The sequence below is a fragment of the Pinus tabuliformis genome, chromosome 7 (assembly GCF_031772625.1).
Source record: "Pinus tabuliformis cultivar Carrire ecotype Pingquan chromosome 7, CPIR1, whole genome shotgun sequence".
Lineage (NCBI taxonomy): Eukaryota > Viridiplantae > Streptophyta > Pinopsida > Pinales > Pinaceae > Pinus > Pinus tabuliformis.
Genome location: NC_142293.1, coordinates 863,052,510 through 863,124,598, shown reverse-complemented (window position 1 = coordinate 863,124,598; position 72,089 = coordinate 863,052,510).

Genomic DNA, 72,089 nt, shown 5'->3' with positions numbered 1-72,089 from the left:
AACAAATGAATGTGGTCAGTGAGGAATCACTTTTCACATCAACCTCAGAACGGATAGCGTTTCCCGAAGTCGTGTCATCTGACGAGCAACTTCGCGAAATCCTAAGTGTAGACGATCTACCATGGGAAGATCTCCATCATAGATCTTCGTTTTTACCTGAGGATGATGCTTTTGAAAACGATTTTTCATCTATTTTTACCGCTGAATATGTCAAAGACGCTCAGAATCCAACGAAACATTCTGATTCAGAGTTGAATTTAGGGAATATTTCTCGCACTATTCCCATTGACATTTCAGTGAAGCCCGGAATTGAGGAAAACATTCATATAGGTGCCTCATGTGCAAAAGATGAAATTCAAACTTACAAGGCCCTATTCCAAGAATTCCGCGATGTGTTCGCCTGGTCTTACGAGGAAATGCCAGGAATCGATCCTGCCATTGTTGTTCATGAAATAAAGACCTACCCGGACGCTAAACCCGTCCGGCAACGGTTTCGTCAGATTCACCCTAGAAAAGCGGCTGCGATTAAAGCAGAAGTCGAGAAGCTGTTGAAAGCAGGTTTTATTTATCCAATCCCGTTAACGGATTGGGTATCGAATATTGTTCCGGTTAACAAGAAACAAGGAACAATAAGAATATGTATCGACTATAGGGATATAAATCGAGCTTGTCCAAAAGACAACTATCCTACGCCTTATATCGATCAAATCATTGATGATTGTGCCGGAAGTGAAATGTTTTCCTTTATGGATGGTTTTTCGGGCTATAATCAAATCAATATTCTACCTGCCGATCAACCAAAAACGGCATTCATTTGTCCATGGGGGACATTTGCTTACTGCAAATTACCTTTTAGGCTTAAGAATGCCGGAGCCACTTTTCAACGGGCGATGTCTTATGCATTTCATGACATCAAGCACATTGTGCAACCGTACCTCGATGATTTGCCTGCTCATTCTTTACATCGAGCTGATCACCTTGTCCACTTACGAGCAATCTTTATGAGGTGTAGGCATTATCATATTCGGTTGAATCCCCACAAGTGTGTCTTCTGTATAGAAACGGGTCGATTGCTGGGATTTGTTGTTTCAAAAGCCGGCATTCGCGTCGATCCCTCGAAGGTCGAAGCTATCATCAAATTGCCTCCTCCTTCGAGTTTGCGCCAACTCCAAAGTTTGCAAGGGAAAGCAAACTTTTTACGCCGATTCATTCCAAACTACGCCGAGGTCACTAAAGGTTTTACACGGTTGTTGAAACAGAACGCTCAATTCTTTTGGGACGAGATTGCCCAACAATCTTTTGATGCACTTAAGCACGCGTTGACCCATGCACCGTTGTTGCATCCTCCCAACTACAACCAGGACTACTTCTTATACCTCGCAGCTTCGCATTCCACTATTGGAATGGTGTTAGTCCAAGAAGATGAATTCGGAATGGAACATGTGATATATTATCTTAGTAGGACATTAAACCCCACTGAGCTAAAATATTCGCATGTGGAGAAATTGGCCCTGGCAGCCGTTCAAGCTGTCCAGCGTTTTCGTCACTACATTCTTCTCCGTAAAACTATAGTTATTTCGGATTGCAACCCTATGATTTATATTTTGACTAAACAACTGCTAGGGGGCAAGTACTCTAAATGGATCGTTATCCTGCAAGAGTTCGACTTGGAGTTCGAGAAGTCCAAGTCTAAGAAATCCTTAGTTTTTGCGGAATTGATGTGTGATTTCCCGCATGCTGACACAGAAACTGTGGCAGAGGAGTCCATTGCGGACGAATCTTTGTTTCTTATCAGTACTTTAGATCCGTGGTATGGGGATATAATCATCTATCTCCAAACCCAAACCTTTCGGCCTGAAGCTTCAAAGTCGGAGCGTCGAAAAATTCGGTTTCAATCCCAGCAATACAAAATTATTGGAGATACACTTTATCGCCGGGGGGCAGACTTAGTTTTTCGACGTTGTTTAACTCACGAAGAGGCTGAGAGGGTTTTGAATGATTGTCACTCTGGAGCGTGTGGCGGTCATATGTCTGGGTATGCCACAGCTCAGAAGGTGTTGCGTGCTGGCTATTTCTGGCCGTCCATGTTTAAAGATTGTATCATTGCGGTCCGAAAATGCCACAACTGTCAAGTGTTTGATCGCAAGATGCGCACACCACCTACTCCTCTCCATCCTATAATTGCCGTTGGTCCTTTCGCCAAATGGGGTATCGATTTTATTACTTGTAACCCTCACTCGGTCGGGGGGCATGCGTATATCATCCTCGCGGTTGATTATTTTACTAAATGGGCCGAGGCGATGCCTACATTCGACGCAAGTGGCAAAACAGCTGCAGTTTTCGTATTCAATCACATTATAACTAGGTTTGGTGTCCCGCAAGCGATCATCACTGACCATGGGAGCCATTTTCGAAACATCATGATGACTGAGCTTACAAGCCAGCTTGGTTTGCGCCACGATAGCTCTACTCCTTATTATCCACAAGCCACTGGTTTGGTTGAGTCTATCAACAAAGTTCTGGTTATCATGATCTGACGAATCATTGGTATTCATCGGTCGAATTGGCACAACATGTTATTTTCAGCGCTATGGGCATACCGAACTTCAGTGAAAACTTCAACAGGGTTCACTCCTTTCCAGCTAGTTTATGGCTTGGAAGCTGTGTTACCCATTGAATGCGAAATCCCATCACCTCAAATGGCTGTCGAATTACTCCCAGCTACTTCCGAAGAGGAGAAACGTTTATTATACTTAGCTCAGTTAAATGAGACTCGACATGATGCTGCATTGGCAATCGAGACTCACGCGAAGCGAATGAAAGCTCAGTATGATAGAAATGTGACCCCTCGAAGTTTTTCGGAGGGAGACCTAGTGCTATTATATGATCAAGCTAACGATAAGCTAGGTGCTGGAAAATTCGTTCCTATGTGGCATGGACCCTACATCGTAAAGCGAAAGCTAGCAAAAGGGGCCTATGAGCTGGTAGATTTTGATGGGGACTCTTTGGGTAAACCCAGAAATGGACTTTACCTAAAGAGGTATTATGCTTAAATGGTGGGTATGGAGAATTTTAGTTAAGTTAGGTTTTCTTTCTAGCTAGTATGTTTGTTAGTTTAGATAGTGTGCTTAGCTTAGAAAGTGTGTTTTTCGTCGTTATTCTGGCTTATCTTGGTTTTACTCTTGATATTGCAGATGTCGACGCCTCTCCAAACGTACATTGGATTTGCCGATGGTGCTTGTCGTAGTACACGGAATATCTCTTCCGCGGCTTGGGTTATCTATTCGCCCTCTGACGAGTTAGTTTCTATGCATGGGGTGAGCCTCGGTCAAACGACGAACAACATTGCAGAATACAGTGCAGTGGTTGAATTATTGTCTGAATCTATTTCATTTGGAATTCGACGTTTGATAGTGAGGTTAGATTCTGAACTCGTTGTATTACAGCTTAACAGAGTATATGCCATTAGAAATCCTGTGTTATTAAGGTTGTTTTTGAGAGTGCGCCTCTTGGAACGTGAATTTGATTACATTGAATATCAGCATATTCCAAGGTCTTTAAATACATTAGCAGATGCAATTGCTTCTCGAATGTTGGACAGACATTTGCGATAATCATGCAAGTAAATTTAAAAACATTTCATCACATATGTTAAACAAGATGAGCCGGTAATAATGATATATATATATATATAGATAGGAGTGTGTCAAAAATATACATCGTCTTCGATCATAGGTTGGAAAACACCTTATGATCGGCAAAAATGATAAGTACAAAAAACCAAAAATGTCATATGTGTCTACAAAAGTGACTAGCCAATCACTGGTGGTGCTCTCTATATGAGACCACTGCCCGCGCTACCCTACACAGGAACCTCCTAAAAGGTCCTGGGACTGCAACCACATAGCGCTGAAGTCGAATGGGAATGTCATCTATGGTGGTCTCTGGTATACCCGCCGTCAGACGCTCTAGATCCTGTTCCAGCTCGGCTAAGGTCTCTGCGGCCGCATCCTGTGGGGTTGGTGCTCGTACAGCTGGTACTCTCCTCTCAAAAGCCCGGAGGTTGGCCGGACGCCGTGGACCTACATCTGCATTTTGAAAATTTTTGCTGTCAGTTTTGAGGCGATATATAAAAACAAAAAATACATAATTTAAAAAACTTGTGAAGAATGAAATACCTCTGTCATCCCACTGTTCTCCCTGTGGAAGAACCATGTCCGGATCATTCCGAAAATCCATTCCGGCATAAGGAAAATCCTGAATAGCAAAGACCTGGCTCTCTAGCCAGTGAAAGTAACCATCAGGAAATCGAACAACTGTCGCGCCCTCATCAGGATGTCGGGCCATTACCGCAACCCATCTCGTCAACTTAGGCTCCCGAGGAGCCCCAACTGGAACAGTAAGATGCTGGGGGATCAGCATTGGAACTCTCTCTAAGGCAAAGCTCACAACTAAAGGCCCATATCCAAAGGTCTTCAGTTGTCCGTTCTTTGCCCTGGTTAGTTGGCCCTTCATATTGGCCAACACAGCATCACACCAGTTGAAAATGGTGCCTCGGTAGCAATCTATTGCCATCCGCATTTGGGACCCGGTGGCAATGTGCAAGGCGGCTGCGCCGCAGAATCTGGTAACAGTAAAGGCTATCACCATAAGTTCGGGCAGGGATATATACTTGATTTCTATCCCTTTCTCCTGGTTTTGATTGTTGCACCACTCTAGCCGGAGGCTAGCAAGGGATTGGCCACCCGGCCTAGTCCCAGACAGAGTCAGTTGCTCCCCCCTATTTGGCAAGCCAGAGAGAAAATATATGTCGGAGGGCTCTATCTCGAGCTGGTTCTCTCCGATGTAGAAGCATTGATCCTGAATGTTCCACCTTTCAACCAGCCACTCAAGGAATGGCACCTGGCCCCTCATGCCAGGTATGGCCCAGTATTTATACAGTCCGCATGCTTTTAACGCATCAATAGAAGGTTGATGACCAATTGCGGCCAAATCAATGTCCTCGTGTTCTCTTTCTCTCCAATCTAGCATGGTGAATGCCCTACACACCAAAAAACAATAGTTAGAATTCATTAGAAGAAATTTGATTGGTTGAATTTGGAGGTTGGGGTTTCAAAATGCGTGTTTCACGGGGTACGCACCCCGTGTTCAGAACATAGAGCGGCGGTACGCAGCTGGTCTGAAGGCGGGCTGCGTACCCCGACCTTTTTCCTATATACAAAAAAGGTCGGGGTACGCAGGTCGCCCATGGGGCACCTGCGTACCCCGAGAAACATATCCTAAAACCCTAAACCCCCTAAAAAATCAAACTAAAACCTAAAAATGAATTTTAAACGGATGAAATTGAAGAGGAGGATGTTGTGGAATACCTGAAAGAGACGGCGCTCGATTCTGACGGTCGGATTCTCCGCAATGTCCACAGGAAGTTTTCTTGTCAAAAGCCCTTTTCTCAACCTCAACAGTAAAATGGTAAAAATGACATGGTAAAAAGTCTTTTTATAGGTTTTTTGGGTGAATGAATGCTAAGTTTGTTTATTTTTCACCATGAAAGGACATTTTTCAATGTATTTTTACCCATCTTAAACAGGTATGAGTAATGTGTCATTTTTGTGCAGGACAGAAGGACTTTAGAGTAAAATTATCATTTTTCACGAACCAAAACATCAGAGTCATCTTTTAAGCCCTTTTCTGACTCCTAAAACATGAAAAGATTGCCGAGCGTTTCTTTTACACTCGTTAAAACGGAATTAAAAGACGGTCCCCTTATAGCTCTTTTCTGACCGTAAAAACAAGAAAAGATTGCCGGGTTTTTGTCGTTTCAAACTCGATACGGAAATAAAACGACGTGTCTTTGATCGCTTTTTACTTTTCAGGTCAGAGACACTAATCATGAAAGTACTCCTTGGTCGCAAGATCAAGCGGTTCTCCCAGGTATTATTTTATACTTTTTCGGGCTTGGGGGACACAAATTTACGAAAAAGTTCAACCTGGAGTCTTCTTAAGTTTTTCAGACTCTCTAAAATTGAAAAACGCCGAGTTTCTCCTATACTGGGCTCGTTAAAATTTCACAGTAAAGGACCTGTTCAATTACAAACAGGAACGAACCACTCCTTCCTAGGGTTCGAATCGAAACTAGGTTGGACTCATCCGAAGGATGAGCTTATAATCAAGCATATGTTATCCTCCTCAAGCTTGTTAAAAATAAAGAGGTACTTGCCAGAAATGGTGGGGGAAAAGAGAGAAGAATGAGCCTATTTGTTATCCTTTGTCTCAGAAGAAACCTTATTACCACTCTTGAACACGACACTTTTCATTCACCTGGGTTGGGAAATCCTTTACCTCACAGTTGATCAAACCACATTGAAAGTCTTCAGCCGGGTTCCGGGGATTAACTTTGAGTCATTCGTTACCAAGCCATCTGTTGTGTCGTTATGTGTTCAAGAGGTCTCTGCAAATAAACCATTCATATGCAAAATACTTGTCATCCATTTAACCATCCCTGAGTCAGTCCTTACAGCAACATTTCTTCAACTTGAACAATGATTTCGTGTTGTGGGCTTGCCTGCAACGGGTCGCTTTCTATCGACATCAGCACATTATCTAGAGAGATGACTTAGAAATCGTCAGTACCTTGAAGTCTGCATGCATCAATGGCAGGTTTCTCGCCTTTGACGTCAGTTTACATCATTGACTTTCGATCGAAGGATTCCGTGAAATGTTCGACATCAACTCATTCATTCACATCTCATGGATTGTACTGGGTACTTTGAGAACCATTGACATTACTGGTGGTTTCTCTCACACTTGTTAACAGTTTACATCATCGACTGGTAATCAAGTGGTTTCTACCATGTTCGACATCAACTCATTTATTCGCATGGCTAGAATCGTACCAATTCGGGAAGTAGAAATGAAGACCCTGGATCTAGTTCCCACCATCCAGGCTGCGAGGAGTTTTGTATTCATTATCTAGTAGACTAATCATAAACAGATGGCTGCGTCCATACTGTGTCTACAAAAGTCTATGATTATGATGTACTGCAAGATCATTCCTGTATCAGAATAGTTAGTCTGTTAGTTAAAGTTTTGATCTGAGTATGGGAATGCCTACCTCAGCGATGATATAATCTTATACATGTATTTTGTGTTGAAAATTGCAGGTTCTGACCAGGCTCTCCATGAGATAATCCTTGAAATGATAAAGCGCTTCACCCTTCCTAGATAAAACAAAACCCTAATCTACTACAGGCTTCGCACTTTAGGGGGCAATCTGTTACACTAAAAAATGTCACCATGGTTATTTACAGTTAGTATGGCTCTATCAATAGTCATGCTATCCTCCTGGGCAAGTCTTGTTGGAGAGGTAAATTCCCTCTACGGATAAAGGCGATCCCTACTAGCCCAGCAAGGGTCTAGCAACAATCAAACAATGCTGCTATGCATGTTCCTAATTACAATTAAACAAGAGGTAAAGAGCACCTACTTGGATTCCAGCGCTGTTGTTTGAGGAAGAGATGCCGCCTTCGCTCCTTCGCTTTGGCTGGTCACGATCTTCCGCGATCTCCGCAAATAGATACCTGCACACACGAAGAGGAAACAAACACAAGCGTGAAATCTAATAAAAGCAACCATACATCAGTCAGAAAAGATGTAATTCACATTTAACCATTGCATAGACAAATGAGAATGGAACAATAATAGCAGTCATCTATTATTAATCAAACAGAGAAGAGTACAACCAAATGTTCTGACGTCGGTAACCTTCTCAGGAGGGGCCAGTCAGCAAGTGTCCCAAGCATTCACCTTTGGAAATGATTCTCCCAAGACAAGCAACTTTCTCTCTCACACAAGCAACACAAAACAACCTTCCCTAAGCAATCAATCACTTCCACACCTAGCACACCAAATACCTATAGTAGCAGCGATCTGAGCACTATAAGCTCTATACAATCCAAGCTATTCCAAACTAGCTGCTCATGGTAATGGTGGAAGTTTATATAGGAGAAGGAGCCTCCTAAAAGGGTGGAAGGATGAGCTTATCCTCAAGGGAAGTGGTTGCAAAGGGTCGAACAGACATGCCATAGGAGGGAGTCGATACTCACAAAGCCAACAACCAAGCCTGGAGTTATCTGGAAGGCTGGCTGTTGGAACAAATTCGCCCAAACAGGATCAACGCGGATTATAAGGTAACTGACGCGCTGACGTCGTGCCTCAATAACTGGGAAAGTCATGTCAGCGCGACCCAATGCAAAGGAGAGGTGCGCTGGCTCATGAAATGCGACCAGCGCAGAAAAGTGATGTGCTTCCGCGCTGGAAGCGCACTGAATACACTACGAGCCGCCAGTCATCGCGGATATTTTAGAAACAGACGTGCTGATGAGGAAAACTTTGGAAAAATGGGTTTTTGGCCAGTTCAGAAGGCATGAACTTGATTATGGTGAATTCCTGACACAGTAGGGTGACTAACAGGGAGACAGTGACAAATTACTGTGTAACAGATGCCCCCTAAAGCATGAAGACCGAGAGAGTGGGAGGGGTGAAATGCTTTACAACACTCGCCGAACTGGAACACCACCAGGAAGGACCGAATATCTCTGATAATCAAGTACATGCAGTCTAGGCATGGGCGTAGCCATCCAAAAGACATGCGAAAAGGTCTGTGGAATGGACGCAGCCACCCAGCTAAAGAGACCAGAATAATGATAAGGTATGGTCGCAGCCATCCATGAAGACTCAGGTATGGGCGCAGCCATCCATCAATGAGTCATGTAATGATCATCCACAAAATCGCAACCTGGACCATAACAGACAGGGATCCAGGGTCTTGCGCTCCGTCCCGACCCGAACAAAGTACAAGTTCAAGCATGTGAATACATGAGCTGGAGTCGAACATGCATGAACATCGTCTGATTACCAGTCAATGATGAAAACTGTTAACAGACGCGAGAGGTACCACCAATAATGACAATGGTCCTCAAGGTACTGTAGGTACAATCTGCGGCGTGTGAATCAATGAGCTGGTGTCGAACACCCGCAGAATCATTCGATCGGAGGCCAATGATGAAAACCTCGCGTCGAACACGAAGAACCTGCCATTGAGGCATGCAGGCTCCAAGGCACCTGAAGGGAGTCTCTAAGTCACCTTCCCGGATAATGAGCTGAAGTCGACAGGAAGTGACCTTGATCGAAGGTGGGCCATAATGTTTCCCACATCATCGACACGAGACAGAGGTAAAATGATTTGTGTGAGATAGCAGAGGAGGTTGTATTATTGCAGAGGTCAACTTCTCTTGAACATATCGGCGGCACTATAGCGGATTTGGCAGTATTTGACATCAAATGAGCAAAGGGTATGGTGATGATGGCAATGAGCAGATGAGAGGTCAAACAGGATAACCCAAACCCATGGAGGCCAGTGAAAAACAAGATGAGATGGGCCCACCCAGACACGAAGCAGAGGAGTGCCATGTTCAAGAGCGACATACTGCCGACACGACTATGATTACAGTTCCATTTTCCCCACCATGTCTGGCAGGTACCCCGGTTATTTTTGGATGACAAGCTTGACGGGGATAACATGTGCTTGAAGAGTGTCATTTCAACAATGCCCGATGTCATCAAGTTTTTAGCGAGCCTGACAAAGGAAAAACTCGGCGCCTTTTCTTGTTTAGAGAGTCTGAAAAGACAGCGGAAAAGGAGACTCTAGGGGGGTCCTTTTTCGTATAGTTGTGTCTCTCGAGCCCAAAAAAGTATAAAACTATGCTCGAAAGAACCGCCCGACCATTACGATCGAGGAGTACTTTTCGTAAATAGTGCTTGCGACCCGAAAAAGTAAAAAAGCGGTCGGAAACACGTCGTTTTAGAGCCGTTAACGAGTGCGAAACGACAATCACCCGACAATCTTTTTAAGTTACACGGTCGGAAAAAGAGCTTAAAATGACTGCCTCTCGTTCCCTTTAACGAGCTGAAAGGAGGCTCGGCCATCTTTTCTTGTTTCATGTCGGAAAAGAGCTCAAAGACGACATTTTTTTTTTGGGACCAAGTGATTTTAGGATCATTATGATTTTCACTGTTTCTGAGGACCTGCACAATAAAAATACCCGCATAAATCCGTTCGACATGTTAAAAAAATATTAAAACATGTATAAGACATTGACAGAAGTGCTAAATCCACGGTAAAAGCATGACAAAAACCCACATCGGCAAAATCTATAGTTAATTGAGTCATTTTTACTATAAATAGGAGGGTAAATAGTCATTTTTACCATTGTTACCATATTGAGCCTCTGAGAACGTTGTGAAGCTGTGAAGTTGACGGAGCAAATTCTTCCCCGTGCGGACACCATTCGGCAAACGGCTTGATCCAGGTAGGTTCCCCTTGCCATGCGCTCCATTTTGATTATATTTAGCAAAATTTTAACGGTGGAATTCGCCCATTTGGGCAAATTTTTTGAGTATGGGTGCGCTCTCGGTCAGCGCGGGTTTCCCGCTCGGGACCGCGCTGACCGATTTAAAAGAACACGTACCAGCTTTTGGGTCAGTGCGGAAAACCCGTGTTCTTCCACGCTGATCTAATGAAAAAACAAAGGGGCGCCATTTTCAGCGCGACTGTTTTTAAAACAGTCACGCTAGCGCGGAAAATTATGAATTTTAATAAATTGAATGTAAATTTTTCCACCAACGGCAATCTAATATTTTTTCATGGCTTTGCAGGGCACAATGTCTTTCGTGTGGCAAGAGAGAGCTCACGATAACGAGGATATAGTTGCATATGGGCTTGCCGAATGCCGGAACGCAATGCGGGCATGCGGTTTCCTAAAGTTCTTCCTGACTCCGCGCCTGAGGGCGCAACCTGACTTGCTGGAGTTCCTGATCAGAGCTTGGAACCCAGTAGATGGGAAATTCACCATCCGCGGGCAAGATATCGAGTTTGATGCCTCAGATATCTATTTTTTGACTAGTTTGTCGCGTCGGGGTTAGAGGCCCATCCTGGAGGGGCAGCGACCCAGCGGCGAGACTCTAGACCAGCTGATGGCTAGGGTATGCCCAGGAGCTGAAAAGACACGGAGTGGGAAGGTTGCTATCCCGACAGTGCGGGACATGCCTCTCCGTACGATACTCTTCCTGGTGACACGGGCAGCGGGTTCTTTGGCCAACCATGAGGCCTTGAAGAACCAACTATTGTTAGCTCTGGAGTGTCTACAGCCCACCATCTTTGACTGGGCGACTGCTAGCATGAAGAGGCAACTAAGAAACTGCCGTCGTGGAGAGACGAGGCAGTTCGCCTATGGGTCACTCCTTCTGCCGCTCATGCTGGAGCGGGTGCCGGTTCTACAGCTACAGACCATGGCTGTGGATCCACCTAGAGGTCCCCGGGAGACGAGGGCCAGTCGATGGGCCCGGGTCATGCCACGTGGAGGTGGTGGTCGCCCAGTATCTTGGGGAGTGTACTTCAGAGAGTGGCTAGAGCGCCAGGTTGTCATTGTGGAGGACTGGTCGTATGCCGGCATGGATTTCCGCAATGATCCAGACATGCCACTGCCCGCAGGAGAGCATTGGGATGACGGAGGTACGTCACTTGATCTCATTTTAACATTTTTTAATGTTTTTGATTTTTCATGTACATGTCTTAATGAAAGTCACTGTATGCAGATGTGGGACCTGTGAGACCTGTGGGCCTAGCCCTAACGGCACGGAGAGAGGGACCAGACGCTGGAGCCTTGGCCTTAGTTCCTCCAGGGGTGGACACATCGGAGACTGTGGCCCGCAACCTTGAGGGTTTGCTGGAGGGAGTGCCGGACTATTAGGGGGTTGAGGAGGTCCCTATAGAGCACCAGATCCACACAGTGGGGGTGGCACCCAAGCTGCACCGCCTTTTGAGGCCGGTGGCCCGAGCGGCTGTATGCTACAGAGAGCATAACCCAGCCCACTAGTTGCCTAGGTTTACTTCTATTGTTATTTTGAGAGACATGTGTCCCGGATGTATTGAGAACAATGACTCTATTTTTGACATATACACTTATTTTTGAGCGCCTTAGTGCGCCACACGATATATATATATATACATACCGATTTTTGGATGGATCTTGTTACATGTGATGATGTTCTGTTATGCGAATGTTCAATACAAATGTGATCTTATGTATGAATTGCACAACACATGACCCATATATTTTAATTTTTTGAATGCAAGCTTAAAAGCACACACGCACGCATGCAAACTATGCTTGAGAAAATATCTTATTTACATATGTTTTACTCTATTATGCTTTCTATGTCTTCTTGTATGATGTTATCTATTTCGCAAATGTTTGTCTAACACATGATTTGCCAATGCATCAGTCAACGTGTTTAATCGTCTCGGAATATGTTGATATGTGATATAGTCAAAATTCCTTTCTAACAATCTAACACGTAGATACAACCTTAGGATACGTTGGTCTCTGACGGAATATCGCCTGTTGAGTTGATGAACGACAAGCTGGGAGTCCAGGTTTACCATCATTGCACGAATGCCGAGATCAACTGCTTCGGCTAGTAGCTCAATTACGGCACTGTATTTAGCAACATTATTAGTGGTACGACCGAGGCAGACTCCTTGAAGATCTAGCAACTCTCCGTGAGGATCATAGATCGCCCACGCCGCAGAGGACAAATTGCAGGTACTACGGCAGGCACCATCAGCGAAACCAACATAAGGTGTACTAGACATCTGCACAAGAAAAACAAAACACAATAAGAGGCAAACACGTCTTCACACCAAAGCAAAACACGAAATCATGCACACAAAACACACTAAACACGCGTATGTACACACTGAGTGCACGAAGTCATGCATAATATTTCTTCAGATACAGCCCGTTGCGGGGCTTGTCAAGAGGATTTCCTTCCTAATCAATCAACTCATATGCGCCCTTTTGTAAAACTCTTTTCACGATATAGGGACCTAGCCACATGGACTCGAGTTTTCCTACCCCCAGCTTATCTTTAGCTTGATCGTAGAGCAGTACTAGATCTCCCTCAACGAAGGAACGAGGATGAATGTTCTGGTCAAAGTGAGCTTTGACTCTCTTCTTTTGCGCTTCGATAGCCAGAGAAGCTAAACGACGAGTCTCGTCTAACCGTTCTAGGTACAGAAGCCGTTCCTCCACCGGAGTGGTGTTGGGAAGCAACTCGACAGCTAATTTCAACGAAGGAATCTCACATTCGACGGGAAGGGTGGCCTCCAGTCCATAAACCAACTGAAATGGAGTGAAGCCGGTGGCGTCCTTCACAGAAGTCCGGTAGGCCCACAAGGCTGGGAACAACATCAGATGCCAATTAGACTTGTGCGTATTGACGGTGCGTTGAAGCATAGTGATCAAAACTTTGTTCACAGCTTCGACTTGACCGTTAGATTGTGGATAGTACGGTGTCGAACTATCTTGATGCAAGCCTAGTTGGGTCGTTAGTTTCGTCATCATGTGATTACGGAAATGATTTCCGTGATCTGTGACAATAGCCTGAGGGACTCCGAAGCGAGTAATGACATGATTGAATAAAAACTACGCCGCTGTGTAACCGTCTTCGTTCAATGTAGGCATCGCTTCGGCCCACTTGGTGAAATAATCCACAGCAGCGATAATGTACCCATGCCCCCCGGCCGAACGAGGGTTACAGGATGTGTAATCGATGCCCCATTTGGCAAATGGACCTACGGTGACAACAGGGTGCAGTGGTGCAACAGGTGCACGCATCTTCCGGTGGTAAACCTGGCATTCATGACATGCACGTACAGCAAGGATGCAATCCTTGAAGATGGAAGGCCAAAAATAACCAGCACGGAGGATCTTCTGGGCGGTAGCATATCCGGACATATGGCCGCCACAAGCGCCGGAGTGGCAGTCATTCAACACCCGCTCAGCCTCCTCGAGAGTCAAGCAACGGCGGAGAACATAATCAACGCCGAGGCGGTACAGGGTATCGCCCAAAATGCGATAGGGTTGATCTTGGTGACGAATTCGCCGTCGAGCATCTTTCGATACATTTGGACGGAAAGAAGACGTCTGTAAATATACAATAATGTCCCCGTACCACGAGTCGAGGGTGCTGATGAGAAACAATGTTTCATCCGGAATATGCTCCTCCGAACGAGATGGTGCAGAGTGAGATGGTAAGGAACAGAGCAGTTCAGCAAAGACCAGAGATTTCTTAGACTTGGCCGCAGTGAATTCCAAGTCGAACTCTTGGAGGATTACAATCCACTTCGAGTATTTGCCCCCCAGCAGCTGACACGACAAAATGTAGGTCATGGGGTTGCAATCAGAGATCACGGTCGTTGTGCGCAACAGGATATAATGCCAGAATCGTTGGACGGCGCAGACAGCGGCCAATGCCAACTTCTCGACATATGCGTAGCGAGTTTCCATATCCATAAGGTTGTGGCTAAGATAATAGACAACGTGCTCGGTGCCGACATCATCATCCTGCACTAGAACCATGCCGATGGTGGTGTCAGCGGCAGCAAGATAGAGAGTGTAGTCACGGTGATAGTTCGGAGGTCTTAAGAGCGGAGCTGAGACAAGAAGGTTTTTAAGGCGCTCGAAAGATTCTTGGGCGATAGCATCCCAACGAAAGGGTGTGTCTCGCTTTAACAACCGTGTGAAACCCTTAGCCACCTCGGCATAATTCGGAATGAATCGTCTAAGAAAATTAGCTTTGCCCTGCAAGCTCTGCAATTGCTGCAAAGAGGCAGGGGGAGGAAGATTCAAAATGGCCTCGACTTTGAGGGGATCCAGACGGATGCCTTCCCGGGAGACGATGAACCCGAGTAGTCGGCCAGATTCTACGCAGAAGACACACTTATGCGGATTGAGTCGAATACGGTAGTGTCGACAGCGGAGAAAGATTTCGCGTAGATGAGATGGGTGGTCTTGACATTTAGCTGAATGAGCTGGGAGGTCATCCAGGTAAGGCTGTACGATGTGGCGAATGTCATGAAAAGCATACGACATCGCACGCTGGAAAGTGGCACCGGCATTTTTGAGACCAAAAGGTAGCTTTTTATAAGCGAAGGTGCCCCAAGGACAAATGAAAGCTGTCTTATGCTGGTCTGCGGGGGCTATGTTGATCTGGTTGTAACCAGAAAAGCCGTCCATAAACGAATAAATCTCACTTCCTGCGCAGTCATCAATAAGCTGATCAATGAAAGGCGTAGGAAAGTTATCTTTTGGACAGGCACGATTGATATCGCGGTAGTCAACACAGACCCGGATAGTGCCCTGCTTTTTATTCACAGGGACTATATTGGATACCCATTCCGTGAGGGGAATGGCATAGATGAAACCAGCTCGAAGAAGCTTTTCAACTTCGGCCTTGATGGCTGCAGCCTTTCGAGGGTGCACTGGACGTAAGCGCTGACGAACAGGCTTAGCGCCTGGATAAGTAGGTATTTCGTGCACCACAATACTAGGGTCAATGCCGGGTATTTCCTCGTAAGACCATGCGAAGACATCACGAAATTCACGAAATAAAGCGGTATAAAGTTGAACTTCCTCAGGAGTGCATGTGACTCCAATGAAAATATTCTCGACAATCCCTAGTTTGACAGAGATGTCGATAGGCTGGGTCTGCGTGATGTTACCCATATTGCCTTCCGAAGACACTTGATATAGCTGAACAGGTGTTTGGAGAGGCGGAGATGGGACACATGAAGCAAACCGCTCAAGACATGCGACCATTTCCGAATGTGGAGGGAGAAACGAAGAACGATGGTGGTGATCTAACCAAGGGAGTTCTTCGAGAGACATAGTCTCTATGATAGCCTCATCGGAGGGAAATGATTCCTTCAAGGGATCCGAAGTGGCCTCATCTCCCAGCCAAGGGAAGTGATCATATGAATCGGGAACACTGCTTAGAAAAGCAGGTTCAGGAGGGGGAGCCGATGCAACGACAATCTCGATGTAGTTGAGCTCGGCAGGACTCAACGGCATCATATCACCCCAAGAGTCTTCCTGATTCAAGGGAGGAAGAACCCATGGATCAGAACGTACTGAAATCATGTTGACAGGGGCGAGATTCGGAGGTGGGAGGGGAAAGACTCCCATTAAGGAGGGATCTTTGAATAATCCAGCACCCACACTCACTAACGACTTGGAGGTATGCTCCACGAATGGCACATTTCCTTCAGAAGAGGAAGCAAAAAAGGACAGCTGGTCCACCGTGACGATTCTTCCTTGATGGGGAAAGCGAACGACACGGAACAAGGAGGAAGCCACGGCTTGCATGGCGTATGTCCAGCTTCGTCCAAGGAGGAGGTTGTAAGTGAGATTAGCGTCAACAACTTCAACCTCTACTTCTATGGTTTTCCCTTCTAAAGAGATAGGCAATCGTGGGAGGATACCATATGGACGAGATTCTCTTCCATCGTAAGCCTCCAGGGTCGTAGGAGACTGGCTCAGAGTAGGAGAACCAATAGCCTTCCAGCAAGAAACTGACATGATGCAGGTTGAGGCACCTTCATCAATGACTGTACGATGGATCGTTTTGCCATTGATGAGGACCTGTATAAAGAAAGCTACCTGATGAGGCAGTCTCTGTGTGAAACCCTCGAGATCAAAAGAAATTAAATCCGAATCTGCCGGGTCTATGCCACCAATCGCTGATAGCAGGGACTTCCTCTGGGAGGGGCAGCTCTGGAGGACTTCTAACGGGGACATAGCAGACGGAGCCTGAGCTAAGTCCTCGACAATGCTATAGTGCTGGGCAGCACGAGCATTGGGGTTATAAGATGACTTCCTGAGTACACCTTTGGGAGGGGGTCGGGGGATCGTCTCAGTGCTGGGTCGTTCGATGTGAAGGGGACCAGAACTGGACAGAGGAGTGCTGGAGGGAACCTCCGGCTCTTTCCCGGCTGGATATGGATAATCTTTCGCTCGAGTTGAAACATGGATGGGGATCGTTCCAGCCATGAACACTTGAGAACCGAACGAGGAAGAGGATTGAGAGGGATTTGCCACCTGATGCGTCTGCTAGGAAGGGAAAGGCTCTTTTAGCACAGCAGGAGGCCCCGGAGCACCTTTCAAAAGTCGACTAACCTCGGACCGCCTAGGGCAATCCTTGGTGTAGTGATCCTCCTCACAGATGAGACAAGGATACTTAGGCTTCCGTTTAGCTCCTTCCTTGGAGGGAGGTTTAGGAGGGTTCTGCTTGGGCTGTCCATATTTATCTTTAGCCTTCCCTTTCTTTTTTCCTTTCGAGGATTTATCCGCCGTGGTGGACTAGACGGCGTTTACCTCGGAGGTAGTCCCAGAAATTGATTGGCCCTGAGAAGCATTTTCGTTAGAGGCGTTCTGTTTCTGCTTCCCAGGGTTCGCGGTCGATTTCTTAGATGACGAATTCACAAAACCAATGACTCCATCAACAGAAGGCTTTGGTGGAGCCTTGGGCTGTCCAAGCCTCGGGGCATCTGGAAAATACTCATACAAAGTACCCGACTGAGAGTACACTAAGTCGAGGTACTGAGCTCGCGCGATTGCTTGCTCTTCAGTTACACACGCTCCCATTGCGATGTCTTTTGCAATCTTAGGGACAAAGGAAGTCGTGAACCAGTCGGTCAGGAGTTGATCAGGAATCCAGAATTTAATCAAGCGACGACGCCTTCTCCATTCATGTATATGATCAGAGATGTGCGTAGCCGTATCCTGTTTGAGAGACGTGAGAAGATGAGTCCCAGTCTCGTACCGAATGGGTAACTGAAAATGAGTCAAAAAGGCCATAGCCAACGAGTTGAAATCTTGAAACATGCCACGATTGAGTTCGATGTACCACTTAGCAGCTGAACCAGTGAGAGTCCTCTGAAAGAGGCGAAGCCGGATAGAATCATCAAGCCATGAGTTGGATGAACACCAAAGGTGATAAGTCATTACATGGGCCTGAGGGTCTTCACCAGCTTTGCCGTCAAACTTTGGACAGTCACCTGGTATTTTGGTCGGAACCGGTGGCCAATACGGATTATGCAAAATAGGATCATTGGTTAACTTGGACACATCAGGCAGTTCCAACGTTGCTAAGAATGGTAACTGCGGGTTGAAGGACATCTGCGGCTGCGGATTCGAGGCGACATTAGGGTTCCAACCAGATGGTGGTTGCCCCCATGAACTTTGTCCGGACGGACCTCGCCCAAAAGGGCCTGGTGCGTAAGAACTTTGTCCCGATGGACCTGGCCCAAAAGGGCCCGGCGCATAGGGAGCTTGTCCGTAGGGGTTCTGTCCATACGGATTCTGGCCATATGCGGACGGCTGTCCCTGTGTCTGCCCCCCAGCTCCCCATGTATTAGAAGCTTGCCCCACAGGTGCACCATATTGATACTTTTGATAAGGAGTGACCTGTGGCTGTTGATAATTTTGATAAGGAGCAAATTGATTTTGCCCCTGTGGTTGTTGGTAGCCATATGGTTGCTGGGCCCCATACTGAGCCTGATAGGGAGGCTGCATCTGGTAAGAAGGTTGATAACCTGTTTGAGTTTGAGGCCCAGAGTAATGTCCTTGAACCGGCTGGGGTTGAACCATCTGTCCCGAAGGTTGACTTGGTTGGATTTGAGATGGACCTGGTTGGCCAGCAGGATAGACTTGCTGGGTACCAGGTTGTCCGTGCGCCACCAAGGGTTGTCCTTGTGGAACGGATGACTGAGCTGGCTGGATAGCTGGTTGACGCTGAGGTTGGCCAGCTTGTCCAGATGGACGATTAGGGCGGACAGCGGGTTGACCTTGCTGCATAGAAGGTTGGCCCGTTTGCCCCCCAGGGTGAACAGACTGAGCAGAGGGCTGGGCTTGCTGTATAGCGGGCTGCCCTCCTTGGTGCATAGGCTGAGCAGAGGGTTGGCCTTGTTGTATAGCAGGTTTCCCCCCTTGCCCAGAAGGATGCATTGATTGAGCAGTGGGTTGACCCTGCTGAACATAGGGTTGCCCACCCTGCCCAGTAGGTTGGCCCTGCTGTAAGTAGGGTGGCCCCCCCTGCCCAAGAGGATATCCCTGCTGGACTGCTGGTTGATTTTGAGGATTATAAACTGACCCAGTTTGTCCAGATGGGTACCCTTGCTGGAAACCGGGTTGGCCTTGTTGAATGTAAGGCTGCCCGGGTTGTCCAGTTGGGTAACCTTGCTGGGTACCAGGTTGCCCTGGATATCCAGTAGGTTGACCTTGATATGAATACGACGGACCTCCAACGGCCGAGGGTTGTCCCTGTGGGCCCCCAGATTGTCCTGGGTAAGGCGGGCCATAAAGTGGTTGCCCTTGAGGGGTTTGCACATAAGGTGGCTAGCCTTGATTGGGTGGTCCTTGAGGCTGTCCGGGAGGATCCCGGCTCCCATGGAAAACATGAGTAACGGGATCATACGTAACGTTCAACGGTTCCTGGTTCTCTTCGAAAGGACGATGAGGAAGGACCGAAATGTTCTCGAGGTACTGGCCATTCGCATCATAATAAAAGAGCGGACCTTCGTAATCTGGGTCCACAATGGGCTGCCCGTGGGCATCATATGGCCCTGCTCCTGGAATGCCACCGGGAAAGGGCCCAGCTTCAGGGTTTACAGATGAGGATGCTAGTACAGCACTGATGACCGGAGTCGAGCGTGCTACACAAACGATTGGATTGGTGGGAACTGAGGTAATGGGCGTGTTAAGCCCTGAAGTAAGAGGTGTACTAAGAGGTCGCAAAACAAAGGGTTCGGTGGTGGCAATAAGACTAGGATCCCATATAGTCGTAGAAGTAGTTCTAGCGGCCATCCTATCCCTCATTGATTGATATCGTGGAGGGAGTGGAGAGGAAGCCGGGATCGGAGTCTCAATGTCCGTCACCACGGGCATCTCACCTGTGCTGGAAGTTGTCTCATCCATGGGGGAAGTAGACATTGGAGACGACATACCGAGAGGAGTACGAGGGGTACGAGGGGTATAATCGCTGTCAGGCTCCCAGATAGGATTCCAATCTTCTATGTAATCTTCGTCGCCTGGGGCACGTATGTTGATAGGCTGGATACTCGAAACAATGGGAAGAGTACCGCTTACAACTGGTACCTCTGGAGCAACAGAAGATGGAGAACCTTGATTACTTGGACCGGGAGTTGACGGGTCAGCCAGGATGACAAGACCCCTTAGAAAACCTAAAGCAAACTAATGATCAAGACCCTACTCAAAACTAATGCACACAAGATCTAATCAGGTGATGTTATCGTGGCCGAATTAATATTTAAGACACAAGAACCAAACTTGACCTTTTCATGTTTCAAGAGTCGAGAAAAGGACGAAAAGATGACTCCAGTCTCCTTCGAATATTTAATGAGCACGAAGTGACAAGACACTCACAGGCACCTTTTCATTTAGGGAGTCCGAAAAGGATCAAAAGTGACTGCTCTGGAGACTCTAGGTATAAGGTTTACCAAGCGACCCGTAAAACTGCTTATACACCTCAGCAATCGTATGAGAGCCAAGGACTTTTCGTACTGCAGTCAATCTTCTCGAATGCTGTGTTCGGTGCGTTACAGTTCACAAGGCGACAGACTCGGCTTCCTATGGATAAAGGATAAAAGCCTAGTGGGGTCTCCCTATATACGCGACGGTACGTGGGAGCGCAGTCTGTGTTAGACCACTATCGAGTCACAGAAGGAGGAATCACCCAACCATAATGTGAAACAACAGTGACTATGTTTAAAGACGTCGGAACACGTCTCTAACCTAGACCTCTAGATGTTTGCGTTTAGTTCCAATGCGTTTTTAGATTCATTCGGTTCATTTTATAGTTGATCTTGAAATTAAGTTTCGATTTCAGGTCCTATCGTATGTTCTCTCACAATTACCTAGATGCAAACTACATGCCAAAGAATCTCATTTTGTTCGATGAATTCTAGCTACGAGAAGGTAAAGAATTTTTGATCAAACAAAACGAATACAAGCAAACAAACAACCTAATGCAGCTAAAAGCAAGGAAAGGAAACTTTTTCTTTTGAAAATGCAAATCAACGAAACGTTCTTTTCCTTTTCAATTCTCAAAAGCAAAGCTACTAGTTTGATTTTCTTTCAATGGCACAAAGCATCTAAATGAATTTGGAGGAACCAGAACACCAAGCAAATCACTTAATGAAAGCACACAAAGTTCCCAAAACGTCCAACAAAGATTTCCAAATCAAAAGGAAAACCAAGTTCCGCACGAGCTATGTGATCTAAGCTCGGCAAGACAAGCAAGGATTCAAACAAGGAGGAAGCGAAAACCACTCGGAAACACAACCAAAAACACTTCAACAATCACTGAACAAGTGCAACAACAAATCTGAAGTTGGCTGGTCAAACAGGAAAACAAGATCCCTACGGAAGGCTTGACACACACACGGCCACTAGATGCCCTAGGGCTAGAGTGCGAAATCAATGGAGAAAAGCAAACACCCGGAGGATAAGATTCCCAACCAGTCAAATAGAGATTCAACACAATCCAGCAGCTGTAAAAGTGATGGCGGAAATACAAACCAATCAACGAAAGCAAAGAGGAAGGTATTTACAAAACCGAAAAATGAGCAAAACGAAACCCTGTGAGACAAGACTTCGCAAGCAAGCAGCTCAGAGTTCAGATAATGAAAAACAAGTCACAAACCAAGTGGAGAGGAGAGGGGAAAGCTAAAGCAACAAGTTCAGGAGGCTAGTCTGGACAAAAATGAATTCTACAGGATCAGCGCGGGTAGCCTTCAGCAACTCGGCGCTGACAGGAGGAGGCCTGTAGCAACTTTGCAACATCAGCGCGGAAATACACGGATAAAGCGCATTGTCTCAGAAAAACGAGGTCAGCGCGACTATTAATCACATAGGCGCGATGACAGGGAGGAAAAAGAAGCAGGTGTGCGACGTCAGCACGGAAGCACACGGATAAAGCGCGCTGTCTCTAAAAACGAGGTCAGTGTGACTATTAATTGTACAGGCGCGATGACAAGGATAACAAAGAAACGGGGGTGCGACGTCAGCGCGTCTGTTCTGAATTAAACCGCGACGAAGGTGAAAACGAGTAGAATCAAGGCAGAAAACTCCCAAACCAAAGGTAGAAAGTATTTTAACAGTCAAGACACTTCCCAGATGGACCCAGGAAGGCTACAAGCAAAAAACAATCCCCAAAACTCGAAAAGAGAGAAAGATCAAATTCAAACACAAAGAGTGGACACAAGAGACAAAAAGGCTGATCCCCAGCGGAGTCACCAAATTGTTGGAGAGGTAAATCCCCTCTACGGATAGAGGCAATACCTACTAGCCCAGCAAGGGTATAGCAACAATCAAACAATGCTGCTATGCATGTTCCTAATTACAATTAAACAAGAGGTAAAGAGCACCTACTTGGATTCCAGTGTTGTTGTTTGACGAAGAGATGCCGCCTTCGCTCCTTCGCTTTGGCTGGTCACGATCTTCCGCGATCTCCGCGAATAGATACCTGCACACACGAAGAGGAAACAAACACAAGCGTGAAATCTAATAAAAGCAACCATACATCAGTCAGAAAAGATGTAATTCACATTTAACCATTGCATAGACAAATGAGAATGGAACAATAATAGCAGTCATCTATTATTAATCAAACAGAGAAGAGTACAACCAAATGTTCTGACGTCGGTAACCTTCTCAGGAGGGGCCAGTCAGCAAGTGTCCCAAGCATTCACCTTTGGAAATGATTCTCCCAAGACAAGCAACTTTCTCTCTCACACAAGCAACACAAAACAACCTTCCCTAAGCAATCAATCACTTCCACACCTAGCACACCAAATACCTATAGTAGTAGCGATCTGAGCACTATAAGCTCTATACAATCCAAGCTATTCAAAACTAGCTGCTCATGGTAATGGTGGAAGTTTATATAGGAGAAGGAGCCTCCTAAAAGGGTGGAAGGATGAGCTTATCCTCAAGGGAAGTGGTTGCAAAGGGTCGAACAGACATGCCATAGGAGGGAGTCGATACTCACAAAGCCAACAACCAAGCCTAGAGTTATCTGGAAGGCTGGCTGTTGGAACAAATTCGACGAAACAGGATCAGCGCGGATTATAAGGTAACTGACGCGCTGACGTCGCGCCTCAATAACTGGGAAAGTCATGTCAGCGCGACCCAATGCAAAGGAGAGGTGCGCTAGCTCATGAAATGCGACCAGCGCGGAAAAGTGATGTGCCTCCGCGCTGGCAGCGCATTGAATACACTACGAGCCGCCAGTCATCGCGGATATTTTAGAAACAGACGCGCTAATGAGGAAAACTTTGGAAAAATGGGTTTTTGGCCAGTTCAGAAGGCATGAACTTGATTATGGTGAATTCCTGACACAGTAGGGTGACTGACAAGGAGACAGTGACAAATTACTGTGTAACAAGTCTTATGCCTCTGCTCTCCATGTCAAACTCCAAAAAGAGAGAAAGTCTTTGTAAATGTGTTTATCTTTGGGTATGCAGATTCTCTCGACCTTACCTGCGTATACGCACCTAATGTTCACAAAAACTGCGTACTTGTACGCTCTGTATGTAAAGGGGCAGGTGCGTACCCCTGTAAAGGTCAAAAGGCGCAAGTTTCACTTCAAAAAGGTTACTTGTGGTCATTTCTAGAGGCTTCTAGAAGTATGTTTGACGTGTATGGAGTGCCTCCAGATGGTTCATGTATCCCTACCAAAGAGGAACTTATCCCATCAATAAGGGAGCTATCCCATCCAAAGAGGGACTTATCCCATTGATGGTGGACCTGAATAACTTCCTCTAGAGCACTATAAATACAGGCATTGGGCCAGAAGGAGGGGAGGTTGAAAGCTAAACATTTCTAAGGGTAGATGCTGCTGGAATTAGGACTCCCATTTAGAAGCTTGTGAGGAAAGATTACCATCTTTGCTTGTTCTATTTGGAAGTGGGTGAGCTTTGTCAAAGTAAAGGAGAACTCTTGATGGACCCTGGGAGGGACTTGCACAACACCAAGGCTCAGGTTGTAATTGTTCCTTTTGTTTCCTATTAATGCAAATGAGTCCATTCTTCTCAATAACTTGTTATTTATGAGTTGTTTCATGTACTCCTTGGTCTATATGCTAAATATGTTTTATTTTATGAGATTATCAAGTGCTATTTAATCGTTTGATTGTTAGTGAATGCAGGTTTCAAAGTGAAGGAGGAGCTCATCCGGATCAGCGAGGCTGGACTGCTACAACAGCGTTGGACTACAGGTAGGATCTAAAAACTTGATTTCTTGTATGGTAAATGCATGTTTAGAGAAGGATTGCTCTTGTTTGTCTTGTTTGTCACTAGAGAGTCTTAGGCTCCTAGGGAGGTTGGTTGTGTCCTCACTATCGACTCTTTCCACCTGACAGAAACCGTAGACCTAATGAAAGCAAAACCCTAGAAATGACTCTTGCAAATTTAAAGACAAAAAGTGACTGCAGATGATCTTGATGAATGGAAATGGGCCAACAGGTAAAGGACATGAGAGAAAATGTACAACAAGCCACTACCGTCAGATGATCTATGCACCTAATGGAATGCAAATGACTGGGTGGGACACCTAATATGAAATGCAACAAGAGGATTTGATCTCTGACGGAAGGATGAAAATACCGACTCTAACATTGGCTCCAATGGGGCTGGTAGCTCCTTGGAGGTGCCAAGAACTACAGATCTCTGGGAAAGTAGGCAGTGTCTTCGTCCATTGGGCTATGGATTCAATAATTTTAGCAAACTAAAATTAATATCTTGACAACAAAACACAAGACTGAAGACTCATAACTGAAATGAGTAAGACTAATTCAAACTGAAACGAGACACTCAAAATCTGAAACTAGACATTCAGTAGCTACAACTAGACATTCAGCAGCTGAAACTAGACACTCAAAACTGACGAAAACAAAAAATGACTCAAGAATGACTTAACTGAAATGAGAACTTACAAGGCTTTCAAATGGTAGTAGACCATCGAGATTTGAGAGCTTCAAATCATGATGACAACCATCTGGCTACTGATGAAATATGTATGATCATGTGTAGTGAGCCTTCCAATGTAACCAATCGAGCAGATGGCTACATACTGAAATTTTGCTCTCACTTTCCCCGAGCAGGTAGAATGACGTACATGTAGGCAAATCACAATAACCACCGAAACCAAGGATTATGATAACGAACCAGGCAACATTTATCTTTTCTAGTGCTTGCAAAAGAATGTCGAAAGGATCTTGAAAATCCTGAAGCACTAGCTGGTCTTGAGATCCAGCAGCAAAAATACAAGTACCCCCTTCATTATGATCTGAAAGAACAATTGATAGCTGAGTGATAGGAAGGCATAGAGAGGGATAAGATTTTTCCATCTGAGTGCTAGCTATAAATTCTTTGACGATGAGAAATTCTAGCATATTTTCTCTCTCCAGCTCATATTCCTCAATTTCATGGTCTAGGTCATTCTTAAACAGAAAACAATCTTCAAGATTATCAAACACGACAACCTTATCATCTTCATGAAAAAAAATATTATATGTTTGCTGATCTATAAAGCTAATTACAAGACTGTCATCATTTTCAAAAGAGGAAGATGTTCCACCATCACCTTCTTGATCATGTGCACATTGCAGATTTGCGTTAACTTGAGCTATAACATGACCTTTCAGGAGTTTATCTATCTCATCTTCAGACAGAGGAGATAAGCCTTTTTGTTTCCTTTTGCTCAAGCAAGTATTGTCTTCATGAAATAACATTTTAAAACATGAAAAACCTGAATGACAATCCTCATTTCTCCGATCTTCTGAAATTTGAAAACATTGTTGATCATCTTCATATGACATTGCAATCAAATTATCATTTATCACTGAGTTATTTTTTTTCCAGGAAAAAAAACGAACTTTTTTATAAGTCATAAAAAAGTTACAGTGCATATGAGTTAACATTCTATGAACAAAAATGCCTGCTTAGGAGCTAGAGCTCCTCTGATATGATCATCAGCGCCCCTACAGAGCGCTAACAACATCTTTTGTACTCGGCTTTCAGCCACAAACAAGAACGATAACGCTCCAAAAAACTTCAGTGCCGCCTGGGCCTCCTCTCATGAGGAAAACAGCCCAGGCAATGAAACATTGTTTATCGAAACACAGTCTGCTCTTTAAACCAGAGCTTAAAAGTATGAGAGTTTAAAATCTTTTTTGGCTTATGCCACCTTTTCTAAACAAAAGGAACAGATTAAAACAGTGCATATATATAGAATGGCCCAAAAGGAAAGATTATATGTCTGGAGGGAGATCCGACACACGGATCTGATCATGGTCCTGCTCAGTTACTCTCCAAGAGCCCACAGCTTGCTACAGGCCTTCTTTAGATAGTCGATCTGCTTCCTCATTGAATTCCCTGTAGATGTGATCAATAGTAAAAACATTAAACTGCTGTTTTAAAAGTTGAATCTCTTCAAGTAACGGCATCAACATATAGTGCTGGCATCGATGTTTTCCCACAACCCAGTTTACAACATTCATTGAATCACCGAAAATCTGAACTGTGAGGATGTGTTTTTGAACAAGCCAACAGAGGAGCAACTTAAGAGCAGTGAGTTCAGCAAAATTATTTGTCCCCCTTCCTATTCCCACTGAGGCTTTTAGAGAATGTGAACTGTTAAGATGAATGGATAAACTGGCTCCCGCGACATCATTTTGAGCTACCCCATCAAAAAAGGCCCATGGAGTCCCTTCTCTGATAATAGGTTCCTTCCGCGGGGCAGCATTTGCCGATTCCTCCTTTACAGGAATGCTCTCAAGAATGGCGCTGCTTTGAATGGCAATAGCAGTCCCCAGGGTCGCCTGTTCACGAAATATACTTCGGTTCCTAGCGATCCAGATACCCCAACAGATGATGGGAGGTAAATTTCTCAAATTCCTCTCTTGAAAATGATTCCACCAATATTCCCAGGCTGTGGCCAAACAGTCTCCTTCCCATCTAATTTTAACATTTATAAGTTTTTCCGCTTCAGCCCAAACCTGTTTTGTAAAAGGGCATGATAGAAACAGATGGGTGACAAATTCGGAATCAGAAAAACACAGGGGGCATCTACCAGCACCATGTTTGAACCGAGCTTGCAGGATTTCCCATGTTGGGATCCTATGATTTAAGGCGCACCAGAAAAAAATTCTAGCTTTTTTTGGACATTTTAGTTTAAACAAAGGTTTTGACCACCAGACAGGAGGGTTCCAACCTTTATTCTTCATAAGTAAATTGTAGCCAGCGTTTGGCGAATAAAGCCCAGTCTACGCATGCGCCCAAACCAGAGAGTCTGGCTTATCCGATATTCTCACATTTGATCTTTTGAGCTCCTGGATGAATAACTGCCATTCCTCTCTCCAGGTGGGATCTATTCCTAGGCTGGCCTCAGACCTCCAAACCTGCCCCCAAATAGAGTACTGCTCCAAATTAGCAATCTGCCTTAAGTTTCTGATCCCAATATCATCCAGGTGATTGAGCATATCAGGAGAAAGAGCATAAGCCTCACTACACCCCACCCATGGGTCCCTACCAATCCTCACATTTTCTCCATTCCCAACCCGCCAAGCCAGCCCTTGTTCAATTACCCTAAAAGCCTCAGAAGTGGCTTTCCAAATGACTGAGCAGTTCCTTCCTTTTTTGTTTGGCATTCTAATCCAATCTTCAAGCGGCATGGGGTCAATGTATTTTCTCTTAACAACCTTCGTCCAGAGATTTTCCATAGCGATTATTCTCCAGCCCGATTTTGCTGCTAGAGCGAGACTGAAGTCAATGGGACTTTTCAGACCCCATCAACCCCAGTCCTTAGGCCTAGCTATCTTATCCCATGCAACCCATGGAAGAACGGAATCCTCCTTCGACCCTGACCACAAAAACCTGCTGCAAATCTGTTTAATTTTATGGAGAGTCCCTTTTGGAATCCATGTCAACGCTGCCCAGAAGACCGGGATTGCCTGAAGGACTGAATTTACCAATGTAAGCCTTCCCACCCCAGAAAGCCACTTGAAGCTCCAATGAGAAATTCTTTGTTCAATTTTTGCAATTAGCCAATTCCAGTCTTTCTTTCTATAAGCAGATGGTTTTAGCCAAAAGCCCAAGTATTTGAAAGGCTGCTCCATGTTACAAGTTCAGAAAGGCAGATGGGCAGCGATCACATTCTCCTCTTGTCTATTGAAGCCTTCAAAAATTAGCTGAGACTTCCTCTCGTTTATTTGCAGCCCTGTAGCTTTCAAGAACTGATCAAGAATACGCTTAATCTCTAAAATTTCATTTAGGTTCCCATTTGTAAAAAGGAGAATATCATCAACAAAAAGCAGATGAGTAATGAACAGGTTAACAGCAACTTCCAAACCTTTTATCAAACCTGTGCTTTTTGCCTTTGCTAACAATCTGCTCAAACCTTCTGCAGCAAGAAGGAAAAGGAGAGGGGAAAGAGGACATCCTTGGCGCAGCCCTCTTTGACTTCTAAAGAAATGGGAGGCAGCTCCATTTATCAGAACAGCAAAATTTACATTTGTGACACATCCCATAATCCAATTTATGAAGCCCACCGGGAACCCTAGGTGTGTTAGGAGTAACTTTAAGTACGACCAGCTGACCCTGTCATATGCTTTTGATAGATCTATTTTGAGCACTGCCCCCTTCTTGTTTGCTTGCCTTATACTGTGAATAGTTTCTTGAGCTACCCCTATAGCTTCATGAATTTGCCTCCCATCCAAGAAACCAAATTGCTCCTTTGATATACAGCCAGATAAAAGAGGTTTCAATCGAACAGCAATGATCTTTGATATAATCTTGTAAATGGTGTTGCACAGAGAGATAGGCCTAAAGTCTTCAAAGGAAGCAAGATCTTCTTTTTTTGGAATAAGAGCAATGAAAGTTGCATTGAAAGGACCATAGATTTCTCCTTTTACACGAGATTCCTCCACCACCTCTGTAAGTTCTGCCCCGATAGATTCAAAGAAGTGAGAAAATAGCTCTATAGTCCATCCATCAGGCCCTGGACTTTTGTCTTTTGGCATAGACTTTATTACACTTTCTACTTCTTCCTTTGTCACTTCTCTAAAAAGGTCTTCCGCATCTTCCTCCTCCACAAAACGAGGGAAAGCCTGGGCAGTTCTGATTATTTCAGGCAAAGATATCCCCCCAGGATCAGAGAAAAGAGAACGAAAATGGTTTTTCCCCATAGAGGACAGATCTTCAAAGGATGAAGCCTCCCTGCCTTCAGCATCCCTCAACTTCCATATAGTGTTTGCGTTCCTCCTCCCTTTTGCATAATTATGAAAAAAATTTGTGTTTTCATCCCCTGCTTTCAGCCAAATAGCTCTGCTTTTTAATCTCCACTCCTCTTCCCTATCCAAAAGGATCTTCGCCTTCCTCTTTTCCAGAGCCAAAATTCTTTCTTTCGACTCCTGAGTTGAATAAGCATCAGTCGCTGGGTCTTCAAGAACCCCCAGATCCTCATCAATGCCTACTAGTTCTTCAAATTGCTTTTTCCTTCGTGCTGATGCCCATTCAATAGTGGCTTTTTTAAGTCTCTTAAGGTTTTCCATGAACCGGCCTGCTTTATTCTCGGAAGCCTCCTGGTCCGCATGTCTCCAGGTTTCATTGAAGAGCTTAATAAAAGATTCCTCCTGAAGCCAGGAGGCATTAAATTTGAAAGGCGCAGCCGGTTTTGTGGGTGGTTTTGAGAAATCCAGAAAAATAGGGAAATGGTCTGAGTTTCCCCCATCACCCACCCATTGCCGGAACAGAGGTATAGAGGCCGCCAGCCTTTCGTTGATAAGGAACCTGTCCAACCTTTTTGCAATCCTGTCATCCCCCGTTCTTCTGTTCCTCCAAGTGGGTTTTGCTTTTATGATATTGACATCTATCAAGTGGTTTGAGAGAAGAGCATTTGAAAAGAAATCAGTCAGGGGGTCCTCCCTCGCCAGAGGCCCCCAGGCTTCAGCACTTCCCATCGAAAAGTTTAGGTCTCCCCCGATGATAAGGTTTTTATCTTTAAACAGGTTTTTAGAGAGGAGATCGTTCCAAAAAGGAACCCGACCCTGGCAAGGGCCGTAAACATTGGCGAGCAATAGAGGGATGTCAAAATCAGGGGATACCACCTCCAACCCTAAAACATTTGATAAGCCCCAAGAATTTAAAACCTTCAGCTTTCCCTTCTTAAAACCCATGGCAAGCCCACCAGAGTGACCGAAAGCATCAGCAGCTATGAAAACCCAGCCAGGTAACAGAGAGCCCAGTGAACTTTCAACATCCATTCCTTTGCCCAGAGTTTCTTGAAGAAAGACAATATCCGGGTTATGACGAGAAATGAGGTCTTTCAACGCTAGTTTTTTGGGTTTACTAGCTAAACCCCTGCAATTCCAGGAAAGGCAAATCATTTTATAACCGTCTCAGGGGGTTTTGTTGCTCTAAGCGCCCTGGGGATTCCCATCAGCTACATTATAAATTGCTTTTGCTTGAGTTTTTGAAAGCATGGATTTTCGACCTCTACCCTTCTTAGGGCAAGACTTTGGGGTTTCAGTCCCCAAACCGCCAACAGGGTCCATAATCTCCTTCGAACACCCCACTTTTTTACTATGGGATCTAAGGTTATACTGACAACCTACAGAAGGGGGCTCAGAACGCAATCCCAGGGGGGGAACTCCTCACAGTTCAGATTTAAGGTGGGCATATCATCCGTGAGTTTTTCAATATTTTTCATTACAGTCTTACATTTGTTAATTTTAGAACCCCCCCCTTCAACAGTTTCAGATAAAAAGGCAGAGGTATGATGAGAGTGCATACCCGATTGTTCTTCTGCAGTGGTCATGTCCGGTGCAGAAGGAGGAGAGTCCGGTATCGGTTGGTTCTCAGGCACGCTCCTCGCTTCTCCATCGTCCATGAGCTTCCCCTCCATTGTTTGCTGCAGTTGTTCCTCCACAGGATTCCCATGTGGTGCAGTCTCCCCCTGTGATCTCGCGACCTGCGGTCTAGGCCCATTCCACTCCTCTTCATCTCTATGGGTCCTCCTCCTCCTCCTTCCCAACGGGCAGTCCCTCGCCAGGTGCCCGCATTCATGGCAGATGTGGCAGCGGAACGGAAGGAGTTCATAGTCCAACGGCTGTTCTACCACATATTCTTTATATCGCAACGTGATGGATTTTGCCAAGCCGTCCTTGGGATTTAGCCTCACCAGAATCCTTGCCACTGCCTTCTCGTAGGTGTCTAAATACGACCTGTCTGCATCCAGATAGGTTCCCAACAAGTTCCCAATAGATTTGAAAACGGAGTCCGCCCAGAGGAAAGGAGGTAAGCTTGGAGCCCTTACCCAAACAGGGAACTCGTCAACTTTCTCTTTTGCCGCATCGAACAATGGCGTCCATCTTTTGAAGAAAACAGGCCTGTTCTCGAATTGCCAATTTTGTCCCTCAACCCATTCCATAGCCTCCCTGCTGTTAAAACTGACCATGAACCATCCTTTTACCAGTGAATTTAACTTGAACGAGGCCGCTGGGACGCCCGACCACAGGCTCGATGCCCACTGCCTAAGGGCTTTGCCTGAAACGGGTCGCCCTCTAATTCTGCCCACGAGAGTGACCTCTGCCACCTCTAGAATGCCATCCACCTGCATGTCCATATCCAGAACAAGTTCCGAGAAACACTTTGTCTTCAGCGATTTAGACTTCTTCCTTTTTTCTCCTGCCCTTCTCACCTCCGGATCTGCATTCTTAGCGCCGAGTTCTGGGGCTTGGAAAAACTCCTCCCTTTGTGTCCCAGACTCAGGCCTTTCTGCCTGAGCCTCCCCATCCTTTAAAGATGTTTCGACCAGCCCCTCAACTGGGCTGCCTACCCCCTCTTCCTCTGAGAGTTCCTTTCCCCTATCTTTCCCTACCCCCAGGGGCGACGAATTCACTCTCTGGTTTGCATGTCCGCCTGCTTCAGTAAGCAATCCTTCCAACCCACTGGACCCCTGATGAGGGTTCTTTTGAAAAAGTCCCCTATTTACAGTCGACGTATGAGGACCTCTCCCGACCTCATTCCCAGAGGGTTTGAGTCCTCCTACCGATCTCCATACCCCTTTGTTCTGAACAGAGTTTATAATATCTTCTAGGCCCCCAGACGGACAAAAGATCTTTGATGGGGATAAAATCTTACCAGTCGGCGCAACAGCGCCTTTTCCTCTCCACGAACTCAAATCTGGAAGTGGGGTTTCCTTCTCAAGACTCTTGCCAACGATACCTGGGTTTCCAGACAGATCCCAGCTCTCATCCAGCAGACCCCTAGCAAAGTTTGAAGTCCTCGTACCCGTCGCCAAGATCGAACCAGCTCCACTCCCTTCAAGCTTTCCGAGCAGCTCTAAAATATTCTGCGCAGTGATATCCTTCCCCCAAACCGTGAGTAAGTCTTCTGGCGATGGGTCGAGCTCCACTGACTCATTTGCATGAACCATAGTTAAACCCTAAAAAAGTCCGTAAATGGTAAAAAAAAACTTCCAACCGTCGCCCGAGAAAAACAGCTGAAAAACCGCCTGCAGACCGAGGAGATGCATACAAAGCAGCTAAAAACAGAATACCAAATAGCTCCAGGGTTAAGTCACGGGTTGCAAAAGAAAAACCGCGCACTCAGCCCTCTTCCGGATTCTAAACCGCCCGCCTGAGGGAAAAAACTTTGACTTACGTCGCAAAACCACTTGGCCCACGACAGCATCCGACTCCATCTGCATCTGCCAGTGCTACACCACCCGTACCTGTGTGTCAGCCTGCAGGGTCCTGTGCTACCTAGGCCTAGGGCCTAGAGGTCTAGGATCGAAACCTGCCCTCGCCATCCCACCATTCGAGCGTCATGAAAATATTTTAACCCTTTATCACTGAGTTATTGAAAGAAGATTTTTCATTTACTTGAACAAAGATCTCATCTTGTTTTTCATGAACTAACTGGATTACCTCCTCATGAAGGCTTGGTTCTAATGAAATGAGAACACTTGGGTCAACAACTCTATCTTCTTCATTCCAGATGATCTCAATAGTAGGGCTCTCCTTCATGGGATTCAGAACAAGGTTGTCTTGATCATCACGATCTGAATCTAGATCTAAAATAGCCGACTTGACTCTATCACTTTCTGAAATTGAAACTTTACATTCCTGCATACAGTCTTCTTCTATGGATAGATCTGAAATAAAACCTTCTCTTTCCTCTTTTACCTGATCTTGCTGCAAATTTTCCTGAGCATATTGATAAGTATCCTCTTTATGCTACTGAAATGGATTTTCATATAGGGCTTCCATGATCTCATCATCCATGAAATCATCATCTTCGTACACTTTCTCAAGACTTTCTATAAAACTATAAACATGTTTGCAACAGTTCTGAACTAAATTTAAGGATGGATAAGATTTTTTATACATTTTAAAGAACATGGCATGAAAATCCTTCAAACAGTAAATACAAGCAAGCGGCAAACTTTCATACCAAGATCAGGCTTCACCTTCTAGAGTGGCCATGAATATCTTCATCAAGCAATCTTCATGAAAATCAACCTTCAACTTGCGAATATATATGTGAAATCTAACTATATGTAGAGCAGCGTCATTCCTATTATCGTCTCTAAACATAGGCAAATTCCTTTGCCAATTTACCTTCAGAATTTTATTTGGAAAACCTGGAATGTGATCTCGGCTCATAGGAGCATATCGCAGACCAAGAAAATCCATTTTGATAACAATGAATTGATCAATAAATTCTTCAGGCTACTGATTCTTGAAGAGTAGAGTTGCCATAAAAATTCGGAACCTTGGGATTCTTCGACACTAGAGTGGCCAGCTGAATGATTTCAGCCTTACAGTGTCTGATCGTTGTCCACCATCAATAATCAGATCTGAACTTGATTACATTTTACTGAGAAAATTTGCAAGTTAGATGTTTTCGTTTATAAGACTAGACCGGAGACTGACTGAAGTAGCATTTATCTACTTTCACTAATGCAAAGCAAGAGCATTTCGAAGGCTACCTGGCATAACTTCAGGCTCCGTCTGTAGTTTATGAAATGAAGAAAACTAACAAAAAATAATTTCTTCCCCATTATGGTCGCCACTATGTTAGTGCCTAGATTTACCTCAGGCTGAAAAGGTAAGATCTAGGGCCAACATCAAACCACGCTCAACCTGGTAGCTAGCCCTACCAGGTTAGGAGAGGGCTATCTCTGGGTCAATCTTAGCAAATAGTGATCGATGAGGGCTTGAGATGACTGAAATATCTACTAATTTTAGGCTAGGTATAGGTGCAAGAGAATTTGATTAAATAAAATAGAGTTTGGTTGGCTCATATGAAAAGACAAATTTTGGGTGTGGGGATTGAGGCTCAATCCTGTAGAGATCTCAATGGGGTAAGGTAGGAAATTGTTTCGGCACTTAAATTTGAATGAGATGGAAGGAATATACAGGTGAGGTATTGAAGAGGGCAAGAGCAATCATGGATCCTCCCCAAACAACTGAAAACATCAAATAACTAAAACAAACTTCAAGTAGAGCACTGCACTTTCAGTGGATTCTACTTACACTCTTGTTTGTTTAGTTCAGAAGAAATAAGATAGATAATGGCATATAATCACATAAATAAATTCAAAATTACCAAGAGAAGCACTGTACCAAGACAAATTGCCACATGAATCCCAAAGAGTGCTGCAAATCCTGGTCTCAATTCCTTAGCCAAAATGAAATTATGAGTGTACAATGAAGTTCCTTTCTTTCTCAAGAGTCCAACCATGCTAATGACTAAAAAACAGCATAATATAGACAAACATAGCTCATCCTTGCCTCCAGGGGTCGAGCTCACAAGTTTAGGAGCTAATCCAACTTATTCTAAACTGAGAACTAGAAACTGGGCAACACAATACCATGCCTCTAAAAACAAGGGAACTGATTCATTCAGTTTCAAGCAACCTCTAAACTGATGAATCTACCTCTACAAGTGAAAATATAACATATTTACATCATAATCCATCAATTTTCATCAAATTACATCATAAATTTTCCATTAGGAAAGTGAAAAAGTCAAACTAGGTGAAGTTGGGCGAAAAATAGAGCAAAACATGGTCAAACTGGCATTTTTTCCTCCATGCGACGCGCCTGATTGTCTATGCATTGCTCCTGTTTGGGCCCACTTTTGGAGGCCTTCCTAATGTCCAAATGAGCTCTAGGTGTCCTTACTGGAAAGGTCTACCTGTCTACTTTCCAACCCAAGTGGAATTTTTCAATTTGACCTCCATTTACCCATCCAAAAGTCCATTCTCCCAACACTACTTCCTACATGTCAAAATAGGGGCAGTGAGGTCATCTTTTGAGTGTTTTTGACCTTTTTGAGGGCTCACAACCTGCCCAAATTTCTTGGCCACAGGTGGGAAAGTGTAATTTTGCATGAAAAAATCCAAAAATGTTGGGTTTTTGAGATTTGGAGGCCCCTATCAAAAGCGAGCGCCATGTGGCGCGACACATAGGGCAGAAAAACCTATTTTTTGTGCCAAAAATTTGAAAAAAGCATGATTTTGGGCCAAGGAAGCTTCAACCAAGATCTGAGGTCCTTCATCCTCTTTTTGCCCCCTTGATGCTCTCTTCAACTTTGCTTTCAAACTCCTGATTCTCACTTTGCACACCAAGTTCCGGGACAAGTAATGATATAACAAGTTTCTAAGCATATTCTTCTCATTAATTTCCTTCTCCAGGTTACTCTCCAAGTGGATATTGACTCTTTTGAGCCATGACTCCCTATCGACATTGATCTCTTGCTCCAATGAAGTGAACTCTAGCCTCCTCATTCGGGCAGTTTTGCCAAATGTTTTGCAACTCCATAACCACCTGCTGATCCTCAAGCTTCTTATTCCTCTGCTCCTAGTCCATTGGGCTCTATCCAAGTTGGTAGACAAGGCATCAATGTCCGCCTGCTGCTCCTTAATTATCTCTCTAAGATTTTCGCTTTGCGAACCCATATTGGTATCATCACCCTCAATGAGGATGAAATCAGTCTCCCGCTCACCTGATGATCCTTCCTCCTGTACAAGCCTCTTGCCTCAGTCCTGAACCTACTGTGCTGATGATGGAAGCGAGGCCCCTTCAACCCCAGGTGGAGATAACACTTGCTTTGCTACTGAAAACAACCGCCTAGTGCCCCTCTGATAGGTGATTAACATCGACTCACTAGCGGTCTCATGGCCCTCATGCTAATAGGAAGGTCCACCTATCTCATGCCCAGCCTCTGAAGGTCCCTGTGAAGCTATGAAAAACTCACGAGAGATGAATTCATCCCAAGTGATGCCCTGTAAACCAAGCTGATGAGTGACCAGAATTTTGATGAGAGCAAAATGATAAATACTATTGAACTACTGCTGAGGAGTCTTGTGCTGCACACGGGTGGTCATCTTCTCTATGTTTCGGCACATGAACTAAGGGATGTTCATCATCCGTACCCAGGTAAAATGCATCAGCAGCATGATGCGATAAGCTTACAAATGGGAGAACCGGTCCTCATAGCTAAAATACTTCATGATCAATTTCATTAAAGGAGCATATTCATCCTTGAGGTACCGAAAAGGAAACACTCTCTTGAGCTGTCTCAGAAAGCTGGGCTTGATATATGGTTCATAATGCTACCGGTCAACTTTCTGCCTCTTGTTCCATGGCTCTCCAATGTTAGGTATGTCGGTTGCTAATGAAATGGATTTTGGTGTTAATGTGAAAGTGACACCAGCAAGAGTGGCTTGATCACCATGTAAATGCAACACAAATAAGCAGGCCAACTCATGATGAAACTGAATGCTATCAACCTTCTCACAAAATTCATAACATGATTGATGCTGGAAACAAAATATGGCAAGAGGGCAGACCTGTAACTCAGCAAGAGTGGTTGGTTCTTCTCTGATATGTTTGCCACCTCTATGAGGCCTCCTAGGCGCATGTCCTCTGTGGGTGAGTCACTTTGGGTCTCCTCTTCATAATCATATGAAGAATCAAATGCCATGTCCGCTGGCAAGTAAACTGTCTTGAACTGTTTTGGTGATGTTTTTGACCTCTACCACCAAGGGAAAACAGTGAAATAAAGGACTGTAAGGGGAGGGAAAAATAATGGAGAATTTAGGGAGTGTTAGGGAAATATGGGATGTTTTGGGAGTTTTTGTATAGGATTAGGGTTTGGGGTTTTACATTTGGAAATTTGGGAAAGGGAACTTGGAATAGGGGATTAGTGAATTTAGGGGGTGGGGGAACTTAGGAAATAAGAGAATCAATCGAAAAAAGGGATAAGGGAGTGAACTTGGTGGCAAAACAGACATCAAAACCCTAGGCAACAAATTTTGTTTGAGGAACTTCAAATGGTAGGGTTTGATTTCTTTAAGCAATCACCATGAAACAAGCACCATGAAGCAAGCACCCAACTTGGATAGAAAATGGTAATGGAGACTCTACCTGACAAATCCGTGTGCTTTTGGGTGATTTGAGCGAGTTCTGGAAATTTTCTGGCTCTTTGGCTATATGCGCCACACATCCAGCCCAATGCACCGCACCCCACGTATGCGTTGTGCCCTTGTAAAATAACACAGGATCTTGAGGCCCAGTGCACCACACTTGGTGAGTGCCCCACGCTGATCGATTTTCACCCAAACTTGTCACTACTCACCCAAATCGTTTTGCCTTGCTTCTTTTTGTTCTTGGAGTACATTCAAACATTTGGAGAAATGATTTATACATGGAGCTTTTCAAATTTAATTTTTCCAAACCCACTTTCCTAAGGTTTTTCAAATGACTTTATTTCAAACTCTATTTTTTGGACTTTTTCACTTCTTTTAAGTTTTGTGATGAACTAAATGACTTCAATTTTTCTTGATTTTTGATTTCTTTGCAGGCGATGGAGCTATTGAGGCTTGGGAAGGAGACCATGGTTTCCTCTTAGCTGATTTACATACAAGAGAACTGAAAATACATGAATTAATACAACAAAAACCTAGAATACTCTGTTTTCACTCAAAACAGATTTTTGAGGAAAAATACATTACTGAGAGATTTATTATGAACTTTATTGGTACTAGAACCTCCTCATGTGCCTGCTAACTATTATTGAACTTTTTGGAGACCTTTTTGATGAAACCCTAGACCTAATTAAAGTGAAACCCTAGAAATGACTCTTGCAAATTTAAAGACAAAATGTGACTGCAGATGATCTTGATGAATGGAAATGGGCCAGTAGGTAAAGGACATGAGGGAAAATGTACAACAAGCCACTACCATCAGATGATCTATGCGCCTAATGGAATGCAAATGATTTGGCGGGACACCTAATATGAAATGAAACAATAGGATTTGATCTCTGATGGAGGGATGAAAATACTGATTCTAACACCCTATACCACGACCTATTGTACCTCTTCAACCAACTTTTCTATAGTAAGAACTTCCATTACGAGGCCCATCATCCTTTACATCTACTGGATTATCTTCAAATTTTCCTGAACTGCCAGAGTGAGCTGGTTAGCTTCCTCTTTCCATGGCTATGTCCCAGCCTTCAAGATGGCCCCTTTTCTTTGTAGCTCCTCAATTTGTGTCTGCAATTATCTTCCTTCCATCAATTGAGTTAAGCACTGGATTGGTGCCCAATTGCACGCAGTCACCCTGAGTTCGTAAAATTGATGTTGCTTCTCCCTAATATCTCTACCAATTTTCTGTAGTGTTGGGTCCTCCTACAAAGATGTCCATAGTTCCATTTCTTGTTCAAATATATTTGTGCAATCCTTGACTACTGAATCTAAAGTGAAAATTCCCTCTTTGATAACCTTTCCGCGTTGCTCCCGGACTTCTAGCAGAGTGGTTAGCTGTAATTTTAACTGTAATTCGAAGATTTGCATCTGTAACTCAAATCAGAATTAGTGAATTTCCTCTGTTGACTCCCTTACTGCAACACCCAAATTCCAAATCTTTGCTCCTCAGGCTGCGTATTCAGGAATGTTGAGTTCCAGCAGTGCATTACATGCCTATGTAATGGTTGCTTCCAAGTTCTGGATGTGTGTGACCATTTGCTCCTTCTCCTTGAGCACCTATGCCTTTTATGCCAATATTTTTTCATTGTTGGTCTTCACTTTGATGATTACTAGAAACGTACGCTTCTCCCTGACCCTGAGCTCGTCAGATAGTCCCTAATGTAATTCATGGAGGGTTTGGATAGGTAGCGACGTGACGTTGACACCCACATCCTTGATATGTGTGAGCTGGGTGTTCGCTTCGTCTATCTTTGCATGTAAGCATCCTTATGGTAAGGGTATTACTCGAACATCCAGAGTCTGATCAGTATCCAACAAAGTCACACTCGCTTGCTACAGGCTCGCTTGAATCCCGATATCATAACCAACTCTTGCTTGCACCCATTCTGTATGAATCTACAGGTCACGCAAATCCTTCTGTACATTCCTCACCACCTATAAGTACTATTTTTCTAACTGTGTGCACAGTTACATCATTGTGTCATGGACCTTGTCACCGATTTCTTCCAGGTCCCCCTTCATGAGGATAATTATATCAACGTGTGAGTGTTTTCCAGATTTCTACTTCTTTCGAGGTCCAAAAATCATCTCCTTAGTCCGCTTCTATATTTTAAAGGGAGTTCTTTGCACCTCACCTCCTACAACAACATAATACCCTTTTTCATTAGTATGTTTGGAAGTGGAATCCTCAACATCAATAGTGGTATCCTTAGCCACCGGGTCTTTCTCAGCAGTTGCCTTAGCAACAACTCCTTTGGTAGCAACTTTCTTCTTCTGTTGCGCAACTTTCTCTCGAGTTGTGACTTGCTTAGCCTCCTTCTACTTCTGCACTATTGTGGCCTGCATAGAGGAAAATTCCTTAGCCTTTCTTGTACCTCCATTGAGATCTAATGGTTGCAGCCATTCTCGTAGCCATTTCCCCACAATATCCTGTGCATCTACCTCACTCACCAGGTATGGCAACTTGTACCATGTTTTCTTCAGATCCTTCCTCATACGGAAAGACATTATGAAAATCCACCTTGAACTTTGCATAGGCATCCAGTTTCTCAAATAGGTTTGGTGATAGCCTCAGCCTCTAGTTGATCAACATGTGGAGATCCATCTCGACCAATACCCAAAAAATCTTTGTCTCCATGACCCTCGCAGGGTCCTTTGTTACCCATAACGAAATGAATTTTGTGGCTTCTAGTAAGTCAACATCCTGTAGAGGGAATTGACTGTCTTCTGGTAGGGACCATGTGACTAGGGCTATCAATAACAATATCCATACATAATTGAATTCCTTTCCCTCATCTTTCGCTTCACGACAATTGAGAAAAAAATATTTGCAAAGGTATTGTGCCCAACTGCACTGCACTCCTTTAGCACATTGGGCCACAAGAGAAATTACTGGTGCTGCAACCTTGCCTGTGTGACACTTCCTCATGACTTTACAGACCAAGATCTATGTAGATAAAGTGGATGGGATATCCATGTGAATTCTTAACTAAGCTGAACTCACTCTTCAGTTTGTCCGCGAGTTAAGTTTCCTTGGTCTTTCCTCCAAACTTCTCAGCTGGATCGACCCCTTGGTATGGAAACATTATGATGTGGTTGACTAGCATATCCGTAATGGGGATGGGTTCTCCCAACTAGAGACACCTATCATGAACCAAAGTGAGAAATTGGCACACACACACTGTGTTGATGGTTGTTCATCTAAAATGTGGCACGTATGGTATATTCAACAATCATGCCTTAACTTAACTTTACCCTTATTTCCATGAACTTTACTACTACTAGTTGATGGTGTGTCACTAGCATGATCTCCAGAAGTTGATGACACGGGATGATGTGAATAAGAAGACCATTCTTCTAAGATCTAAGGAATATCAAGACAATTTAGAAGAAGATGGTCTCCGATACAAATTTTGCATGGATATTGAACTTTGTGAGGCTTATCGGATAGTTTCTCATCAGAATTTTCATTCAAAGAAATGGTTGGTTGGTTTCCCCCTGCTGAATTTTCTTCTTCTTCTTCTCCTTCTTCTTCTTCCCTTTGTTCTTCTTCTTAGCCACCTGGTTACTAGTGTCAATACTTTCACCAGGCAAAGAGGAAGAAGGGGAGGAAGAAAAAACCGGGGAAGAAGGCAAAGGGTCAACTTTAGGATGAACTGGAGGTTGATTTTGTCTACTTGGAGGAATACTCGATTCTGGAGAAATCACAACATTTTGAACCAAGGAGGTTGAAAACATCCATATTTGCAAGCCAATGGTAAATCTTGGAAGGCACAATGTAGCGATATTTGGAGCACCAATATTTCCAAAAGGAGGAAAAGGGCTAGGATTCCCATCAAAAGGAGTTCCTTGATCGGTGGACTCCAGATTTGTTGCCATATGTCTCGACCTAAGATCAACTAAGGAGTGAGTGTCAAGGATGTTATTCGGGGTCAATTAATTTTATTTTAATCAAAATAATGTAAGAAAACAAAAGAGCGATAATCTACGCAAAAGGATTACCACGTAACTGTGAACTGCAATATATTGCCTCAGTAAACCAAGGACTTAACATACGTGGAGGAAATCGCCTTGAATGCTATGTTCGGTGTATCACAATGTACAAGGCAGTTGAGTCGGTTACCTATGGATGGATATCAACCTAACATAATCCTCCCATATATACCTAAAAGTACGTGGAGATCCAATTCGTGTTAGCGTTGTCTAACGTGAAACCGCTCACTGAGAGCATTCCTTTATACTTTACGTACTATAACACCGCCCTATATACCGAAAGTACATGGATGAGCTATGATATACCTACATATGTGGAATGAGGTATCACACTCAGAATGTATCGCAGACAAATTAGCAACAACTACTATGTTTAACAACACTGGAACACGTCTCTAGCCTAGACCTATAAATGTTATGTGTTAAGTTACAATGCTCCATTAGGTTAATTGAGGTTAACTTTTAAGTTGATCTTCTTAAGAATTTTCCTTTCAAGGTTTGCCACGTGATGTACGTTTGCAATTCCTAGAATGAAGCTAACATGAGAAACATTCTTTCATTCAAATAATAATGAAAACTGTAGCTACTAAGGGATAGAGCAATTGGATCCTTGACAAACAGCAAAGAGCACACCTAATGCAATTTCCGTAGCTATTCCTCTCAAGAATTCAGAAACTACTATATGAAAAATGCAAGTTTTTCGTTTCGGTCCCTTTAGTGTTTAGATAAACAAAAAGGAAATAGATACACATATAATCGAATAATATTTTTACAAGAACGAAGACTTTACGACAGTTCCTTTTCAGAAGAAATGAATACTTTTACGCCACTTTATTTTGAGCAAAGAATAATTGACTATAATCTAACTTTGACAATTAATTGATAGTGATAAAGAAATCATTTAAGAAACACTAAACAATCAAGGCCAAAGTAGGTCTAGGAAAGAAAACACCAATTGATTTCAGAGATACAACAAACATTGATCTTTCAGCAAAACAAAAACATAAGGAAATTTGGGAAAAATCAAGTCAAAGGTGGGATTTTTGACCTAAGGAGGATCAACACAACCCTGAATGGGAGACAATGCACTTCAGATCACTATCTTCAAGCCAAGGATGCTTGGCAGCACTTTGTGTCCTGACCAAGCCTGCGTTAGTGCTAGAGAGGCCATTCTAGGGGCTTTCAAGCACAATTTTTACCAAAAAACACTTCAAAAATGCTGAAACAAGATCAACGGAAGAAAGTAAAGTCTACTAGGGTGTACTAGAATGAAAGTAAACTACCCCGAATGATGGTCATTCCCCAGTATAGTCATCAATTTTTTATGTGGAATTTTGCATCTACGAATAAATATAATTTCCCTAGGTGGGTAGCTACACCTAGAACAACAAATTTAAATAGTTTAACCTTTTTCTATAGAATATAAATAAGACAAGGGACCTACTTGTTATCTTTCACTTTCCTATTGTCTCCTTTGTATGGCTCCCATCACTCCTTCTCGAACTTAATCCGCCCGAAAAGTACCTGCAATCATAAATAGAATACAAAAACCAATCAAAGCAAGAAATCTATCTACTATAAGCAAATGGAACCGAAAGAATTTACACATATAATCATCATAGATAAAGAAAAAAATATGGGAAAAGGTGTAAATAGCTTTATTAAGTAGAAGTAAGGGTTACAACCATGAAGTCCAATCCAATGTCACTCCTCTAGATTGAGTTCCATACAACATCACATCAAAACCACAACACTCTGGCAGCATAACAATACTTTCTTACAATCTCAAACCTCCCATTAATAGTATCTCCTTACAAATTCTCAAATTCCAACCCTTGATCACTTAGATGAGTGCTCAATTTATAGGAAAATTGAGGTGGTTTGGTCATAAATGAGGGCATTGAATGGCCTTCCAAACTTAGATATAGTTTCCATGGAGGAAGGGATGAGAGGATAGGAGGTTACTTAACTAATTCCCTATCCAATTTCTAGCTCATATGAGATGATAAGTGTGGGAATCTTCTAGAATGCTCCAGAAGATAAGAATATTCCTAGAACCCTATGAAGAATTCACTCAATCTTGCCCAAGGTAGGTCAAAGTGGTCCTAAGTGCACTGAAATTCACCCTTACATGGGCCTACCTGCATTGAAGTGCATTTACCCCTGACCAAGGCTGCACTGGTCCCTCAAGGAGGCATTTATAGAGGACTTCAGGTTAGGAAAATTTCAGGGAAGAAGGCATTCAAAGTGATGACTTGTCTAGGGCATGTAGCAACTGGATTAGGGTTTGATGAGCCCTAATAGTACTGATCTAAATGTTGGGAGTGGTTCCCAAATGGATCTGTAACAACTACCCCCTAAATCTTAAAGTCAAAAATGATAATGTCAAGTGATATGATTTACGATATGATAAGGAGTTTCTGAAGCGAATGGTGACATGCAGCAATTATCATACATAATATCATGATATTTTATATTTTTCATGAATTTTTGAGGGAAGGTATACCCATGCTCAACATATAAACTTTTCATTACATGTACATAGATAGTCGTCTACAGATATAGAACCTTGATAGGATAACCATCTATGTAAATCCATTGTACAGATGATTTAGTGGTTTCCTAAAATCACAACCCGGATGGATGAAACTAGATCTGGGGTCTTCTATCTCATCCAAGCGTTCGCTGAAGTATGAGTCTAACCATGTGAATATGTGATCTGAAGTCGAACATGGGAAGACACGGTTTGATTACTAGCCAATGACGAAAGTTGTTAACAGATGCAAGAGAAATCACTAATAATGATAATGATCCTCAAGATACTGTAGTACATTCTGCATGGTGTGAATGGACATTTTGATGTCTAACACCATACAAAGTCTTTCAGTCGAAGGCAAGTGATGCCAACCTATCACCGGAAGCAAGAAATTTTCTATTGATATACGCAAGCCCCAAGGTAATGAAAGGATGCCTCTAAGTCAACTTCTTGGATAATGTGTTGATGTCGACAAGAAGCAACTCGTCGCAAGAGGGCCTTGATATATCCCACATCAATGACATGAAACAAATGTAATGATTTTTGGAGACGGAATGTGACTGAAGACACAAGGTTCAGGAATGGTAGTCATGAAAATGAATGTTTATGAGTATTTCAATGGATGAATTTAACTAAGTGACTTATCTTGAACATGTCGACGACACTGAACGAATTGGTAGCATTGACTGCAAACCAAAGTAATGGATGGTATGATAGACCATAGGTGTGATAAACATCAAGCAAATAACCCAACCCAAATAGTCATAGAGATGAGGTTAAGGTTTCATGTTCAAAAGCGACCTGTTACCATAAAGTGGTTTACCCCCTTTCCCATTTTCCCCAGCCATTGCTGACCAGTAGCTCTTTATTTTTTATGAAGCTTGAGGAGGATAACATATGCTTATTGTATAATTCTACCCTTCAGGTGAATCCATTGCTATGTGATATTTTAAAGAGCCTAGCGAAGGTGAAACTCGGTCTTGTCATGATGGAAATTTTTTTCACTATTTGACATTTTAACGAGTTTAATGAAAATGACAACTCGGTCCTTTTCATGTTTAGACAGTTTGAGAAGAGACAAAATGAAAACTCCACAAATTATTTTTCGTAGATTTTTCTCTCAAGTCCAAAAAAGCATAAAATAATAGGAGAGAGAACCTATTAACCATGTTCGATAAACATATTACTTTTTCATAAATAATCTATATCAGTTTGGAAAACAATCAAACTTATACTAAGTAGATATCATTTCCAATCTGTTAACGACCTGAAAAGGACAAGCGCTCAACAATCTTTTCATTTTTAAAGAGTCAGAAAAGAACTTAAAGAAGACTCCACTTTGAGGAATGAGTGTTGTATAGGATAGCGATTAGTTCCAGTGATGTTGGAACTTCTCAAAACATGTTGATTTATGTGAAGAGGCTGGCTAATAAGAACACTCATTGCAACTGTTCCTCAAAGAGGGTAAAACAACCAAGTGAAAGCGTATGATCGGCCAAGAAGATAGTGATGATGGAAGGATAAAAACCAAGGCTCATCTGACAAAATACACTAACAGAATGGAAATCACGAGGATTAAAATGGAGATGGGTTCATTTTTACACAAGCTTGAACCATAGGGAACTATGCTTGGAATTAGTTTAATGTTTACACAAGCTTGAAGAACAAAATTATGCTTGGATTCAGTTTCATGTTTACACAAGCTTGAAATGAAAAATTATGCTTGAGTTCAGTTTCATTTTTACACAAGCTTGAAATGAAAAACTATGCTTGAGATTCACTTTACATGCCCCCAGCATGATGACTCGATTCTAGATGCATGGCCCCCAAGCTTCATTATATTCACCTAAGCAGACTACTCATGGCTATCAGGTGGATGGAATGAAGGTTCCTTTATGAGATCAAGTGAAAGACTCGATTGGGATTTTATGAGATCTACTCAAATATTTGAATTGGAACTTTTCTCTAGGGAACCTTGTTTCATTTTTTAATGATCTTGACACAAGACAAGGAACTATACTCAGGGACCTGTTTCATTTTTTAATGATGTTGACATAGTAAAAGAACAATCCTAATATTCCTTGTTTCATTTTAATGAGTTGGACACAAGATAAGGAACTATGCACGTATTCCTTGTTTCATTTTTTAATGATCTTGACACAAGAGAAGGAACTCTACTCTAATTCCTTATTTCATTTTTTAACAAGCTTGACAGAAGACAAGGAACTCTTCTCTGATTCCTTATTTCATTTTTTAACGATGTTGACACAAGACAAGGAACTATCCTCATATTCCTTGTTTTGTTTTTTAACAAGGTTGACACAAGACAAGGAACTATTATCATACCCTTTGTTTCATTTTTTAACACGGTTGACAAAAGACAAGGAACTATCCTCATATTCCTTCTTTTGTTTTTTAACAAGCTTGACACAAGACAAGGAACTATCCTCATGGACCTGTTTCATTTTTTAACAAGGTTGACACAAGACAAGGAACTATCCTCATACCCTTTGTTTCATTTTTTAATGAGGTTGACACAAGACCAAGAACTATCCTCATATTCCTTGTTTCACATTTTAACGAGTTTGACACAAGACAAGGAACTATCCTCATGCAACTGTTTCAATTTTTAAGGAGGTTGACACAGTAAAATAACTATCCTCATTTTCCTTGATCACAACCCATAAGAGGTCATGACTTCCAAGAGGTTCTCATCAGATGGGAGAACAATGCTTTGGAAGGGATTCATAGAAAGAAATTCATTAGAGAGATATGGTTCCAATGCCCCCAGTACGTAATGTACAACATCAGGGAATTGATCGTCCATTGATGTAGTCATGGAATGGTTTGCCACATAATTAACCCATGGCGAGGATGATATCATAGGGACAAAAGGACCATTTAGGGAAGATGGTTGACTAGAATCCATATTTGGACCGAGAAATGAAAGCTGGTCAATGGTGACAATTCTGCCTTTCTGCCTTCACACAAGAAACACATCACTCGGAAGACTGTTGAAACAATAGCTCCCATGTCGTAAACATAGTGATGCCCAAGAAGTAAATTGTAATCTAAAGGGCCTGTGTTATGAAACCAGCTCACAAAAAGATAGAAAAGATAGATCAACGCCTTACAATTTAGCCTCTTCGAGGGGGAAACCTCCTTTACATTACACAAATGAATGATTCTTTGATGATACAGAAGAAAATACCTCCTTTCTATATATCGGAGTCTAAGGGGTCATAATATAATCAGAGCCTACATAACAATAATAATGTACGGGCATAATAATAACAATAGTGGGCTTCTATGTGGCACAATAGTAACAATATGGGCACTACATAGGTACATCAATATAATAAGGGGGTTGTACTAATAACAATAATAGGTTACACTAGTAGTATGTGGGCCTAACATGCCCCTCTCCTTCAAAAGGTGTTGTCCTCAACACTTGAGTAGTTCTTGATGCTTCTGTATAAAATTCTTGTCCTCCCATGTGGAATCTTCAGTGGGTAAGTTCTTCCACTTGATGAGATACTCTAAAATTGGTTGATTTCATAGTTGTCAGGTTCTTTTTTCTATGACTGCTCCAGGTTCCAATATGATTATTCCTTCCTTTTCCATTTCTAGAAATATTGTTTGAATTGGGATCTTTTGCAACTTTTGAATAAGTGACCATACTTCTTTGTCCTTCTTCCATTCATCCCTTGCTTCATTTATCCAATCTAGTTGGATAATAGAAATAGCACAAAACAATGCTTCCACATCCTCACCCTTTCTTGAGAGTGCATCTTCAACAAAATTTTGCTTCCCTTTCTATAAATGATGTCAAAGTCATAACCCAGCATATTTGTGACCCATTTTTTTTGTTCTTCTAAAGATAATAGTTGTTTTGAAAAGTATTTAAGACTATCATGATCCATTTTACCTTAAAGTGTCTTCCCCTTCGGTAAGGTCGCCATTTCTTAAGTGCATATAGTATTGCCAAAATTTCCTTCTCATAAATAGCTTTCTTGAGATGTAGCAGTAAAAACACCCAATCACCTATATCAAAACATTTTTCACTATGATGTTGATCTGCATGTTGTTTCATTCGATTATGCACCAAAGCGGCGTTATCCTTTAAAAGTTGGAGAACTTGTTGTTGATGCTCGATGTGATCTTTCACTGCTTGAACCTTTTTCTTCTTGATATGTCCTTCTATCTTTAGAGTTTGAGGAGTGGTAATTTCTTCCAATCCTTTACAAGATATGGTCAGATTCATTTCTTGATGCTCGATGTGATCTTTCACTTCTTGAACATTTTTCTTCTTGATATGCCCTTCTATCTTGATAGTTTGAGGAGTGGTAAATCCGACCAATGAATTACAAGATATGGTTGGATTCATTTCTTCTTTCTCGATGTGATCTTTCACTTCTTGCACCTTTTTCTTCTTGATATGTCCTTCTATCTTGCGAGTTTGAGGAGTGGTAATCCTTGCCAATGCTTTACAAGATATGGTTTGATTCATTTCTTATTTCTCTGGGGTTGGGTCCTGGCGTATATCCTATTTTTTTTTATGTTTCTTGATCCTTTTCCTCCTCCTCTTCATACTCTATGTAAAATAATTTCTTCTTAGCACACTTATGCCCTTTAGTGCATTTGCTATCACAATTGTAACAAAGCCCTTTTTCTCTTTTTTCTTCCAATTGTTGTGGTGTAACCCTTGTAGGTTGTGGAAGGCTAGAAGAAACAACACTTCCATCTTTATAGTTGTGAGGGATAGACTTCCTTGTTGCCATAATTTTACTTTCCACTATTTAAAAAAAGCCCTTTTACTCTTTCCAACTGTTGTGGTGTTACTCTAAAGAAGGTGTTGCTCTTTGTATCCTCATAATGTGCTATCATTTCCTCCATGAAAATTGACCACGTAACAAGTTGTTTCCGAGAACAAAGCCCTTTATACCACAAAAATTGATCCGGTTCTAAATATGAAGATGCAATACATACCTTTTTTAATAGTGGTACACCATGTAGATCAAAATATTGCTCCATCAAAAGTATCCAATTTACCGGATCCATGCCATCAAACTTCCTCATCTTGCTTTTTCTTGATTTTAGGAGCTCGATATTGAAATGACTATAACTCTGTACTTTCTGATCTTTAAGTTCTGAAATTACGATCTGAAGTAGCCCTCTATGTCCTCTTTCCAATGCCACTAGTCTGATCCAAATTGGACTCTCTAAGGAAGAGTTATGCCAAACCTCCCACAGTGACCTAGTTATAGACTAGTTCAATAGAGTGAAATTGTATGATATGCCACGTGTCACTGCTTTGACCTTTGGCTTTGAAAAATATATAAAAGAAACTACAATCCATTCTCTTTCTGTACCTTCTTACGAAATTTCAATCTGATGCTCAGAGAGAAATTTACGATGATTTTTCCCAAGTCACCTGTTTGGAATGTAATTTAGGAGTCTGCAAAAAGACCAGCTTCCTTAGATCATATCTCCACAAATATAGTGCCAAAATATCTTAAATTCAGATCGAAGGTTCAGTGTAATTTCTTCTCAAATGGGTTTTTGTTTTCGCTTCTGAAACGTTGTAGAAAATAAGTTATAGTGAAAATGCCACGATGACCTATTTGGAGCAGTGAAACCCTAGAATCTAAAGCTCTAATACCAAATGTTATGAAACCAGCTCACAAAAAGATAGAAAATATAGATCAACGCCTTACAATTCAGCCTCTTCGAGGGGGCAACCTCCTTTACATTACACAAATGAATATTCTTTGATGATACAAATTAAAATACCTCCTTTCTATATATAGGAGTCTAAGGGGTCATAATATAATCAGAGCCAACATAACAATAATAATGTAAGGGCATAATAATAAAAATAATGGATTTCTATGGGGCACAATAGTAACAATATTGGCACTACATAGGTACATAAATATAATAAGGGGGTTTTACTAATAACAATAAGGGGTTACACTAGTAGTATAGGGGGTTAACAGCCTGGGACTACCATCACATTGAGATAAACAATTTTTTCTCACAAAGTAATAGGAAACTGAGGAAGGATCCCTAATGGTTGACTAGTTCCTTTATTAAAATCCAACAAATTCTAGGTATCAGACACAAGTGGTGGTGAACCGAACACTTGCAAAGCAGTGGAGTAAAGCATAGTAAAAGATGCACCTTCATATATAATAGTGCCATGTACAATCATATTACAAACTTATACTATGATCCGGAATGGCACATAAGAAGGAAGATGACATCTTGTCAGTCGATTCCAATCAAAGGAAGTGACTAGACTACTTGGAGGGGGTACCGTAGAAACATGAGAATTAACCCCTTGAGTTATGCGAGTTGGAGAATTTTCCTCCTATCTTGGTGGAACAAGAGGATTTCCCCCAAGCTCATTGGAATCTGAATAAATGAAAAGAACCTGAGTGGTATCATATTCACTATCTTCCTGAAAGGCTGGATTAACTGAAGGTGAAATTGGGTGGACTGTTTCCTCGACCTATGATTGGTCAAGTATAGACTCATGGGATTCACATCCAAGGAGAGTGGGATTGACGATCTATTGATTTGGGTCAGTCACTTTATCAACTAGTGAAGGATTAAGGGAGAGTCTCCTGTAACCAAATGGAATTCACTACAGAGAAGCAGGATGGTTATCCAACAATTTTTTGGCTTTAACCAGATAGGGACAAAGGTGAATGGGGTGATTCCCTTCACATAACCTACAGGGAAACTTAACTTTACCCTTCTTTCCATGAACTTTACTACTACTAGTTGATGGTTTGTCACGAGCATGGTCTCCCGTACAAAGTTTGCATGGATATCGAACTTTGTGAGGCTTATCAAATGATTTCTCATCAGAAGTTGCATTCAAAGAAATGGTTGCTTGGTTGCCCCTGCTGAATTTTCTTCTTCTTCTTCCTCTTCTTCTTCTTCTTATTCCCTTTCTTCTTCATCTTAGCCACGTGGTTATGAGTGTCAATACTTTCACCAAGCAATGAGGAAGAAGGGGAGGAAGAAAAAACCATGGAAGAAGGCAAAGGGTCAACTTTAGGATCAATTGGAGGTTGATTTTGTCCAGTTGGATTACTCGATTGGGGAGAAATCAGGAAATTTTGAACCAAGGAGGTTGAAAATAACCATATTGGAAATCCAATGGTAAATCCAAAAAGGGACAATGTAGCCGTATTTGAAGCACCAATATTTTTGAAAGGAGGAAAAGGGCTAGGATGCCAATCAAAAGGAAATCCTTGAGCGGTGGACTCTCGAGTTGTTGCCATATGTATCAACCTAATATCAAGTAAGGAGTGAGCATGGAGGATGTTATCTACAATCAATTAATTTTATTTTAATAAAAATAACATAACAAAACAAAAGAGGGACAATCTAGGCAAAAGGATTACCAAGTAACTGTGAACTGTAATATATTGCCTCAATAAACCAAGGACTTAACATACGTGCAAGAAATCTCCCTGAATGTTGTCTTTGGTGTATCATAGTGTACAAGGTGACTGATTCAGTTACCTATGGATGGATAGCAACCTAATTTAATCCTCCCATATATACTCAAAATTACGTGGAGGCCCAATCTGTGTTAGCGCTATCTAATGTGAAATGACACAGTGAGAGCATTCCTTTATACTTTCCGTACTGTAACACCACCCTATATACCTGAAAGTACGTGGACAAGCTATGATATAATTACATATGTGGAATGATGTATTGCACTCAGAATTTATGGTAGACAAGTTAGTGACAACTGCTATGTTGAATGACACAGAACACGTCTCTAGGCTAGACCTCTGAATGTTATGCGTTATGTTACAATGCTCCATTAGGTTAATTGTGGTTAAATTTTAAGTTGACCTTCTTAAGAATTCGCCTTTCAAGTTTCACCACGTGATGTATGTTTTCAATTCCTAGAATGAAACTAACAAGAGAAACATTCTTTCATTCAATTAACAATGAAAACCATAGCTAGTAAGGGATAGAGCAATCAGATCTTTGACAAAGAGAAAAGAGAACATCTAATGTAATTTCCCTAGCTATTCCTATCAAGCATTCACAAATTACAATATGCAAAATTAAAGTTTCTATTTTTAGTCCCTTTAGTTTCTTGATGAACAAAAAGGAACTAGATTCACATACAATCAATCAATCATTTTGCAAGAACTAATACTTTACGATAGTTCCTTTTTGAAAGAAATGAATACTTTTACGACACTTTCTTTTGAGCAAATACTAATTGACTATAATATAACTTTGACAATGAATTGATAGTGATAAAGAAATAATTTAAGGAACACTAAAAACCAAGGCCAAAGTAGGGCTAGGAAAGGAAAAACAAATTGATTTCAGAGACACAACAATTATTGATCTTTCAGCAAACAAAAACAAAAGGAAATTTGTGAAAAATCAAGTCAAATATGGGATTTGTGACCTAGGGAGGATCAACATAGCCCTAAATGGGAGATAGTGCGCTTCAGAGCACTGTCCTCAAGCCAAGGGTTCTCTGTTGCACTCTGTGTCATGGCCAACTTGTGCAAGTGCCTGAGAGGCCATTTTAGGGGCATTCAAGCACAATTTTTACCAGAAAACACTTCAAAAAGGTTGAAACAATATCAATGGAAGCAAGTAAAGTCTACTAGGGTGTACTAGGATGAGGGTAAACTACCAAGAATGATGATCATTCGCCAGTATGGTCATCAATTTGTTATGTGGAATTTGTCATCTACGGATAAATATAATTTCCCTAGGTGGGTAGCTACACCTAGAACAACAGATTTAAAGAGTTTAAACTTTTTCTATAGAAGATAAATAAGACAAGAGACATACTTTTTATCTTTTGCTTTCCTTTTGTCTCCTTTGTATGGATGGTGTCCCTCCTTCTCGAACTTAATCTGCTCGACAAGTACCTGCAATCATAAATAGAAGACAAAACCCAATCAAAGCAAGAGATCTATCTACTATAGGCAAATGGAATTGAAAGAATTTGCACATATAATCATCATACATAAATACAAGAACATGGGAAAAGGTGTAAACAAATTTATTAAGTAGAAGGAAGAGTTACAACCATGAAGTCTGATCCAATGTCACTCCTTCAGCTTTATTTCCATCGAACATCACATCAAAAGCACAACACTCTGGCAACATAACAATACTTGCTTACAATCTCAAACCTCACACTAACAATACCTGCTTACAAATTCTCAAAGTCCATGCCTTGATCACTTATATGAGTGCTAAATTTATAGGGAAATGGAGGTGGTTTGGTCATAAATGAGGGCATTGAATGGCCTTCCAAACATAGATTTAGTTTCCATGGAGGAAGGGATGAGAGGATAAGGGGTTACTTAACTCATTCCCTATCCAATTTAGAGATCATAGGAGATGATAAGTGTGGGAATCTTCTAGAATGATCTAGAAGATAAGAATATTCCCAGAACCCTATGAAGAATTTTCTCAATCTCACCTAGCGCAAGTCAAAATGAGCCTAAGTGCACTGAAATACACCCTTACATGGGCCAACCTACATTGAAGTGAATTTACCCCTATCCAAAGTTGTGTTGCTCCCTCAAGGAGGCATTTCTGGAGGGCTTCAGGTCAGGAAACTTTTAGGGAAGGTGGCATTCGAAGTGATGAATTGTCTAAGGAATGTAGCAACTGGATTAGGGTTTGATGAGCCCTAATAGTACTGATCTGAATGTAAGGAGTGATGTGCCCAAATGGATTTGTAACATCTACCCCATAAAGCATAAAGTTTAAAATGATAATGTCGAGTGATATGCTTTACGATGTGATGAGGAGGTTACGAAGTAGATGGTGACCTGCATCAATTACAATACATAATATCATGATATTTTTGGATTTTTCATGAATTGCTAAGGGAAGGTATACCCATGTTCAAAATATAAAATTTTGATTACATGTACATAGATAGTCCTCTATAGATATAGACCCATGATAGTATGACCATCTGTGTAAAGCCATTGTATAGATGATTTAGTACTTTCCTAAAATCGCAGCCCGGATGGACGGAACTAGATCCAGGTTCTTCTGTATCATCCAATTGTTCACTCAAGTATGAGTCTAACCATGTGAATATGTGATCTGAAGTCGAACATGGAAAGGCACTGTCTTATTACCAGCCAATGATGTAAGTTGTTAACAGAGGCGAGAGAAATCACCAATAATGATAATGATCCTCAAGGTATCGAAGTACATTCTACATCGTGTGAATGGATTTCTTGATATCAAACACCATAAAAAGTCTTTCGGTAGAAGGCTAGTGATGTTAACTTATTGCCGGAAGTGAGAAACTTTCCATTGATGTATGCAAGCCCCAAGGTACGCAAAGGGTGTCTCTAAGTCAACTTCTTGGATAATGTGTTGATGTCAACAAGAAGTGACTCATTGTAGGAGGGCCTTGATGTATCCAACATCAATGAGATGAAATGAGTGTAATGATTTTTGGAGATGGAATGTGATTGATGACACAAGGTTCAGGAATGGCAGTCATGAAAATGAAGGTTTATGAGTATTGAAAACAATGAATTTAACTAAGTGACTTCTCTTGAACATGTCAGTGACCCTGAATGAATTAGCATCATTGACCCATAACCAAAGTAATGGATGGTATGATAGACCATAGATGTGATAACCATCAATCAGATAACCCAACCCAAATAATCACAAGGATGAAGTGAAAGTGTCATGTTCAAGAGCGACCTGCTGCCATAAAGTGGTTAACCCATTTTCCCATTTTCCCCAGTCATTGCTAACAAGTACCTCTTTATTTTTTATCAAGCTTGAGGAGGATAACATATTCTTGTTGTATAATTCAACCCTTCCGGTGAATCCATCGCTATATGATGTTTTAACGAGTCTAGCAAAGGTGAAACTTGGTCTTGTGATGATGGACAAGTTTGTCGCTATTTGATGTTTTAACAAGTTTAATGATAATGATAACTCAGTCCTTTTCATGTTTATATATTTTCAAAAGGGAAAAAACTAAAACTCCATTTTTTCTTAGATTTATCTGTCAAGTCCAAAAAAGCATAAAATAATACGAGAGAGGACCTATTCACCATGTTCGATCAACATATTCCTTTTTTGTAAGTAATTTATCTCAGTCTGGAAAAGGGTTAAACTTATACTGATTAGATGTCATTTCCAATCCGTTAACAAGCTCAAAAGGACAAGTGCTCGGCAATATTTTCATGTTTAAAGAGTCAGAAAAGAGCTTAAAGAAGACTCCAATTTGAGGAATCAGTGGTGTCTAGGATAGCGACTAGTTCCGGTGATGTTGGAACTTCTCAAAACATGTTGATTTATGTGAAGAGGCTGGCTAATAGGACCACTCATTGCAATTGTTCCTCAAAAAGGGTAAAACAGCCAAGTGAATGTGTATGATCGGCCAAGCAGATAGTGACAATGGAAGGAGAAAAACCAAGGCTCATCTAATGGAAGAGGCTAATAGAATGGAAATCATGAGCGTTAAAATGGAGATGGGTTCACTTTTAAACAAGCTTGAACCATAGGGAACTATGCTTGGATATAGTTTCATGTTTACACAAGCTTGAAACGAAAAACTATGCTTGGATTCAGTTTCATGTTTACACAAGCTTGAAATGAAAAATTATGCTTGAGTTCAGTTTCATTTTTACACAAGCCTGAAATGAAAAACTATGCTTGAGATTCACTTTACATGCCCCTAGCATGATGACTCGATTCTAGGTTCATGTCCCCTGAGCTTCATTATATTCACCTAATTAGACTACTCGTCACTATCAAGTGGATGGAATGAATGTTAATTTATGAGATCAAGTGAAAGAATCGACTGGGATTTTACAAGATCTACTCAAAGACTCGAATTGGAACTTTTCTCCAGGGTACCTTGTTTCATTTTTTAATGACCTTGACACAAGACAAGGAACTTTGCTTAGAGACCTATTTCATTTTTTAATGAGGTTGACACAGTTAAAGAACTATCCCCATATTCCTTGTTTCATTTTTTAATGAGCTTGCCACAAGAGAAGGAACTATGCTCATATTCCTTGTTTTATTTTTTAACGAGCTTGACAAAAGAAAACGTACAGTACTCTGATTCCTTGTTTCATTTTTTAATGAGATTGACACAAAACAAGGAACTCTGCTCTGATTCCTTGTTTCATTTTTTAACGAGGTTGTCACAAGACAAGGAACTATCCTCATATTCCTTGATTCATTTTTTAACGAGGTTGACACAAGACAAGGAACTATCCTCATACCCTTTGTTTCATTTTTTAACGAGGTTGAGACAAGACTAGGAACTATCCTCATATTCCTTGTTTCATTTTTTAATGATCTTGACACAAGACAAGGAACTATCCTCATGGACATGTTTCATTTTTTGATGAGGTTGACACAGTAAAAGAACTATCCTCATATTCCTTGTTTCATTTTTTAATGAGGTTCACATAAGCTAAGGAACTATCCTCATTGCCTTTATTTCATTTTTTAACGAGGTTGACACAAGACCAAGAACTATCATTGTATTCCTTGTTTCATTTTTTAATGAGCTTGACACAAGATAAGGAACTATCCTCATGGACCTGTTTCATTTTTTAATGAGGTTGAAATAGTAAAAGAAGTATCCTCATATTCCTTGATCACAACCCATAAGAGGTCATGACTTCCAAGAAGTTCTCATCATATGGGAGAAAGATTCTCTAGAAGGGATTCATAGCAAGGAATTCATTAGAGAGATCTAGTTCCAATGTCCCCAGTACATAATGTACAACATCATGTAATTGATCGTCCATTGATGTATTCATAGAACAAGCTTCCACATAATTAACTCATGGTGGGGATGATACCATTGGGACAAAAGGACCATTTAGGGAATATGGTTTACTAGAATCCATATTTGGACCAGGAAATGAAAGTTGGTCAATGGTGACAATTCTTCCTTTGTGCGAGAAACACACCACTCATAAGAGTGTTGAAATGATATCTCCTATGTCATAAACATAGTCATGCAAAAGAAGTAATTTTTAATCTAAAAAGCCTAGGACTATTATCACATTCAGATAAACAATTTTTCCTCCCAAAGTAATAGGCAACTAAGGAAGGATTCCTAATGGTTGACTAGCTCCTCTGTTAAAAGCCAACAGAATCTGGGTAACAGGCACAAGTGGTGGCGAACTGAGCACTTGCAAAGTACTGGAGGAAAGGATACTCAGAGATGCACCTTCATCTATATAGTGCCATGCACAATCATTTTACAAACTTGTACTATGATCTAGAAAGGCACATAAGAAGGAGGATGACATTTTGTTAGTCAATTCCAGTCGAAGGAAGTGACCGGACTACTTGGAGGAGGTACAGTAGAAATGGGAGAATTAACCCCTTGAGTTATGAGAGTGGGAGGATTTTCTTCCTATATTAATGGAACAAGAGGACTGCCCCCAAGATCATTGGAATCTGAAGAAATGAAAAGAACCTAAGTGGTATTATATTCACTCTCTTTAGGAAAGGCATGATTAAATGAAGGTGAAATCGGGTCAACTATTTCCTCGACCTGTGATTGGTCAGGTAAAGACTCATGGGATTCACATTCAAAAAGACTGGATTTGACCGATGGTTGATATGTGTCAGACACTTTATCAACTAGTGAAGGATTAAGGTAGAGTCTCCTGTAACCATATGGAAGTCATTGCGGAGAAACAGGATGGTTATCCAACACTACTTTCACTTGATCCAGATAGGGACAAAGGTGAATGGGGTGATTCTCTTAACATAACCTACATGGAAACTTAACTTTAACCTTATTTCATGAACTTTACTACTACTAGTTGATGGTGTTTCACTAGCATGATCTCCATAAGTTGATGACATAGGAAAATATGAACGAGAAGAACATTCTTCTAATATTTGAGGAATATCAAGACAATTTTGAAGAATATGGTCTCTCGTACAAAGTTTGCATGGATATCAAACTTTGTGAGGCTTATCAGATGGTTTCTCATCAGAAGTTGCATTCAAAGTAATGGTTGCTTGGTTTCCTCCCTACTGAATTGTATTCCTCTTCTTCTTCCTCCCTTTCTTCTTATTCTTAGCCAGCTGGTTACTAGTGTCAATACTTTCATCAGGCGAAGAGGAATAAGGGGAGGAAAAAAAAACAGAGGAAGAAGGCAAAGGGTCAACTTGAGGATCAACTGGAGGTTGATTTTGTCCAGTAGGAGGAGTACTTGATTACGGAGAAATCACAACATTTTGAACCAAGGAGGCTGAAAACAACCATACGACAAGCCAACGGTAAATCTCGGAAGGGACAATGTAGCCATATTTGGAGCACCAATATTTCTGAATGAGGAAAAGGGCTAGGATTCCCATCATAAGGAATTCCTTGATCTATGGACTTCGAAGTTGTTTCCATATGTCTCAACCTAAGATCAAATAAGGAGTGAGCATCGAGGATGTTGTCCACAGTTAATTAATTTTATTTTAATCAAAATAACATAAAAAAACAAAAGAGGGATAATCTAGGCAAAAGGATTACCAAGTAACTATGAATTGCGGTATACTGCCTTAGTAATCTAAGGACTTAACATATGTGCAGGAAATCTCCTTGAATGTTGTGTTCAGTGTATCACAATGTACAAGGTAGCCAACTCGGTTACCTATGAGTGGATAGAAACCTGATGTAATCCTCCCATATATACCCGAAAGTATGTTGAGGCCCAATCTGTATTAGCATCGTCTAATGTGAAACCACACAGTGAGAGCATTCCTTTATACTTTATGTACTGTAACACCACCCTATATACCCAAAAATACGTGGAGGAGCTACAATATACCTACGTACATGGAATGAGTTATCACACTCAAAATGTATCGAAAACAAGTTAGCGACAACTGCTATGTTTAATGATGCTAGAACACATCTCTAGCCTAGACCTCTAAATGTGATGTGTTAAGTTACAATGCTCCATTAAGTTAATTAAGTGATCCGAATTAGATCCATAAAGAACTAGCAAAGAACCATGACTGTATCAGATTGGGACAAAATTCAAAAATTCCAAAACAGCAATCAAAACCACCCTGAACTAGTGGCAATGGTAGCCAGCATGGAATGATGAGGACCTCGGTCAAAGCACGTTGACCGAGGCCCATGGAGACTACGCAGGAGGCCAAATTAGCCCCTGGGAGGCCTAGATCCGGAAATGGAGGTGATTTTTGATGCACGATTAGCACTTAGCTAGGCGAAAGGGCTCGAAATGGGGAAACCCTGAGAACTTGATTGTGTGGGGAGCTAGAGAACCGCAGGACAAAAGGCAAGAGCACTAAAGGAAAAGGTGGGACCAGCTCCAAAACACTGGTGGTATTGATCAGGGCGCCCTCAAATGGTAAGTGATTTTAGACAAAAACGGAGAGATTCCACTCAACAATCGATGCGTGGCAAGTGGAGGAGAGATAAAATCACCGTTGATCGTGCGCTAAAGGTTGAGCAAGTCAACCTTACGAAACATCCATATGGCGTTGGATCTGGGGAATCCAGATCAGACGATTGAGATCATGCCTGATGGGGGAAGCAGAATCGATGAAGGATTGAGCCACAAGAAGGATTTGAAGTCTGATTTGATTGCTATGGTGGAGAAAGATTCATTCCACAACGTAACTGAAGAACTGAACTGACGAAGTAGGCTGGTGTTACAGGAGGATATGTGGCCACTCCCTGAGCACTGATGATGATGCCGAGTAGGGCACTCCAAGCACAGTTGCAGAAGGTGATTCGATGGAGGTGGAAGAGGAATCGAACAGACATGGGAACGAATGGCTTCAAAGCCACGCACAGAGATAGAAAACACAAGAGAGAATCCTGAGAGGAGGACGAGAGATAGAGAGACCAGAGTCCCGAGAGGTGGATGAAACATAGAGAAAAAGATAGTGAATCAAAAGCAGACGGAAGACAGAGGGCTGAGCTGACCAAAGGCAGCATTGAGCACCAGAGAGCTTGAGATATTCAAGCCATCCCAAACAGGATCTGTCTGGACTAAGCACCACATTGGGCTCTTTCCATTGTAGAGAAGAAGGTCACAGAGCTGGTAGGCAGAAGAGTCTATGCACTCCAGTGGTTTGGGGAATCCAAGAACCACCCTGCCAAGCGAATTGGTTTCAGGTGAATCACATTGAGCTCTTGCATTGTAATTCTCTACTTAAAGACACAATAAAATAAGGCCACCACTAAAAGCTAGACTGGAGATATAGCCCTAGAGAATAGGGTGAAATCCTTATTAATTCCTTGTGTTCTTGTATTTTCTTACTGTATTTCTCTGTTGTCTTTCCATTTCAAATGTCTATGTATTGGCAATCTGATAGATCCGTTGCTTAAATAACATAGACACACACACCAACACATGAGTCTGTAATGCCTTTATTCAATAAATCTTTAACTAAGGTCACTGATAGGGTGATTATCAGATCAAGTGGTATCATATATTTAGGCTGTAAGGTTAGACAAGCTTGTGTTGGTTTAGCTGTTGAATGCTCACTAGATCAAAGCTCAAATTAGGAGAAGGATAGTTGGTGGAAACTAATCCTAAAATTGAGAGAGTCTATCCTCGGAAGACAATGTCAGAGGAAGGTTCTGTGGGGCCAAACCCTCAATTCATACAATGTTTCCTAGCTATAAAATCTATGGTAGAAGAAATGTATAAGGACTTTAGAAAGCATAAGGTTGAAGACTCCTCAAGTTCTAAGCAAGATAAAGAGGAATATGAGTCTCACTTCCATGATCACTCCAAAGGAAAAGGGTAAGAGGAAAGCTTTCTCACACCTGTTAATAGCCCTGTGCATAATAAGAAAGAATCTTTGATCAAGCTAGATGTTAAATTTGATTTGCCTATATATGATGGAGAGCTAAATGCTGAAAAGTTGGACAATTGGATTAGACAAATTGATGTGTATTGCAGGGTACAGAACATAGGCTCAGACAAGAGTAAGATTCAGTTGGTAAGCCTATGCCTAGGAGGCACTGCCTTGGTTTGGTGGGAAGGCAGAACCCAAGCCGATGTGAAAAGACATGGTAAGACTATCTCTGTTTGGAGTGAATTTGTTACTGCAATCAAAAAGCAGTTCTATCCATTGGCCTACATGCAACAAGCCATGATGAGTTGGCAAACTCTTCAACAGTTGAAAGGGCAAAGTGTGCCAGGGTATACTCAAGAATTCAGAAAGAGAGCATTGATGTTGGGTAAAGTGTGCTAGGGTATACTCAAGAATTCAGAAAGAGAGCATTGATGTTGGGTATCTCATTAGACTCACCAGAGACTCTTTTGAAGTACATTGGTGGTCTACATGAGGCATACCATACTCATGTTTAATCCCACTAGTATAGGTGAGGTATCTGTACAAGCTACTCATCTAGAAGCTAGAGGAAACAATGGAAATCCAGAAGTTGGGGGACCATCCCAACCCACTACAAGAAAGAGCAAGGAGAAAAGAAAGCAGAAGTGGAAAGCAAGGAAGGCTAAAACTGCACAGAAAAGCAAAGCTTCATGCACTCTCTGTAAAAATGATGGGCATGATGATGAGCATTGTTGGATTTTGCATCTAGAGCTGAGACCTAAGAAGTCTGAGGGGAAGAAGAAGAAGACTGTTGCAGCTATTCAGAAAGATTTAGGGTTGGATTCAGAAGATGAAAGAACTATTGCAGCCACAGGTATAAAACGTAAGAATTCTGAAGCATCTACTAGTAATTCTGCTCCATCTATTATTGATGAAGAAAATGAGAGAAAAATACATGAGCTTTTCCATATTCGAGTTATTTCCAAAAATGAAAAGATTGATACTTTGTTTGATAGTGGCTCACAAGTAAATTTGATCTCTGAAGAAATTGTAAAGAAATTGGGATTAGCAACTATACCTCACAAGAAACCATACCCATTAGGATGGTTGAATGATAAAGCACAACTACAAGTGACTAGATAGTGCAAACTCAAGTTTTCTTTTGGGTCAGCATTTGTAGATACGGTTGAGTTAGACATAATTCATTTGGATCTATGTGGAATTTTTTTAAGAAGTCCTTACTTGTATGATAGAAAGGTTATTTTCTATAGAGCTCAGAACAAGTACCTACTTGTTAAAGATGGAACTGAATACTACGTAAGAGCTCATAAGCTCAAGAATAATTATACTCTCATAAACTCGGGGCAGATGAAAAGAATGATAAATTCATGCAAACAATTCTTACTGATGGTTGTAAAGGAAAATAAACTTGATAAAACCAAAGTATTCGAGGGATGTAATGCTGAATAGCAAGCTGATATTGAAAAGGTTGTTTTAGAGTATGATGTCTTATTTCAGGAACCTAAAGGTCTACCACCCAAAAAGTTAATAGTACATGATATTATTTTGCAGCAAGATGTTCCATTACCTAACATTGGGATGTACAGGTTTTCTGCTTTAGAGAATGCTAAAATAAAGAAGTAGGTGCAGGAGTTGCTCGAGAAAGGGTTCATCAGGCCTATCACATCACCATGTGGGTCACCAATCATTTTGGTAAGGAAACAAGATGGCTCGTGGAGAATGTGCATTGATTAATGAGCACTGAATAAGATAACAATAAAAAATCGGTATCCCCTTCCTCGCATAGATGATATTTTAGATCAATTATAGGAAGTTGTCTATTTCCCAAGTTGGATTTGCATAGTGGATACCATCAGGTCAGGGTTGTAGAGCAAGATTCAAGGAAGATTGCTTTCAAAACAAAGAAGGGATTGTATGAATGGCTGGTTATGCCTTTTGGCTTGACCAATGCTCTAGCTACTTTCATGAGATTAATGAATGATGTACTCAGACCTTTTCTTGATGATTTTGTTTTTTGTATACCTGGATGACATTCTGATTTTTGGTAAAATGTGGGAATAACATTTAAAGCATGTTAAGCAGACATTAGATTTTTTGAAAAGAGAAAAACTTTATGTTAAACTATCAAAATGTGAATTTGGAAAAACATCTCTAAACTACTTGGGTCATATAGTAGGGGGAGGTGAATCGAAAATAGATCCCTCTAAAGTGGCAATCATTGTGAACTGGCCTAAACCCAGGTCTGCTACAGAAGTGAGAAGATTCTTAGGAGCAACACAATATTGGAGGAAGTTCATTTCTAACTTTTCCTCAATTGCAGCTCCCTTACATGCTTTAACAGGATTGAATAAGGTGTTTCAATGGGGAGGCAAACATCAGAAAGCCTTCGACACCTTGAAAGAAAATATTAGTACAACACCTGTACTAGCACTACCTGATCTGCAAAGACCATTTAAGATCCAAACTAATGCCAGTGACTATGCCATGGGAGCAGTGTTGACATAGCACGATAAACCCATATGTTATCATTCTAAGACTTTTAATCCTGCAGTAGTTAACTATCCTACATATAATAAAGAATTGTATGCATTAGTTCAGAGTGTGAAAAAGTTGAAACATTATTTAATGGGCAAAGAGATAGTAATACATACTGATCATCAACCACTTCAGTATTTGCACTCCCAAACTAAGTTGCAGTAATCAAGACATTACATATGGATGGGTTTTCTACAACAGTTTCATTTAGTCATCAGATATAAAAAGGGCGTACATAACAAGGTTGTAGACATGTTATCTAAACCCATTATAAATGCATCTACCATACTTAAGCATAATTCTGTGCTACATGAAATCTACATTGAACAATATGCTCATGATATGGACTTTAAAGATGTATATGCAACTTTGAGTCAAGGCAAAAGAGTAGAAGAATTGGACTATCACATGAAGGACCGACTCTTATATCATTGTTGGAAACTCTGCATTCCACACACTAAGAGAGTAAAGATAATTAGGGAAGCACACACTTCTCTGATATCAAGTCACTTTGGGGTAAGTAAAACAGTTGCACAACTGCAAAGATTTTGTTATTGGTCAAGAATGAATGAGATAGTTTCCATATATGTAAGAGGGTGTGCTATGTGTGCTAAAAGCAAGCCCAGTAATAGAAAGCTAGGCTTGTACACTCCATTGCCAGTTCCTTCTCACCCTTGTGAAAGTGTTTCCATGGTTTTTGTTGGAGGACTACCTAAATCTAGGAAAGGTCATGGTTATCTATATGTTGTTGTGGATAGGTTCAGCAAAATGTGTATTTTGATACCTTGTAATAAACAAATTACAGCTGAACAGACTGCAAAATTGTTCTTTGAACATGTATGGGTTCATTTTAGATTACCCACATACATTGTTTCTAATTGAGACACCCGATTTGTGGGGAAGTTTTGGTCAAGTCTGTGGGAACTAATGGACACAAAACTGAAGAAAAGCACAACTTTTCATCCACAAATGGATGGCCAGATAGAAGTAGTTAACAGGACAATGATCCAGTTACTGAGAGGGTATTACAACAAACATCCTAACCTTTGGGATGAACACTTGTGCTATGTGTAGCATCCTTACAATAGAGAAAAACACTCTTCTACCCAGAGATCTCCTTTTGAAACCTATTTTGGTTTCATACCAAGGTCTCCTTTGGATTTTGTCTTTGGTAAATATACCATGGTTGATGGACATAGTGATGTGGAGAAGGCAACTAGGTTCATTGAATAGATCCAGGAGATCCACCAGGCAGTATAGGAACAACTGGATAAGAGCCAAGCCAAGTACAGGGCTAGGCATGATAAGCATCGGATGGAGCATAGATTTTAAGTTGGCGACCAAGCCTGGCTGTATATCAGCAAGGATAGGATGCAAGGTGAAAGTAAAAAGCTAAAGCCTATCAAGTATGGACCCTTTAGGATACTTGAGAAGATTGGTGAGAATGCTTTTCACCTTGATCTACCAGCTTACATGCACAACTACTCAATCGTAAATGCAGATTGCCTAAGATTGTTTGAACCTTCAATGATTGAGGACCCTGAAGAGCAGAGTCAATTGCCTTCTATTGATGACTTGCTACTTGAATATCTTAATGAATTGCAGGAAGACATGGTGTTGGACAGGAAGGTGAGGACAACGCACAGGGGAGATGTGGAGTACCTCAAGATTGGGCTCAAAGGTTCAAAGTCGAGTAGTGCAAAGTGGATTGAGATTAGACAAGTGAGAAAACAATACCCTCACTTAGTTGATGCTTGAAAACAAACTTTTGGTGGTCCAAAATCTTTTTCAGTGGGAAGGCCATGATTCGAATTGGATCCATAAAGAGCTGTCAAAGAACCATGACTATATCAAGTCAGGACAAACTTCAAAAATTCCAAAACAGTGATCAAAAACACCCTGAACCAGTGGCAATGGTAGCCAGTGTGGAACACCGAGGACCTCGATCAAAGCATGCTAACAGAGGCCCATGGAGACTGCGCAGGAGGCCAAATTATCCCCTGGGAGGCCTGGATCGGGAAATGTAGGTGATTTTTGATGCGCGATTAGTGCTAATCGCACATCGCTGGGCGAAATGGCTACAAATGGGGAAACCCCAAGCACTTAGTCATGTGGGGACCCAGAGAACCGTAGGACAAAAGGAAAAAGCGCTAAAGGAAAAGGCAGGACTTGCTCCGTAAAACCAGCGGTATTGATCGGGGTGCCCTCAAACGGTAAGTGGTTTTGGATGAAAATGGACCGATTCCACTCAAAGATTAACGCGTGGCAAGCGGAGGAGAGAGAAAATTACCATTGATCATGCACTAAAGGTCAAGCAATTCAACCACGTGAAACGTGCATATGGCATTGGATCTGGGGAATCCAGATCGGATGGCTGAGTTTGCGCTCGATGGGGGAAGCAGAATCAACGAAGGATTGAGCCATGATTTAGAAGGATTTGATTTTTGCTTTAACCGCCATGGTGGAGAAAGATTCATTCCATGACGTAATTGAAGAACTGAACTGACGAAGCAGGTTGGCGTTACAGGAGGACATGTGGCCACTCCCTGAGCACTGATGATGACGCCGAGCAGGGAACTCCAAGCGCAGCTGTAGAAGGTGATTCGACAGAGGTGGAAGAGGAATTGAACAAACATGGGAATGAATGGATTCAAATCCATGAACAAAGACAGAAAACATAAGAGAGAATACCGAGAGGAGGACAAGAGACAGAGAGACCAGAATCCCGAGAGGAGGACGGAACACAGAGAAAAAGATAGTGAAGCAAAAGCAAACGAAAGACAGAGGGACGAGCTGACCAAAGGGAGCATCAAGCACCATAGAGCTTGAGAGATTCAAGCCATCCCAAAGAGGATCTGTCGGGACTGAGCACCACATTGGGCTCTTTCCATTGTAGACCAGAACGTCACAGAGCCAATAGGTAGAACAGTCTATGCACTCCAGTGATTTGGGTAATCCAAGAACCACCCTGCCAAGCAAATCTATCTCAGCTGACTCAAATTGAGCTCCTGCATAATAATTCTCTACTTAAAGACACAATAAAATAAGGCCACCACTGAAATCTGGATCGGAGATGTAGCCCTGGAGAATAGGGTGAACTCCTTATTAGTTCCTTGTGTTCTTGTATTTGCTTACTGTATTTCTCTGCTGTCTTTCCATTTCAAATGTATGTGTATTGGAAATATTATCGATCCATTGCTTAAATAACATAGACACACACACCAGCACATGAGTCTATAATACCTCGATTCAATAAATATTTAATTGAGGTCACTCATAGGGTGATTATCAGATCATTGAGGTTAACTTTTAAGTAGATCTTCCTAAGAATTTTCCTTTCAAGACTCACCACGTGATGTATGTTTGCAATTCCTAGAATGAAACTAACATGAGAAACATTATCTCATTCAATTAACAATGATAACCATAGCTAGTAAGGGATAGAGCAATCAGATCTTTGACAAAGAGCAAAGAGCACACCTAATGCAGTTTCCCTAGATATTCCTATAAAGCATTCACAAACTACAATATGAAAAATTCAAGTTTTTATTTTCATTCACTTTAGTGTTTATATGAACAAAAATGAACTAGATGCACATACAATTAATCAATCTTTTTGCAAGAACGAAGACTTTACGATAGTTCCTTTTCGAAAGAAATGAATACTTTTACGACACTCTCTTTTGAGCAAAGATTAATAAACTATAATCTAACTTTGACAATGAATTGATAGTGATAAAGAAATCATTTAAGAAACACTAAAAATCAAGGCCAAAGTAGGGCTAGGAAAGGAAACACAAATTGATTTCAGAGACACAACAATCATTGATCTTTCAGCAAGAAAAAACATAAGGAAATTTTTTAAAAATCAAGCCAAAGGTGGTATTTTTGACCTAAGGAGGATCAACGCAGCCCTGAATGGGAGACAATGTGCTTTAGAGCATTGGCCTCAAGCGAAGAGTGTTCTACAACACTCTGTGTCTTGACCAAGCTTGCGCTAGTGTAGAGAGGCCATTCGGGGCTTTCAAGCACAATTTTTACCAAAAAACACTTCAAAAAGGCTAAAGCAAGATCAATGGAATCAAGTAAAGTGTACTAGGGTGTACTAGGATGAAGGTAAACTACCCAGAATGATGACCATTCCCTAGTATGGTCACCAATTTGTTATGTGGCATTTTTTATCTATAGATAAAGACAACTTCCCTAGGTGGATAGTTATACCTAGAACAACATATTTAAAGAGTTTAACCTTTTTCTGTAGAAGCTAAATAAGACAAGGGGCCTAATTTTTATCTTTCGCTTTCCTTTTTTCTCCTTTGTATGGTTGTCATCACTCCTTCTCAAACTTAATCCACTCAAAAAGTACCTACAATCATAAACAAAAGACAAAAACCAATAAAAGCAAGAGATATATCTACTATAAGAAAATGGAATCGAAAGAATTTACACATATAATCATCATACATAAAGACAAGAATATGGGAAAAGGTGTAAACAACTTTATTAAGTAGAAGGAAGAGTTACAACCATGAAGTCTGATCCAATGTCACTCCTCCAGCTTGAGTTCCATCCAACATCACACCAAAAGAACAACACTCTGGTAGCATAACAATACTTGCTTACAATCTCAAACCTCACACCAACAGTATCTCCTTACAAATTCTCAAAGTCCAACCCTTGATTACTTAGATGAGTGCTCAATTTATAGGAAAATGGAGATGGTTTGGTCGTAAATGAGAGTATTGAATGGCCTTCCAAACTTAGCGTTAGTTTCCATGGAGGAAGGGATGAGAGTATAGGAGGTTACTTAACTCATTCCCTATGAAATTTAGAGCTCATAGGAGATGAAAAGTGTGGGAATCTTCTAGAATGCTCCAGAATATAAGAATATTCCCAAAGCCCTATGAAGAATTCACTCAATCTTGTCCAACGCAGGTCAAATTGGGCCTAAGTGCATTAAAATGCACTCTTACATGGGCCTACCTGCACTAAAGTGCATTTAACCTTGACCAAGGTTGTGCTGGTCCCTCAAGGAGGCATTTCTAGAGGGTTTCAAGTTAGGAAACTTTCAGGGAAGGAGGCATTCGAAGTGATGACTTGCCTAGGGCATGTAGCAACTAGATTAGTATTTGATGAACCCTAATAATATTGTTCTGAATGTTGGGAATGATGTTCCCAAATGGATCTGTAACAGCCGGGGTTCATAAGTAAGATCTAGGGCTTTGTGGTCTATAAGGGATCATGGAGAATACAACCCTTTGGATGGTTTCATTTGAGCATGGTTATAGAAACAATGAAATAGTCATAAATAAAGTAACATCCCTTTTGGTAAACATCCTCACAAGATTGAAATAATTCTTGGAGTGCTTACACGAGTTGAGCTTGGCGCCCTATACCCAAAATTCAGAAACAAAAATGTTATCCGAGGTGCATTCTCCCTTTGTATAGTGATGAGTGATATTCTCAGTAATAAGGTGTAAAAGAAACTTAATTTGGTCATTATTTACTGGGTTGATAGTAGGTCCTCATCCTCAGTGTTATGAACCATATTTTTGATACAAATTAGTAGTGCCTAACTTCTTTCTATGCTTGGATCCTCCTCGGAATGCATTAGAGACATATTAACCCTCCATTGACAATCATATCATATTATGGATGTTATTAAAATTAATAGGGTACCCGTTGTCTAACCAAAGTGAACCATTGTGAATGTGGTTGATCAAAAACTATGTGCATCAAGAAAATTCTCTTATAGTTACGAATACTGGGAATTCGTGCAACTTAGGTAGGGTAGAATCATTCAACACTTTGAATGAAGGAGGTATCTATAAAATAATGCTACTAGACATTATCAGGGTGAAATACATGTATACCTTTGGCTTTAAATATGGAAACAAATCATCATTAGTGAAATTGTTGTCAATCAAGATAGCCTTTCCATATTTTCCATACGGGTCCTCAAGAACATGGACACGAGGATTAGAAAATTCAAATGGAATGAAAACCTTCAGGAACAAATCATATTGAAATGATTGCAGGAGGAAACTTTATGAATAGGGGGAAAGCAGTGGAAATGGGAAATTGAAGACTCAAACATAGACACCAGGGTGAAAATTCAAGCAAGATTCTAAAGCATGTGAATCAAATGGACTTGACACGTGATAATTGTAGAAATTCATAACAAATCCCAATACTTCGTTTCCAATTTAGGCACTAAATGAGGTAAGTGAGGAAATGACTAAAAAATAAGCTTCATTTTGAAAATTGATTATGACAAAGACTCATATCCCAAGCAGCAACATCATAGATTAGAAAAGGTGACAAGTGTTGGGTGTTTGTTATATTATTCCCATGACTAGTCACACGCATAAGGGGGTGTCACAGGGGGGCAATAGATACCCTTATTTTGTGTGTCATCGCAACACCCTAAGAATTTTTTTTTTGACCCTATATTAGGTGTCTTACAGATCCATTTGGGAACCTCACTCCCATCATCCAGATTAGTGTTTTAGGGCTCATCAAACCATAATTTCAGTTGCTACAAGCCCTAAACAAGTCAACCTATTGAATGCCTCCTTCCCAGATAGTTTCATGGCCTAAAGACATCCTAAAATGACTCCTTGAAGGACCAGGGTAGGTAGGCCCATGTAAGTGTGCTCTGTAGAGCACTTAGACCCATGCAAGGGTGCTCTGTAGAGCACTTAGGTCCAATTTGACCTGCGTTGGGTGAGATTTAGCAAAATTTGCATAGGGTTCTAGGAATATTCGTTGGTTCTAGATCATTCTAGAAGGATCCCACCTCTTATCCCCTCCTATGAGCTCGAAATTAGATAGGCTTAGGATCCATTAACCTCCTATCCTCTCATCTCTTCCTCCATGGAAACTAACTCTAATTTTGGAAAGCCATTCAATACCCTCATTGATGACAAAACCTCCTCCATGTTCCTATAAATTGAGCACTCATCTAAGTGATCAAGGGCAGGACTATGTGGAATTGTAAGGAGATAATGTTGCTATGAGAATTGGCTTTGAGACAAGTATTATTATGCTACAGGTTTGTCATGCTTTTGATGTGATGTGGATGGGATCCAAGCTACAGGAGTGACTTCGAATCAGACATGATGGTTGTAATTCGTTCTTCTATTCAATAAAGTATTTGAACCTTTTTCCCATATGCTTATTTTTTTATATGATACTTATATGTGTGAATGTATTTGATTCCATTTACTTGTATTCAATAAATATTTTTCTTTGATCGGTTCTTTGTCTTCTATTGATGTTTACAGGTAGTTTTCAAGCTTGTTAAGTACATGAAGAAGCGACAGGATCAATGCAAAGGAGAAAACAGGAAAGCAGAACTACAAGCAGGTCTTCTCATATTCTTTGTCTTATCTATTGCTTATAGGAAAAGGATAAAGCGCTTTAAATTGTTGTTCTAGATATGGATACTTATCTAGGGAATTAGCATTTATCCGTAAATACCAAATTATCCAAAACAAATTGGTGACTCCGTTGGGGAAGATCATCCTTCCTAGTAGCTTATCCACATCCTAGGACACTCTATCAAACCTTACTTCCTTTCATTGATTCTATTTCAGCCTTGTTGAAGTGTTATTTGGTCAAAAAATTGAGGTTAGGTGACTTTTAAGTGGCCGCTCAGGAATCAGTGCAAGCTTGGTCAGGGGACAGTGCTCTGCAGAGCACCCTTGAGTGAGAGATAGTGCTCTGCAGTGCAGTTAGACCCTCTTTGAGCTGCACTGATCCACCTCAAGGAAAATTTTCACCTTTGGATTGGGTTTTTTCTGCAAATTTCCTTTTGTTTATGTTTGCTGAAAGATCAATGATTGTAGTATCTCTAAAATCAACTTGTATTTCCTCTTTCCAGCCCTACTTTTGCTTGATTGATTAATTTTTCTTAAATTTTTTCTTTATCATTATGATTTCATTTCCAAAGTTAGATTATAGTCGATTAATATTTGCTCGGAAGAAAGTGTCGTAAAATTATTCCTTTCCTTCGAAACATAACTGTCGTAAAGTCTTCGTTCTTGTAAAAAGATTGATTGATTGTATGTGCATTAGTTTCCTTTTTTTCCATCATAACATTAAGGGAATCAAAAAGAAAAACTTGCATCATTCATATTGTAGTTTGTGAATTCTTGAAAGGAATAGCTAGGGAAATTGCATTAGATGTGCTCTCTGCTCCTTGTCAAAGATCTAATTGCTCTATCCCTACTAGCTAAGGTTTTCATTGTTCAATTGAATGAGAGGAATGCTTATCATATTAGTTGAATTTTTGGAATTTCAAACATACATCACGTGGTGAACCTTGATAGGAAAATTCCTAAGCAATATCAACTTAAAATTAACGTCAATTTACAATGGAGCATTTTCACTTAATGAAAAACATTTAGAGGTTTAGGCTAGAGATGTGTTCCAGCGTCGTAAAACATAGCAGTTGTCGCTAACTTGTTTACAATACGTCCTGAGTGTGATACCTCAGTCCATGTACGTGAGTATATTGTAGCTCGTCCATGTACCTTCGGGTATATAGGGCGGTGTTAAAGTACGTAAAGTATAGGGGGAATGCTCTCACTGTGAGGTTTTTCATTAGACAACACTAATATGGATTGGACCTCCACGTACTTTCGGGTATATATGGGAGGACAACACTAGGT